The 72,089-nt window shown below is 43.0% G+C and overlaps 1 protein-coding gene across 1 annotated transcript; it reads right to left on the bottom strand.

Moving 5' to 3' along the window:
- Nucleotides 1-13,961: 13,961 nt before the first annotated feature.
- Nucleotides 13,962-39,598, bottom strand: TBXT (T-box transcription factor T). Its single transcript, XM_073560237.1, has 9 exons — nucleotides 39,393-39,598; nucleotides 36,798-37,062; nucleotides 36,562-36,696; nucleotides 36,209-36,270; nucleotides 26,764-26,822; nucleotides 26,460-26,636; nucleotides 25,789-25,796; nucleotides 14,397-14,518; nucleotides 13,962-14,229 (listed from the first exon to the last, which is right to left on the bottom strand). The coding sequence occupies exons 1-9, from the start codon at nucleotides 39,596-39,598 to the stop codon at nucleotides 13,962-13,964; spliced, it is 1,302 nt and encodes a 433-aa protein (XP_073416338.1).
- Nucleotides 39,599-72,089: the final 32,491 nt, after the last annotated feature.

The following is a 72,089-nucleotide window of genomic DNA, read 5'->3' as shown; positions in this document are numbered from 1 at the left end:
CTGCAAAGGCGAAGTGAAACAAAAAACAAAAAAAATTAAACTTGCTCTGCAGTGTCCAGTTTAACTTGAAAAATTTGTTGAAAAGTCCACTTTAAGTCGTAAAAAAAGTTTGAAAATTCATTTAAAAATTGCTTTTGTTATGATTGGTTCATAGAGCTGTTCAAAGTCTTTTTTTTTGCAGGCTGAGCTGATATTTTTATTGGTAGATACAATCTTTAGATTGCTTATTATTGCATTTTTTTGTTGTGTTATTGCAGCTGATAAACCAAAATTCTTGGGGTTAAATAATTTATTTTTCTCATTACGGCTTTTACCGATTGTTTTAATGAATTTTATATTTTAATGGTTCAAATATTTACGGACGTGTAGACATCACGTATGCTTTTTCTTTGTTTTCTTTAAAGATGCAAAATGGGTTTCTTTAAATTGTCTTATTTTTTTGAAAAACTATTTTTTATATTTTTGCTGTATTTTGAACTTCCTACAGGTGACTCGACCCTGATACCAGTTGACTGCTTCTACTTTACACAGCAATACTGTGGTAGCAAAAAGTCACAGTCTCTTATAAACACCAACCATGAGCTGGCACAGGGATCTTCAATAGCTCTTGGCTGTCTTGGCTAACTATTGGCACCCCGCAATCATTTTGCGGAGGGGCGATAGGCAGTTAGAGAAGCAGGCCACCAGGATTACACGCTAAAAATACCATGGTCACAGATTGACCGAGTCATTTAACTTGATATTAACCATGAGTGGCGAGGATACACGACAGTATAAAAAATGTCAGATTTTCATCCAGAAAAGTGGGACGATTTTTTTCTCACTTGCCATCCATGTTCAATACGTTTTTTTTTTAAAGTAACAGCTATTAATCATTGACAAGACCATTTAGGGTATGTGCACACATATGCAGAAAATTCCTGACTGAAAACCGGACTACTTCCCTACTGTTTTTTTCCTCTCATTTTCCGTGCGTTTTTTGCGCGTTTTGTATGCGTTTTTTCGGAGCGTCCCCAGTCTCATAGAAAAATAGTTAGAAATGCGGATTTTTCCGCGAAATTAATGAGCATGCTGCGTTTTTTACCACAATGCGTTTTTTCATGGAAAAAAACGCATCAATATGCACAAAAAGTGCAGAACTCATTAAAATGAATGGGATGCTTCTTATAAGTGTTTTTAAGCATTTTTGCCGGTAAAAACGCTGAAAAAAAACTGCTTACGTGTGCACATACCCTTACAGTTTTGTATTTTACAGAATTGCAATGTATCCATAAAAATTGGATACCATATTGTGTCATCTGATTTTTTTCTCGCACACATAGCCTCGGTGGATGAGTCTCATCAGATTTCAAAGTCAAATTGCAGTATGCTGAAATTTTTTACACAAAGATTGTGACTGTATTTTGACGTTCCCATAAGGTACATGAACCTACCATTAGCTGATTGCTTAGACTTTATACAGCAATAAACACCAGCCATGGGATCTTCAGCAAACCCTGCCGATCATGGCAAACCAATGGCACCCAGCAATCGCTGTAAAGTCTATTGTCTGTACAAATCCCCTCCGAAATGTTAAGTGCTGCGGAATATGTCGGCGCTATAGAAATAAAATTTATTATTATTATTATATCGCATTGTGAAGAGGTGACAGGCAGTTAGAGCAGCAAGCCCCCAGGCTGACATGTTGTAAAAGCCATTATCAGAGACTAATAGTTTCACTTAACTCGATATCAGGTGGAGCTCCACTACGCTCATGAGTTTTAGGTTAGGGTCACACATCAGTATAAAAAAAATCCAGAAAAGTGGGACGATTTTTTTCTCACTTGCCATCTGTGTGCAATCTGTTTGTTAAAAGTAGCAGCTATTAATCATTTACAAGACCATTTACAGTTTCCTATTATACAGAATTGTAATGTATATGTAAAAATCGAATGCTATTTTGCATCAGATTTGTTTTATTGCACTCATAGACTTAGATGAGTAAGTCTCATCAATCTTCGAAGTCTTTTTCACCAAAAGATTCTTTTCCTGAAAATAAATGATCATCTGCACTGCTTCATTGAATAACGTGGCTGAGTGGGCAATCCTATAAAAAAATGGGATAGCACACAACCAATTTTAACACTCGTGTGCACAAGCCCTTGGAGGCAGATGTTTAGAGTTGAGCAAATATGTTCAGAAATGTTTGACTATCGTTTCCGAACATATTTGCACATTTCTACTACTCCCATGGACTCCAGTGGAGTTTGATTATGTTTGGCGAATATGTGGCGCCACTGAAGGTTCAGCCGCCACAGAGGTACTGCACCTTCTCCTGAGGTGTAGTATCACACTCCTCAGGTAAGATGGGGACACCTGACCAGACTCCAGCACCTGCACGCATCACAGACAACTTAGAATAGCAGGGCACCCTCTATGGCCCCAGCTTGGTTCATGAAGAGTGCTGGGAGGTGTGTGGAGCTTAGTTTGCACTAGAGGGGGAAAGCTGACAGATAGTTAGGTCAGTTCCCCAGAGGGGGAAGCAGGGAGAAGACGTACAGTATATGCAGCAGCCTCCCGTGAGCTTGAGCTGCTGGCAAGGAAAAGAAGAGAAAGATCAGTTCTTCAGAAGGAAAGATAGAAAAGGACGGAACATGTGGAGAAGAACAGGGGATTGGAGCTAGAGGAGAGCTCATTCCTAAGCTTATGTGCCAAAGGCCAGGCACCGGTATCCGAGGCTGTGTGAAAACTAATGGTTATACAGCAGAAACCGGAGGAATAGAAGTTGAGACCACTTTATTCCCACCTAAGACTCGACGACACAGTAGCAATGTGTGTGAGCCGGGACATGATTGTAAGGAGTCCCTGAAGTAGGCTACAGCTACCTGTCATACGAGTGGAGTTCTAAGGCACAGCAAGAAAGAGGAACTTGAGTGTAATTCATAACTACAAGTACTTCAGATTAGCGCTAGTAAGGAGTCCTTCAGAAAAGGTACATTTGGAAGGGAGTGCTGGAAGGGTGTATTCCATCTGCCTGGGACTTGGCTGAGCCCCTGACCTGGAGGACACAGCACAGAAGCGGGCACCTGTGTATGCCAGAAACGTGAGTAAAGCTTTGGATCTACATTCAGCTGTGTCTCTGCCTTCTTCCTGCATCAACCTACTCAGCACTGCTACATCTCTGTGCCTAACACTACACCATCTACCTCAACATCATCTACAACTGCCCTGGGACTACAGCACTGCCTGTGGAGAGCTATTACACCTCTGCTGCATCTCATCATCTGTCCCAGAGGATCTGAACTGCAGCGCTGGTCCCCTTCTGACCAGATACCACAGGTGGCGTCACAAACTTATCCATACATAAACTTTACTTCATTTCCACTTATTTTACATGGACACCCAGGGCCACGGACCGGGTCACTGCCACCGCAACACTTAACCTTTAAGACACTGATCCGGTACCGAGTGAGAACCACCCTCACTCTGGGGGTGCTCCAAATATTGCAGAAACAATACTCGCCGGCGATCGAAATCCGAACCGAATATTGAAAAATTTGCTCAACTCTACAGATGTTAAATAGCACAGACATCATCTACTGAGAAGGGGACTTGACTTATGATGCAAAGGGGCTACAATTGCAAATAGTAAAAAAAAATATATAATGATCACATTTTCTACCAATAGAATTAAATAAAAAATAAAGAAAGGAAAAGATAAACATATGTGGTATCACTGCATCTGTAAATGTCTGATCTAACAAAATATACAATGAATTAATCCAAGCAGTTAAATGCTGGTAAAAATAAAAAATTCAAACTCTAGAATTCTTTTTTGGACACCCCAACTATGTAAGAGTAATTAGAAGTGATCAAAATGTCATATATTAATATCAACGAAAATGTCAGCTTGACATGCAAACTGCAGGCCCTCATACAGCTCAAATGACATAGAATTCTAAATGTTTTAGGTCTTGGAAAATGGTGATGCAGAAATATACAGATTTTTTGCAAATTTCCAAATTATTTTTTACCACTTAAATAGAATCTGTCTGTAGGATCAAACTAAGCCGTCTACATGGGTATGTAGGTCAAAGGAAGCTGAATAAAATGACATCTTGATACTTGCGACCCGATGTCTTATTCCAGAGCAATCCACGTTTTTCTTATATGTAAAATGAGCTGTTCAGGACTATGGGCCGGACACTGATCTGCATGAGAATCTGCCTCCAAAGATTATAAGAAATAAAATTGGGCATTACCAGTGTGAGACATAGAACACAGAACAGTAGAACTGATCTTTCTCTTCTTAAAAACATGTTAGCAGCAGAAGCTCTCACAGCTCTGCTGTATTACAAAAGTATTCCAACCCTGTCCTGTCTGCCTGTGAGATGGAAGTTGAAGCGCTGAGAGAAACCTGCAGATGTGTCAGTTAGGCCGGGAACACACATGCGAGAAACTCGGACGAGTCTCGCAAGTTAATACCCTGCACTGCTGCCGGCACTTGGATTGGAGCGTGTGGCCGCATAGCTGTGGGTAGGAGGACCCCCATATAGTGATTGGGCCGGAACCAAGGGGACCGCCGTCAGGGTTCCTGAAGGAATCACACCAGGGGGATGACAAAGGGAGAGACTCGACTAAGGGTGTCAGGGCAACAGGGGGCGGGGCTAGGATAAAAGGAGCAAGGGGCGCGCTCTGGGGTCAGTTGTCAGAGAGCCGGACAACAGGCAGGAAGCCGTGTGAGACAGAGAGGACCGAGGGAACGGACGGTGCATTCTGGAGAGACCGACAGGGAACTATGAAAGGAAAGCTACGCACTCACCGACAAGTGACACGTGAGAAACTTTCACCGGCGGCCGCTCCCCTCATACGGTCGCATACAGCCGCTCCTGCTGTTTCCCTCCCTGCTGTGACAATTCTGCGACCCCTAGTGACTGCTGCGACTACAGACCATTCCGTTACAGCGGTCAGGACACTGCCCCCCTGCCTTCTCCCCCAGTTGCGGCCCTGTCATCACCGGCCCCTGGGGACGTCACCTCGCTACCGGTGGCCGTAGAGGCCCCCGTCCGGTTTGCTAAGGGACCCTGAGCAGAGGTTGGTGAATGGTCATATTTAGAGACTGCGTCATAACTCCGCGGTGAAACGAGAGCCGCAAGGAGACGCCTGTTGCGCCCCACCATTATCGTTTCTTCAGGGCCTGTTGCGCCCCACCGTCATCGTTTCTTCAGGGCCTGTTGCGCCCCACCGGCATCGTTTCTTCAGGGCCTGTTGCGCCCCACCGGCATCGTTTCTTCAGGGCCTGTTGCGCCCCACCAGCATCATTTCTTCAGGGCCTGTTGCGCCCCACCATTATCGTTTCTTAAGGGCCTGTTGTGCCCCACCGGCATCGTTTCTTCAGGGCCTGTTGCGTCCCACCGGCATCGTTTCTTCAGGGCATGTTGCGCCCCACCGTTATCGCTTCTTCAGGGCCTGCTGCGCCCCACCGGCATCATTTCTCCAAGGGCCTGTCGAGACCAGTTTCATCCCGGAGTATCGAGGCGTCAAGGCAGCCGCATCAGCGACCTCTACGCGGCCACCCCTGTGATCCTGACAGACCTTTGGAAGGATAAGTTTACTATAGCAGATAAGGACCCCCCAGTTTGGTCATACGTGGCCTATAGCACCCGGGCCAACCGGGTTAGTCGCATTTACCATAAGAAAGCGTTGTTAGGTTTGTTGAGTCCCTGCGTGGACTGGTTGTTGTTAATACTTTTTGTTTGCTCAATATAGCCCCAGCGGCTACAGTTTATAAAAGTTATTTCCACAAACCACACTCAGTCTCGTGTCTCGTCACTGCATCCTGCGAACCTGCTGAACCCTACACTTGGCGTAGTCGGCAGGACGCAGACTCCGAGTACAGACAGTGGTGCCCCAGATCAGGGTAGAGCTGTAAACTCTACAAATGATGAGGGTTCCCGTACCAGCATATCATTGGGGGCCATGCTGAATAACCTGCCTAGATTTTCCGGCTCCAATACGATGTTATGGAGCTGGACAGAGCGGATGCGGGGGCTCTTTCGGATGCACTCAATGACCCCTGATCTGGAGGCCGAGGTGGCACTCATGGCACTGGATGGGGAGGCGCGGAGGTCAGTGATGTTGAAACCTCCGGGGCACCGCAACACTTTTGAAAAAGTGTTACAGATAGCAGAACAGACCCATGGGGACCCTACTAATGTGGGAGAGTTAAGAACCCGTTTGTTTAGTCGGATGCAAGTAGAGGTGGAGACGATCACAGAGTATATGAATGTCCTTCAAGAATTGCATATGGCTATAGAAAGAAAGGATGGGGTAGGGGCAGGACCTGTTGACATTACCCTACGTGACCTACTAGTGACTGGTTTGCAAGATCGATTAGTCAAACAAGCACTGCGGGAACAGATCAGAATGAATCCCTGAATAGATTTTTCAGAGGGGGGAAGTCAGGCACGTGCTCGATAGCAGGAGCAGGGGATGGTGTTCCCCATGGGGAAAGTCCGAGGTGTGGAGGCCCCCGTGAATGTAGTCAAGGAGCCTCAGTGGGTGGAAGAGGTGAAGCAAGAGCTGAAAAGTATTAAGGGCGAGTTGGCCGAAGTAAAGAGATGAACCGAGGCTGGGACTGGACGACCTAGCTTTAACCCCAGCTCCTGGGGATCACGCTCCCCGTGGGTTGGTCAGCCTACACAGGCCCGGTGTTTTGAGTGTGGAGAACCAGGCCACTTTGCCCGAGAGTGCCCGCAGCATGGGAGATACCCACCCCGGCGGCCATTAAACTAAAGGGCTCCGGGCTGGGGGGACGCCACTCGGAGCCGAAAACCACAACTAGGGGTGGTGGAAGTCCCGAAGATTTGGTAGCAAAATGTCCGGTGGTTTGGGCAGAAGTGGAGGGCCGGACTGTCCGGTGCCTGGTGGACACGGGGTCACAAGTAACCACTATGCCCGCAATGTACTTTCAACAGAACTTCCTGGAAGCAGCAAGGCCTCAGTGGGGGCCTGAGATCAGACTAGTAGCTGCCAACCAACTGCTGGTCCCAGTTGCCGGGGTGGTGTGGGTGCCGGTGACGCTGTGCGGTAAATCCCTTGGTCGCAGAGGGGTGGTACTGACTCAAGAAGAAGCTGATAAGCAACACCCCGTCACCCTAGGCATGAATGTTCTACGAGAGTTCGGCAACCTACTGCTCAATGAGCCTACACAGAGGATTCTGAAGTAGTGGGGTTCTCGCACAGCCCAGGGACAGGTATTCCAGCAGCTGGTGCAGGGAGCACGGGTACATCAGGACCGTCAGGAAGGCGAGGCTCTGGGTAAGGTCATCACGCCAGTGACTTCCCTGCTTGTGTTACCTCCTGGACAGACAGTGGTGGCCCTGCCAATTCGAGCTCCGGTACATTTGGAGAGCGTGGAGGTGCAGGTGGAGCCGTGTCACTCAGAGCGCTTACCTCCTGGCATACTGGTGGCCCGTTCCCTGGCTACGGTGCAAAAAGGAACCGTCCTGGTACGGTGCGTTAACCTTGAAGACCGAGACACTGTTCTGAAAGCATGGACTTTACTGGCCAAACTAGTAAGTTCTTTAGAAGAAGTGCTGCCAGCTCCTGCGGTTCAATTACGAGTACACCCCGAGGATCCTTGGGAAGTAACAATGTGAACCTTACAGGTCCACGAAGTCTCGGCACAAGAGAAGGGCCGAAATATTTTGGAGCAAATGCGGGCCGAGCTTTCTGGATTAGCTGCAGCCCAACTCTCACAGATAAAAACATTGCTTGGACAGTACCATGAAGTATTTGCTAGTCATGAGGACGATTTTGGGTGTACCACCACCATCTCTCATGAAATCCTCACAGCAAGAGCGGCCCCTATCCGGGAACGATATCGACAGATTCCGCCACAACTCTATCAGGAGGTGAAAACTTTGCTAGCCCAAATGCTGCGAAAAGGGGTGATACGGGAAAGTCAAAGCCCCTGGGTGGCCCCAATTGTGTTGGTACGGAAGAAAGATGGTAAAATAGGATTCTGTGTGGATTATCGTAAACTGAATGCTTGCACTATTAAAGACTCATATCCACTGCCCCGCATAAAAGAATCCCTGTCCGCCTTGGGAAAAGCAACATATTTTTCAACCCTTGACTTGGCCAGTGGGTACTGGCAGGTGCCCATGTCAGAAGAAGATAGAGCCAAGACGGCGTTCATATTGTCCATGGGACTGTTTGAGTTTAATCGGATGCTGTTTGGGCTGGCCAACACCCCCGGGACCTTTCAGCGACTGATGGAGCGGTGTCTGGGAGATCTCAATTTTGAGGCTACATTGATCTATCTGGACGACATCATCGTCTATGCCGCAACCTTTGAGGACCACCTGAAGCGGTTGGGACAGGTGCTCAGCCGGTTGCAAAAGTACGGGTTGAAGGTGAAGCCTCAGAAATGCCACCTATTTCGCTCTCAGATTGAGTATCTGGGTCATGTCGTTTTGGCAGAGGGTGTGAGGCCATCCCGGGAGGAGGTTGCTGCTATTCAGGAATGGCCTACCCCCGAGACGGTGAAAGATGAGTGGGCTTTTCTGGGGTTAGCCGGATATTACCGTCACTTCGTAAAGAATTTTGCATGTCGAGCTCGAGCCCTGCACGACCTGCTGAAGGGGGCTCCCGCTGGGGCCAATGGGTGAAAAATCCAGTGGCAACACCCTCAGGAAGAGGCCTTCTGAGACCTCAAGACTGCGCTCTCGGATGCCCCAGTGTTGGCTTATGCGGATTTCTTTCAACCGTTCATCTTGCACACTGACGGGAGTCTTCACGGGATGGGGGCTGTGTTGTCACAGGTTCAGGATGGCCAGGAGAGGGTGATCGCATATGGAAGTCACTCAATCCATGACTCCGAGCGTAACCCTGACAATTACAGCTCCTTTAAGCTCGAGCTCCCCGCAGTGGTGTGGGCTATGACGGAGAGTACCTAGCGGGTTCCGAGGTGGTAGTGCGAACTGACAACAACCCGCTGGTTCATTTGGAAAACGCCAAATTGGGGGCTCTGGAACAGCGATGGGTGGCCCGGAAGGCGAAGTACAATTATAAGATTATCTACAAAAGAGGGGCCGAGAATGTCCATGCAGACGCCCTCTCCAGAATTCGACATACAACTCCAGGACAGAATCGAGACGAAGAATTAGAAGGAGAGGAAATACCGTTTGCTCTCACTGCTGCCGTGCTCACAACTGACAATAAAAAAAAATCTTCCTCTGAGACCCCAAGGGGCATATTGGGACAATCCCGGGATAAGTGATACAACGGCAACAAGAAGACGAGGAGGTTGGCCTTCTCAGGACATGGGTCGCCGCTGGGCAATTACCTACTGACTCTCAACTGCAAAACTTGACTCAAGACTTGTTGCTTATGCTGCGACAATGGGAGAGGTTGGTTATCTGAAAGGGATTATTGTATCATAAAATAACATCACAAACAACCTCGATGACGGTTTGGCGGGTGGTTACGCCAGGAGCCCAACTTCACGTACTGGCTCGGGAGGCTCACGAGAAAGGGGCCCATTTCAGAACAAAAAAAACTTTGCAATGGCTGCAACAGAAAGCTTACCACCCGCTCTTGCCAGCTGTTGTGGACAAAATTTGCCGGACCTGCCGCTTGTGTGAATTAGCCAAACCACCCGCTCAGGGAGCCGCAACACAGACTATAGAGACCTCAGCGCCCCTTGAGCTCCTGACGGTGGATTATCTGACCATTGGGCCCGCATTTCAGGGATACGAACACTGTCTCGTTATGGTAGATCATTTCACCAAGTTCGCTGTGGTCACCCCCACTCGGGATCAGACCGCAGAGTCAGCTGCCTCCGCAATCTGTAGAAACTTTATACAAGTATACGGCTGTCCTCAGCGAATACATTCTGATCAGGGAGCATGTTTTTTGGGAAAAGTCAAGGAAGAACTACATCACCTCTATGGAATTGACAAATCCCGGACCACACCGTATCACCCGCAAGGGAATGGGGCTTGTGAACGATTTAATTGGACATTTATTCAGATGTTGCGCACTCTGGAGAGTGATAAGAAAGCCCGTTGGCCCAAATATGTTTCTGAATTAGTTTGGGTCTATAACAATAGGGTACATCGAGTGACTGGCTATACCCCCTATTCCCTGTTGTTCGGACGAGAAGGTAAAGGTATCACGGAATTTGGAGTTAGACCCCGAAGAGCCCCAGCCTTGGACTGGAGTGTCGTCTTGGGTCCGAAATTATCGTCACCGACTGCAAACTCTTCACCGAATTGTACACACCAAGCTCCGAGACTGGGAGCACCCAGGGAAGAATGCAACTCCACCTCCTCACCTCCAAAGCGAGGACCGGGTGCTTGTACTAGATCAACGCCCCCAGAACAAACTGGAGCCATATTGGGAAGAAAGTCCTTATCGGGTCTTACGCCGTATTCATCCAGACGGACCGCTGTACGAAATACGACCTGAGGAGGATGAAACACTGCCCACTCGTATTCTGCATCGTAATATGTTACGCCCATGTACTTCCTCCGACCCGAAGCAACCGGAGCCTACCCCGTCGACATCAGTACCATCTTCCGTATGTCGGGACCCGGGCGACGACGAAGATTGTCTCCCAGGACACAAAGGCCCTCCACTCAGTAATAAATCATCTGACACAATTAGCCCGGCCGCACCAACCAGCCCACCGATGTTCACCACCCCAGACGACTCTACCCCAGTTGAACTTAGATGCTCCGAGCGGTCAACAGCCGGTAAACCCCCTGAACGATATGAACAAGACCAGTTTGTATGGCAACGAACATTGATACCTCCGCAGACCCATTTCAATAGCCCGAAGGACTGGCGAGCTTACAGGATGGGGGAATGTGGGGAGGAGAACCCCCATATAGTGATTGGGCCGGAACCAAGGGGACCGCCATCAGGGTTCCTGAAGGAATCACACCAGGGAGATGACAAAGGGAGAGACACAACTAAGGGTGTCAGGGCAACAGGGGGCGGGGCTAGGATAAAAGGAGCAGGGGGCGCGCTCTGGGGTCAGTTGTCAGAGAGCCGGACAACAGGCAGGAAGCCGTGTGAGACAGAGAGGAACGAGGGAGCGGACGGTGCGTTCTTGAGAGACCGACAGGGGTCTATGAAAGGAAAGCTACGCACTCACCGACAAGTGACATGTGAGAGACTTTCATCGGCGGCCGCTCCCCTCATACGGTCGCATACAGCCGCTCCCGCTGTTTCCCTCCCTGCTGTGACAATTCCGTGACCCCTAGTGACCGCTGCGACTACAGACCATTCCGTTACAGCGGTCAGGACACTGCCCCCCTGCCTTCTCCCCCAATTGCGGCCCTGTCATCACCGGCCCCTGGGGACGCCACCTCGCTACCGGCGGCCGTAGAGGCTCCCGTCCGGTTTGCTACGGGACCCTGAGCAGAGGTTGGTGAACAGTCATATTTAGAGACTGCGTCATAACTCCGTGGTGAGACGAGAGCCGCAAGGAGACGCCTGTTGCGCCCCACCATTATCGTTTCTTCAGGGCCTGTTGCACCCCACCGGCATCGTTTCTTCAGTGCCTGTTGTGCCCCACCGGCATCGTTTCTTCAGGGCCTGTTGCGCCCCACCGGCATCGTTTCTTCAGGGCCTGTTGCACCCCACCGGCATCGTTACTTCAGGGCCTGTTGCGCCCTACCGTTATCGTTTCTTCAGGGCCTGTTGGGTCCCACCGGCATCGTTTCTTCAGGGCCTGTGTCACCCCACCGGCATTGTTTCTTCAAGGGCCTATCGAGCCCAGTTTCATCCCGGAGTATCGAGGCGTCAAGGCAGCCGCATCAGCAACCTCTACGCGGCCACGCCTGTGATCCTGACAGACCCTTGGAAGGATAAGTTTACTATAGGAGATAAGGACCCCCCAGTTTGGTCATACGTGGCCTATAGCACCTGGGCCAACCGGATTAGTCGCATTTACCATAAGAAAGTGTTGTTAGGTTTGTTGAGTCCCTGCGTGGACTGGTTGTTGTTAATACTTTTTGTTTGCTCAATATAGCCCCAGCGGCTACAGTTTATAAAAGTTATTTCCACAAACCACACTCAGTCTCGTGTCTCGTCACTGCATCCTGCGAACCTGCTGAACATAGTGATAAGTGCAGCTGCACGCTCCGCTCCTTAGTGCCGGTGGCAGTGCCGGGTATTAAGATGCGAGACTCGTTTGAGTTTCTCGCATGTGTGATCCCGGCCTTATAATCACACACAGCTCTGCAGTGAGATCAGAAGAGCAGAGAACAGCCATTACACATTACACTGGTAACTCCTTTATGTAAAATTAGCTCTAGAGGCAGATTCTTATATAGATCAGTGTCCGACCCATAGGTTGAAGCAGCTCATTTACATATAAGAAAAACATGGATATCTCTGGAATAAGACATCGGGTTGCAGGTATCAAGGTATCATTTTAATTCGCTTCTCATATAGGCGGCTTAGGAGGGTTGATCCTAATGATAGATTCCCTTTAAAAAAATAAATAACTATACAAGCTTGGTATTTTTGTACTTGGACTGACTTAGAGAATCATAATCTTATGCCCTTTTTACACCACAATGAACACCATAAAAACAAAACCCATAAGGCAATTGTGGAATTGAAAGGGTTTTTTTTTTTGCATAATTTCACCACATTTTTAATTTTTTCCTATTTTTCCAGTTATTTTGTTGGAAAAGTAAAAAAGTTATGGCTTTTGGAAGAACGCGTGGAAAAAACATAAGTGCAAAAATGTAAAATCACGGGATTGGGATGTGATTAAACGTTATAAGCAATACTGACACTGAAAGGTTTAGAGAAATAAAATAATCATCAATAAAACACATGATGCTATTAAAGGTTATTCCCATCTTCATAAATGGATATTGTCTGATAGTGCTTGTAAAAACAAGCACTTTTGCAATTTTCTGCTTATTGGAAGCTATAGTCGTTCTTGAGATATTAACGCTTTTCTTTTATTTACAGCTCACCTGACATTTCTGCTGTCTAGCTTGTAAGCACTATGAAGCTGTCCGGGATTAGGAAGTAAAATGCACTCCAACCATCCTGGCCAGCTTCAAAATAGTGAATAGAAGCTCAAAAGAAAAGAGCTTGTAATCACTATGCATGTTCTACTGTCTAGCAGAGGTGGTCTGTCTCCAAGGCAATGAGCTGTAAACAAAAAAAGCAAGTGTTAATATCTCAGGAAAGACTTAAAATATTAATATGCAATAAATTACAAAATAACTTGTATTTTCAAAAATTATCCAACAATACTCATTTATGAAAATGGAATAACCCTTTAACTGGTCATGTTCTTTCGGCAATATTTTAACTATAGAGAAAGACTCCTGCCATTGATTTAGAGAGTGTTGATGTTAGAAACAGCCAATTTGCAGGAGTGTTTCCTTTTTGCAAGGTAAAGTTTGAGTTTTATCTTCTGTCTGTGATTAGCCTTCTCTTCTGTAACCTAAATTTGTTTTGAGACAATAGACAGACCAACGTAGTAAGGTTGCTAAAGGCGCACTATGGAAACCTTAAAATATGTTTTGTGGAGCTGCTACAAATGTGACATTTCATAAGACATTTCAACTTTTACTTTATAAATAAATAGTTGGAGTATTTTGGGATTTTTCAATGATGAAAGAACTATAACACCTATCTGAGTCCATTAAATAAATAATTCCCTGGGTCTGCAGTATATAGCAGTTGTATTCATCTACAAAGCAATTATGGAAATAGATCAGACATATGTCTTTTGACAGAATTTGCTTAGGTTTCAGTCTTTATGTACTATGTAGGCTTATATGTTCTCACTTTGAAATCTGTATTTTGACATTCAACAGTATAATTTTGTGTTCTTCAGCAAGAACCCGTGCCTGAGTACCCCAAGATTTCCTCTAGCCTTGAAGAACCATGTCTGAATACATGGCTATTCATCCTGCTAAGTCATATGAGGTTTGATTTTACATTGAAGTTGGTGGAACTGGAGTCCATGGTGATGATATCCTAGAATGGCTTGTGACTTCATATTGATTGTCTACAATATCTGTTGTTCCTCCATGTTCGTATAACGGAGATCCTGAGGATGAGGAAGGCACTCCGTGTGAGAGAGATGAGTAATGAGCTGTAGATCCTCTTAAGTACTGGGAGCCTAAGCCATTAGCAATTCCTCCAGACTGAGAAACTGGAGTGATGGTGCTGTTGCTCACAGACCACAGGTTTGGATACTGACTGTAAAATGTAAAATTACTATCATTAGTCTATTCAGCTAATAATATTGTATGATGATCATTCAAACTATAATCAAAGTTAAACTTTCTTACCTCGTGTTTAATGACATAGATATAATTATGATAGATAGATATGAGATAGATATGGGATAGATAAATAGATATTACCTAGAAGCACTTGAGGATCCTGTGCCATGGGTCATTGGGAGCATTCCAGTATGACCAGGCATTTGAAGACTAGACCAGTTATCATGTGGCTGGAGCATAGACAGACAGGAAGATGAGTTATCCTGAATATTTGCTGAAAATCAGGAAAAAAAGGTCAGTATCAAAGCAGAAAAAATCTTACCTTAGCAATGAATATCAATATGCTGTGACATTAAGACTGAAATATTATGCAACACTTAACTACATGCCTTTTTCATGCCTTGAATAATATGAAAATACAGATGTTTTTGCATACATTTTGTGAGTGCTTCCTCATCAACTTGTCAAGTACTGTTATTGCAAGTAATAGCTAATATTGTTATTAAATAAAGGTTTTAATACTAGAGGCTAGAACCATCCCGATTTGGGTACACCTTGACGCTGGTGTGATGGCTTTTATGCTTATTTTTTTAACCAAAAACAATGTTTACTAAGTACCCTATGTTGCTTATGTGCACTTTTACTTATTAACTTGCACCATGGTATATGTCCACTTTTTTCTGTCTCAAGTTTTGTCTTTTTATTGGCCAGTGTGAACATGCTCCTATTTTGAATGGATACTTATACCCCAGTTCATTTTCTATGCTTAAGTAAAATGGATAATAATCAAACTCAGTTCAGATGGAAATTGGAGGGAGCAGCCAGATGAATATTCAGAGACAGGCAGCAATAAACAAGTCACAGTAAAGAACTCTGATCTACACTAATAATCAGGGCTGCTTCTTCCATGAGGCAAGATGAGCATTTTTGCTGTTACAGAGATAATATCTGTCTTTAACAGCACCAGCTGGAGCTAAGCTCCGATTAATGATTTTAACCATTTGGATGACACTGTCAGCCTCTGACCGTGGCATTTACATTCACAGTCGCTAGTGCATGCACATGCTTAATTCCATCCCCTCCCCCCACGATATGGTCGTGTGGTACTGTTGTCATGCCATGGCATCAATGAGCCTGCTGAAGGCCCACTTCTCTGCCATTATTGCTCTCTTGTGAAGCTCAGCTGCAGGCTGAGCTTCATACGAGACTGTGATTTGTCCTATATACTGCAATCACAGGGGTTCAAGTCTCCTAAAAAGACAAAAGAAATACAGTAAAAAAATGTAGAAAGTATAACCGCATCTATAAAACTTATACCTTATCTTAATATGTAGATGGATATATATAGAAAAAAATCAAAGGGTCTAGAACAGTGTTTCCCCAAACTCCAGTTCTCACAACCCCCAACAGATTATATTTTCAGGATTTCAATAGTTTTCCACAGGTGAGAGAATTCCTGATACCTTTAACATACTTCCATCAGGTGTGCAATAGTAAGAAAATCCTGAAAACATGATATGTTGGGGGCCATGAGGAATGGAGTTTGGAAAACACAGGATTAGAATAATATCAGAACCACAATAGCAGAAACCATTATTATAACACTACCGTTAGTTAAAATTAGGATGCTAACAGTTTATATTGAAAACACAATCCGCAGATCACATTATGGACAGCAGGAAATCAAAAGCTGAACAGTAATCTCAAATAACCAAAATGATGCATTTTCCCTGTACATGCTAAAGGTTCATCAGTGACCCCTGACATAACCATTAGAAATGAGTAGCAGGTAGCCAAGGATAGCAAGACAGATCTTAAGAAATATAAAACTACCACTTTACAAAGGGTTAGTGCAACCACATCTGGAATATGCTTTAGACTTAAGGGCCTGTCACACTAAGCGATATTGCTAGTGATATCGCTATGTGTGATACTTACCTCCAACCGCTCCCCGCTGGTTATCACTGATCGCGCGAGAACGTCCTGGACCGGGCGGGAGGACGTCAGGATCGCCTCGTCTGACAGGTAAGTAGCGACTCCCGACCCCTGCGATGTCGCTGGTGAGATCTGCCTGTGTGACAGCTCACTAGCGACCACTAAGGCCTCTTTCACACTTCAGTTTTTTGCATCAGTCAAAATCCGCCAAAAGGACGGATGCTGGATCTGTTTTAGAACTGATGACAACGGATGCCACCCATCCGTTTTTTTGACGGATCCGCAAAATGTAGAATTTTAAAGGCATCGCAGCCTGGAAAAAAGAGAGAGAGAGAGAGAGAGAATTTTTTTTTTTTTTTGTCCGGCACACAGAAGAATTTTGGGTTAAATGAGTGTCTGGAGGATCCGCCAGAGAAAAAAACGTTGCAAGCTCCGTTTTCAAATCTTTGAGGATGGTGACGGACACCAACTTTTGGCGGATCCTCAAAAAAAACGGATGCAACGGACGGCAATCCGTCACAATCCGCCATTAATGGAAGTCAATGGGGAAAAAACGGATCCTCAAAAGAAAATTGAGGATCCGTTTTTTTTCAAAACCTGGCGGATTGTGACTCTTTGCAAAAAACTGAAGTGTGAAAGAGGCCTTAGCAATGTACCAGCGATCCTGACCGCGTCATATTGCTGGTCGGGATGGCTGGTACATCGCTAAGTGTGACAGTACCTTTAGAGAGGGTACAAGAGACACAAAATGGTATTGGGCATGGAGGATCATTGGACATTGCCTTTTCCCATGAAGAATGAAGAGCAAAAAAGCACTACTGTAGGGAATGCACACCACACAAAGGTATAGAAAACAATATAAATTTTATTGATACACATTTGAAAAAAATGACATTAAAATACAAGTAAAAATATGGCTGTAACCACCTAGGGTCACCTGCAAAGATACAATGTAGACAAAGCATAAAACATACATGATATACTAAGTAATAAACCAAAACCCAGGAAGACTATGGCTCATGAGGTAAAGAATCCGAAATATCAGGCACTTGTAAGGTTAAGGGTCAGAAAATATAGGTGAAGCCTGATAGGGCTCCAAAAGAGACTACTACCCCCTTATATCCAACATCATCCCGTCAGCCAGAGCTACTGGACTACTACCACTAATATCCCACAACATCCTGTCAGCCAGAGCCACCGGACTACTACCCCTAACATCCCACATCATCCCGTCAGCCAGAGCCACTGGTCTACTACCCCTAATATCCCACATCATCCAGTCAGCCAGAGCCACCAGACTACTACCCCTAATATCCCACATCATCCCATCAGCCAGAGCCACCGGACTACTACCACTAATATCCCACATCATCCTGTCAGCCAGAGCCACCGGATTACTACCCCTAATATCCCACATCATCCCGACAGCCAGAGCCATTGGACTACTACCACTAATATCCCACATCATCCCGTCAACCACAGCTACCGGACTACTACCCCTAACATCCCACATCATCCCGTCAGCCAGAGCCACTGGTCTACTACCCCTAATATCCCACATCATCCCGTCAGCCACAGCCACCGGACTACTACCCCTAATATCCCACATCATTCTGTCAGCCAGAGCCACTGGTTTACTACCCCTAATATCCCACATCATCCAGTCAGTCACAGCCACCGGTCTACTACCCCTAATATCCCACATAATCCCGTCAGCCAGAGCCACCAGACTACTATCCCTAATATCCCACATCATCCTGTATGCCAGAGCCACCGGACTACTACCGCTAATATCCCACATTATCCCATCAGCCATAGCCACCAGACTACTACCCCTAATATCCCACATCATCCCATCAGAGCCACCGAACTACTACCCCTAATATCATACATCATCCCGTCATAGCCACCGAAATACTACCCCTAATATCCCACATCATCCCATCAGTTACAGCCACCGGGCTATTACCCTAATATCCCACATCATCCCGTCAGCCAGAGCAACCGGAAAGCTACCACTAATATCCAACATCATCCCATTAGAGCCACCCGACTACTACCCCTAATATCCCACATCATCCTGTCAGCCAGAGCCACCGGAATACTGCCGCTAATATCCCACATTATCCCATCAGCAAGAGCCACCGTACTACTACCCCTAATATCCCACATCATCCCATCAGCCATACCCACCGCACTTCAACCCCTAATACCCCACGTCATTCCATCAGAGCCACCGGACTACTACCCCTAATATCCCACATCATCCTGTCATAGCCACCGGAATACTACCCCTAATATCCCATATCATCCCATCAGAGCCACCAGACTACTACCCCTAATATCCCACATCATCCCGTCAGCCGGAGCTACTGGACTACTACCCTAATATCCCACATCATCCCGTCAGCCAGAGCCACCGGAAAGCTACCACTAATATCCCACATCATCCCATCAGAGCCACCCGACTACTACCCCTAATATCCCACATCATCCCGTCAGAGCCACCAGACTACTACCCCTAATATCCCACATCATCCAGCCAGCCAAAGCCACCAGACTACTACCACTAATATCCTACATCATCCCATCAGAGCCACCGGACTACTTCCCCTACTATCCCACATCATCCCATCAGCCAGTGCCACTGGACTACTACCTCTAATATCCCACATCATCCCGTCGGCCAGAACCACTGGACTACTACCCCTAGTATCCCACATCATCCCATCAGCCAGAGCCACTGGACTACTACCCTAATATCCCACATCTTCCCGTCAGCCAGAGCCACCAGAAAGCTACCACGAATATCCAATATCATCCCATCAGAGCCACCCGACTACTACACCTAATATCCCACATCATCCCATCAGAGCCACCAGACTACTACCCCTAATATCCCACATCATCCCGTCAGAGCCACCAGACTACTACCCCTAATATCCCACATCACCCAGTCAGCCAAAGCCACCAGACTACTACCACTAATATCCCACATCATCCCATCAGAGCCACCGGACTACTTCCCCTACTATCCCACATCATCCCATCAGCCAGTGCCACTGGACTACTACCTCTAATATCCCACATCATCCCGTCAGCCAGAGCCACCGGAAAGCTACCACGAATATCCAACATCATCCCATCAGAGCCACCCGACTACTACCCCTAATATCCCACATCATCCCGTCAGAGCCACCAGACTACTACCCCTAATATCCCACATCACCCAGTCAGCCAAAGCCACCAGACTACTACCACTAATATCCCACATCATCCCATCAGAGCCACCGGACTACTTCCCCTTCTATCCCACATCATCCCATCAGCCAGAGCCACTGGACTACTACCCTAATATCCCACATCTTCCCGTCAGCCAGAGCCACCGGAAAGCTACCATGAATATCCAACATCATCCCATCAGAGCCACCCGACTACTACCCCTAATATCCCACATCATCCCATCAGAGCCACCAGACTACTACCCCTAATATCCCACATCATCCAGTCAGCCAGAGCCACCGGACGACTACCACTAATATCCCACATTATTCCATCAGAGCCACCAGACTACTTCCCCTAATATCCACATCATCCCATCAGCCAGAGCCACTGGACTACTACTCCTAATATCCCACATCATCCCATCAGCCAGAGTCACCGGACTACTACCACTAATATCCCACATCATCCCGTCAGCCAGAGCCACTGAACTGCTACCCCTAATATCCCACATCATCCCATCAGAGCCACCGGACTACAGATAATAAGTATTTGATATGCTGGAGATTTTGCAAATTTTCCCACCTACAACTAATGGAGAGGTCTGAAATTTTTATCGAGGTTGCACAATCTCAAACAATACTCTTAGAAACACACTATGCCATTGTGGATTAAAATCCTGCAGGACAGGCAATGTCCCCCTTTTCATGCCAGCACATGACCAGGCCAGTTTTAAGTTTGCCAATGACCATCTGGATGATCCGGAGTAAGCAAGGGTGAAGGTCATGTGGTCAAATTAAACTAAAATAGAACTTTTTGGTATCAAGTCTACTCGCTGTGTTTGGAGGAAGAAGAAGGATGAGTACAACCCCAAGAACATCGTCCCAACCGTGAAGCATGGTGGGGAAAACATCATACTTTGGGGGTGCTTTTCTGCAAAGGGAGTAGGACAACAGCACCGTAATGAAGGGAAGATGGATGGGATCATGTATCATGAGATTTTGGCCAACAACCTTCTTCCCTATTGAAGATGGGTCATGGCTGGGCCTTCCAGCATGATAATGACCTGAGCACACAAACACACAGCCAGGGCAGCTAAGGAGTGGCTCCGTAAGAAGCATTTCAAGGTCCTGGAGTGGCATAGCCAGTCTCCAGACCTGAACCCAATAGAAAATCTTTGGAGGGAAGTGAAACTCAATGCTGCCCAGTGAAAGCCCTGAAACCTGATAATATAAATCAAATAATGGGATGCATTAAAAGAGGCATAGATGCTCATGAGGAGAAGATAATTTTACCTCTATACAAGTCACCAGTGAGGACACACTTAGAATACTGGTTCTGGTCTCCGATGTATAAGAAAGACATAGCTGAACTGTAGCTCAGGATACCTTTAAACTCTAGCTCGCCCTCCACCTACCCCTTTCTAGTGTAATGGCCGGTGCAGAAACTAATCCCATCACTGCACTGAAACACACACAAGGGAAAGTGTCAAAACAAGGAACACCACTTAGCTCTGCTCTGTTGCTCTTGCTCCTGGCAACAGAGTCCACCACCAGAATGCAGCTCTCCTCCTGAAACGTTGCCACCAAGCTCTGTCAGAGCTGCAAGGAAATCCCCTCTGACTCCTTCCACACCAGGGCTCTGACCATGCTGCAAGGAGCTCTCTCCAGCTCCTTCCTCCACCAGGGATGGTTGGAAATGAATACCATCACCAACAATCAGTGAGAGCACATGACACACCTTTATAGTAAGCCAGAGGAATCACACCTGCTTAATTATCATGTGCAATGACACTTACCACCACCAGGGGCAAACTAAACTGAAACTACAAAAGTGCAATGACCCTAATGGCCACCGGGGGCAAAACTAGGAAAAAGACACCACTGTGTAAAAATCCTTAATGGCCACAGGGGGCAAAACCAACCCCGAGCAAACAGCTCACAGAAAAAAAAGGTTACTTGTGTTTTTATCTGACATGATCCAGCATGGATCATGACATATACATTAGTTTCCTTGATATTGCGTTGATCCAGGGAACTAGTCTGATTGCCGATAGTGGAGTTTTTTTTTTTTTCAATGTGGAGCTTAGTGTTTGCCACATGTGTTTTTTTGCCTTCCACTGGATCAACATGTTGGGCTATGGGTTGAACTACATGGACTTAAAGTCTCTCTTCAAGCTTAAAAACTATGAAAAACTGTTACTATGTTACTATGTATTGTATCAATTACTTTTTTCATGCAATACAATGCAAATTAATTGTATAAAATTCATATAAAGTGATTTTCTGGATTTTGCTAAAGATTTTGTCTTTCACATTTGAAGTGTACCTATGATAAAAATTACAGACCTCTCCATTCTTTGTAGGGTGGAAAACGTACAAAATCGGCAGTGTATCAAATACTTATTTTCCCCGCTGTAACAGCAATTGTAATTTGCGAAAATATCCTAAGTATTGATATGCTGCTTTTTTTTAAAAAACAAACTAATCACCGGTAAAAAAAAAAAATTACACCAAAAACAGCACCTGGTGAATGAGATTTAAAAACATTATTCAATTACTTTTAATACTCTCTTGCTACTTTGCCATGGAACATATTTGCATTGTAGCTTTGCAAATAATGAAATTTGCACCTGTTTACACAGCATAAACTGCCATGCTGCGGATCTTGATCCTGCTGCTATTGTCTATTTATGCTGCAGACAAAATGCAACTAGATTTCTACATGCAAAGAAGCTGTGAAATATTCACTACATTTTTGCTGCATGGAAGCTCAGTATTTGATACGGACATTGATGGATAAACTTTGAAAGCCCAAAAACTCTGTAATTCTAGCCTACGACTACATTCACACGACACGCTTGCCATGCATTTTTTTGTTTACAGTAAAAAGGAGTCAGTTTACCAACATTCTGGGTAACGTGTGGCAAAATAGGCATTGAAAATCTTGTGAACAAGTCATAAGCTGCGTTTACACCTTGCATCCATCTGCGTTGCATTTTTTTCCAAGATTGCGATACAGCCTCATAGTTTTTGCAGCAACTTTGGAAAAATGTGGCCAAACAATGCAGGCTGGCAATGCGTGAATACAGTCCTATTGAGAGCATAATCCTGTGTCATATAAATCCCTTACTATGAAGATGAAGAGCGACACAATCAAGTCACCACTGTCAGTTCAAATGCTGCCTCTATAACTACTGTAGATGATTTGACTGCTGCGCTCTACACTATAGCTGACGTCAGGAGTTGACCCCTCCATATGGTTGACCATGTGGAGATCACTCTCTTTGCCCCCAACCTAGCCGTACATACTTGTCGAGGCTGTTGCCAATGCAGCATGAGACAATCATGGATAAGCTTCTAGGTTTACTACATCAGCTGATTTCCTCAATTCTAATTTACTTTATTGTGTTTTGCATCTCAGGTTCTTTATTATAGCACACCTCATGCCCTTATTAATTATAGGTTTTCTAGCAGAGCTTTTTTTGGAGTTGCCACGCTAACATGGAATTCCCATGCGAATGTGCTACTCGACAGGGCCCCTCTACAGGTTTGGAAGTATCAGAAAATCCAAAGATATCCGAGGAACCATAAGAAATCCTTGTAAAAATCCATATGGCCGAAACGTTGCCTCATGTTGTCTGCTCATTGTTGTAATGTTTTAACTATTTTGGAATAAAGACTAGATTTTTATAAGCATGCTTTTTGGTGCCTCGGATATCTTTGGATTTTCTGCTCAATATGTCTATGTAACTTACTTACTAACCGTCATTAATGCCATTGGAAATCACAGGTATTTTAACTGCCCTAAGAAGATGTGTGTTACACTCTGAGGTCTCCCAGGACTGTATTCAACCATTCACAATCTCCTTAGCGCAAACACAGCCTTAATAATTTAACACAATCTGTCCAAGGTGTAAAAGCAAAATGCCACCAAGATATCAAATATATAAACACACCTATCGACCCTGGGATAGAAGTTCTAGTTGCAAAGTTTAAAAAATTAAATTTTTAGTAGAACATATATGTTAAAAATTACACTTACAGTGCAAGCAAGAACACAATAAGTAGTGTGCTACAATAGACAAAATATCTAGGCAAAATGATCTCACTATGGAAGCAGATGGTTACCTGATAGTGACCAACTGCCCATTTAATAACAGCACATACTGTAGAAAGACTTGTTTTTTGAAAGTAATAAATGGTCCAAAATTATCCTATTAGTCATTTGTAATCAAGAGAGTGTTCCGTTCAGCACACTGACTCAAACTGAAAGTATTGCTATTAGCCGCTTTCCCCTGGGCCATGTTCCAGTTTTTCCTCTCCTTCCAACAGCCTTAACTTTTTTATTTTTCTGTCCACATAGCCATATGAGGACTTGTTTTTGTGTGACAAATTTTACTTTTGAATGATAGGATTCATTTTATCATGTGATGCACTGGATAGCATAAAAAAATCCAATTTTTTTTTGGGGGGGGGACAGGAAGGTTTTTTACCATGTTCACTATACAGTAAAACTGATCTGGCAGTATGATTCTCCAGGTCAGTAAGATTATGCAGTTATCAAACGTATTGTTTTTTTCATTTAAGTGGTGAAAAATTTTTGGAAATTTGTAAGGAAAACAACTTTGATTGTATCGCCATTTTACGAGACTTGTAACGCTTTCTATTTTCAGGATATAGTACTCTGTGATGGCTTATCATTAGCGCCCTGAGCTAAGGTTTTTATTGATACCATTTTGGGTAGTTACAATGTTTTGATTGTCTCTTATTGCATTTTACCGCAATGTTGCAGCAGCCAAAAAATTTTGTTTTGATTTTTTTTCTTGTTTACCAATCAGAATAATTTACTTTATATTTTGATGGACGAGACTTTTACAAATGTTGCAATGCCAAATACATGTACTTTTTATTATTTTATTTTTAGTGGAGTAAAAGGAAAGTGATTAGAACTTTTGTGTTTTTTAATTTTTTCATTTTATAAAAACTTTTGCTTTACTTTTTACTGTATTTAACAGTCCTCTTAGGGAACTTGATTCTGATTGATTCTGAATCTGATCACTTGTTCAATACATAGCAGTTTAGCAGCACTGTTATGTATAGCTAACATCACAGTCTCCTATGAATGCCAGCTTGAGACCACATTCACACATTCAGCATGTGGTCAGTATTTTATATCAGTATTTGTAAGCAAAATACAGGAGTGGAACAACCAGAGAAATGCTATAATAAAAACATGTGACCACTTCTGCATTTTTGCACCCACTCCTGGTTTTGGCTTACAAAATCGGATGAAAATTACTGATCAAATACTGAATGTGTGAACATGACCAAACTCTGGCTTTCACATGAGAATTGTGATGGCTGAATAAATTAGCCATCATCTGCTGAGAAAATATAGGATTGGTGCAAGACGTATGACATCAATGTACGCTATATGTTGTGAAGGGGGTTAGAGATAACATCATCCTGCTTTGATTGAGATAAGTGATGTGCCATATATTCCATAATACCCTCCTCTTCCTACACTAGCTTGAGGCAAGTGAGGCCTATTGTGGCCTATGTTTGGTAGTACTATTGACCAGAGAACTGATGCCAGTGATGGTGGTGGTGCTTCTGCTGCTGTTAGTGGCTCCCACGTTCTTAGCCGTGGTATTTGTTTTGTTTTCTGTTACACTGACTCATCTATTGTCACCTTTTCTTTTACTTTACATTTTGTACAACACTATAATTATTTTTCAGTTTTTTCAACCTCAGTTATTTAACCATTTACAAAAAAAATAATAAGAAATGTTAGGTAGGTATATGTAAAGATAGCAAAATGTGGCAGCAGGCCACAGTATTGGTATGGCATGCATGGTTGACAAATTGGACTAGTAAAACGGGTGTGCATAAACAGTCAGACATTTTTATTACATTTTGTTTTAAACTTTCCTAAAATGGCAAAATAAGAAGTGCTAGTTAGGTTCACAACCAAAGAGCCATCACCCTCAGGAGGGCGCCATATTGTTGTGGCATGTGCACATGTAAAATGTGACGAGTAAATCAGATGTACAATATAAAAAATTGATTACGACAAGCTTACTTTCTTAAGTAGACATTCGCAAATTAAATGTATGGATTTTAGATCATTTTCTTTTGCATTTTTAAAAAACAGTTATCCCCTTTCACAAAAACAATAGCTCACAAAAAGGAAAACTCAGTAAAGTTGCTTGTGACAGGCAAGAACACCGTCTGACACAGATTTTTTTTATTTTTTGGAAAAACTATTGGATTGTCTTGCTTTTGCTCTCTATTATATTAGGAAACAAGAAAAAAAAACATAATTGTAATTCTAATACAAATACCAGCTACACCACTGCTATCTCTCTTATCACACTATAACCTGTATTATTCACAGACTATTACATTCATTACCATCTAGATTTATGTACAATGTTTTAGGACTTTCTCTTCCTGCATGTATTACTGGGCTGTGAACTCTGACTCCATCTCACTATCTTAAAATCATCATAAAATGTCTGTGGAATTTTCTGCCTACGTTTTTATACAAGCTATGATAGTTCCTCCTGATTGGCTGTACTATACCATATGATATGATACCTACAAGGCATTATGAGGAAGTCTGTTCTGTCGCGTCTGAAGTCATGTCAGCATCCTGTGGCTGATGCAATCTTCTGCAATGTGTAAAAAAAGTGCAGACTTTTTTTGAATCACAAATTATTTGAATTTGCCTGTGAATATCATGAGATTCGGCTTGAATTTGATAAGCATCGACCATCAAAGTCAATCATTTCTAGCAAATATCCATTGGTCTAACTTTCCGATGGTATACATTGTACATTATTAACTTGTTTTTTGTCTCCTTCTTTTGTGTCTGCAACCTTTTAAGTGAGACGTGTTTTTTAACTATGTATTTATTCATAAAGGGCTATATATTTGTTTGAAGTATTTGACACCATTTCTTTATAAAGGCTTAAGCTATATTAAACAGATTAAACTAGAAAGTAAAAAAAGGAATGGTACATGTTTTATGTTCAATACTCACTTGGAGAATTGTTTCTGTGAGAATATGGGTTTGGGTATGGAGCTGTCCGGGGATTCCGCAGAGAGGAGTATCGATCACAGCCATGAGGAGAAGATAAGCCTAAGGGGCCTCCAAATTGCGAATGGGGATTTGCAGGAGAGCATAAGGATCCAGAGGATGGAATGAGCCAGCTACTTACTAAGAAGACAGGAAAATAAATTAAGTATGAGCATTCTTGTAGAACATATCAAATGCAATTGTTTACTTTCTATAAACTGTCATAAAATGTCTCCTGTGACTTGAAGAACTGTATGCTGTATCTTACTTTGTGAGTAACCTTGTTGACCATCTCCAGCTTCCTCCAGTAGTTCTTTGTGGTCACTTCTGAAAACAGAACATGTTAGGTTTAGTTTTTAAAAATAGCACACCATAAAGACAATGATTTGCAACTCATTCTTAAGAAGGTTGCATACAAACAGCTATTGGTAGCATTTCATCATTCTGGAGCTAAAAGCTTGGTTACTAGTACCCTTAAAAGTAAGAATGGGCAAAATCGATCTGTAAAGTTCGAGGTCCATATCAAAAACCTTGTTTTCGCGTACGGTCCCCGAACACGGACTTCTCCAGGGAGTCCGTGTTATTGTTCAGGTTCGGCAGTCAGTGCAAAGTTTGTTGAAAGGTTATAGCACAGCCAATCAACAAGCTTTACTGTCTGGCTCAATCATAGTCATGTCAATAGCATGGCGCTGTGCTTGCACAGTGCACACTGTGTTAAAAAATCAGAAAAAGATGTGCAATCTCATCTATTTTTGATTACTAGCGCAGGCAAAACTGATAGCTGCAGGCCGCAGCCCCAGGTGTGAGATTAACCAGGTTAGTTTTCAAAAATAGAGGGGTCCACATGCTTTTTTTAAATTATTTAAATAAATAAAAGAAAGGAAGAGGATCCCTCCATTTTGATAACCAGCCAAGCTAAAGCGGACAGCAGTGGGCTAGTATTCTCAGACTGGTAAGGGGCCATGAATATTGGCTCTCCCCAAACTAAAAATAGCAGCCTCAGCAGCCACAGAAAATACGCATACATTAGATGCGCCAATTCTGGCATTTTGCCTGGCTCTTCCCACTTGCTCTGGTGCAGTGGCAAGTGGGGTAATAGAATTAGGGTTCAAGTCAACTTTGCTGAAATGAAGCCCAGAGGTTAGTAATGGACAGGCATCTCCTCAATACTAACCCCATAGACAAATGTAATAAAGACAGAGACAGAGTAAAGTCCTTTAATTGAAACAAGCACAGACTATGTAGCCTGTTGTGACCACTCTCCAAACCATTCAGATCATCATGAGACATGGCCATTGTTGGATTATCAGCAGAAAGGTGAGTATAAGTTGTCTTTTTTAATATCAATTTTTGGTGAATAAATGGGTAAAAGGGGGTCAGGGAGTTTTATTTCAAATAAGGGAGCCAGTGTGTTTATTTCAATTAAAAGACTTTACTCTGTCTCTGTGTTTATTACATTTGACTACGGGGTTAGTAATCGGAACTTCTGAGAGAAGCCTCTTCATTGATAACCCCTGAGCTTGATGTCAACTGACATTGCAAAGTTGATATCAACCCCAATAATATTACCCCAGTTGCTACCACACCAAGGCAAGTGGGAAGAGCTGGGTAAAGCACCAGAATTGGTACATCTAATAGATGCGCCCCCAGAATTCTGCTTTAGGCTGGTTTCATATTTGCGCTTTTTACATGCAACGCACAGTGCTGCTAAGCCCCGCCCCCTGCCCGCTCCTTGCCCACCCCATCAGGTCATCACTTCCTACTATCACACACGGCTGCATTCGAGCTGCGCACCCTATCTTTAGCATAGGGTGTGCAGACCGTGCGCTGGCCGTGCGCTAGTTGGATTTTGGCGTGCGCTGCACACTTTTGAAGGTGCGCCAAGCGTGCCAAAATGCAACATGGTGCGTTAGGCGCACACCGGCGCACCTTCAAAAGTGCGCAGCGCACGCCAAAATCCTACTAGCGCACGGCCAGCGCACGGTCTGCGCACCCTATGCTAAAGATAGGGTGCGCAGATCGTATGCAGCCGTGTGCGATAGTAGGAAGCGATGACCAGATGGGGCGGGCAGGGGGTGGGGCTTAGCGGCGCCGTGCGCTGCATGTAAAAAGCGCAAATCTGAAACCAGCCTTAGCTTGGCGGGTTGTCAAAAATGGAGGGAACCCATGCCATTTTCTTAAATTATTTATTTAAATATTTTAAAAAATACTGCATGGCATCCTTCTATTTTTTGATAGCCAACCAAGATAAAGCTGACAGCTGAGTTTCGCTTTTGCCTTCACTGGTTATCAAGAATAGAGGGACCCCATGTTATTTTTCATTTTATTTATTTATTCATTGCATAGGCGCTGGATTGTGAATACTCTCATCATTGTATGCCTGCTCTCGCTGCCATCAGCAAAACCAAGCGTGCAATGATGTGAGTAGTACTCTCATCAGATGACACCTGTGACCAGTGGTAACCTTTTTGCTGCTGATCGCAGCTGCTGTCTCACACACTATATATACGTACAGTATATGTGACAGCATGGGAACCACAGCTCTCTGACCAGCGGTAACAAACTTACCGCCGATCAAAGTCAGTGTTTCTCACACTGTCACAAAGATGACAGCATGAGAAACACCAGATTTCAGGCCCCCTATTCATTTGAATGGAGTCCAAGTTTGGGTTTGAGCTTGGGTACCATTCTGGTACCCTAACTAAACATTTTTTTAATGTTCAGCTTAACCCGACGGATTTGAACATCCACAGGTCCACTCATCACTACTTATATGTAAAGATAAAGATGATTGAATTGATTCAATATTGGTCGAGTTTGAATCAAATTGTTTGAAATATGCAGGTCCTGACAAATTTGAACATTTTGCAATTTGATTTGCGTGAATAACCTTTTAATAAATTGCAGAAGATTGTATCTGTCACAGAGGGCTGAATAGATCTTAAATGCAAGTGCGTGGATATCCCTATAATCCTTTGCAGCTATTGCGTCACATGGTATAGCGCAGCAACTCAGGAGGTTACATAATAGCTTGTATAAAAGCTGAGGCAGGAAATGCATCAGTCATCTTAGGGTGATTTTAGGACAGTGACAGGACATCAGTGCTCACAGCTCATTAATACATATAGTAAGAGAAATGTGAACCAAGGAGGAGTACATATATAAAATGCAAATTTTTATTAATGTCATATCAAAAAGGTCATAGCAATAACAATGAAGTGCATGTACAAAAGATAAAAGATACAAAAGGATGGACTAAAGGAAAAAAACCCAAGGTGCCCTGCCAGCTAACCATTAAAGTGCCTGGGCAGAGAGCTGCTCCTATATAGTTTCAAAGCCATATATAACGGTGATGAGTCACCACATAAGCATATAGGCAAAATGAAGCAGCGCTTACCAATAAAGGGAGCGAGCACAGGACCTTGGGTTTGGATCCAACAGAGGTCTCTGTCGGATCTCTGTCGGGGGGTCTCTGTTGGATCTAAACCAAGGGTCCCGTGCCCGCTCCCTTTATTGGTAAGCGCTGCTTCATTTTGCCAATATGCTTATGTGGTGACTCATCACCACATAAGAAATGCTGTAGCTATAGTATATCTTGACGTCAGCAAAACATTTGACAAAGTATCTCACACAATCCTTATTGAAAAAATGACTAAGTATGGAATGGACAAGGCAACTGTTAGGTGAATTTATAACTGGCTTAGTGATCGGACCCAAAGAGTGGTCGTAAATGGCTGCACATCCAGTCGGAAGAATTTCTCAAGTGGGGTACCACAGGGCTCTGTCCTGGGCCCTGTATTGTTCAACATCTTTATCAATGATTTAGATGAAGGAATTGAGGGTAAACTGATTAAATTTGCTGATGACACAAAGCTAGGAGGGATAGCTAATACTAACGAAGAGAGAGAGAGGATTCAAAAAGTTATAAATAAACTGGAGCATTGGGCAGCAACTAACAGAATGGTTTTTAACAGGGAAAAATGCAAAGTACTACATCTGGGCAATAAAAATGAAAAAAGTATATACAGAATGGGAGGAATAGGACTAAGCAACAGCACATGTGAAAAAGACTTGGGTATACTAATAGATCACAGACTGAATAAGAGTCAACAGTGTGATGCAGCAGCAAAAAAGGCAAATGCATTTCTAGGATGTATTAACAGGAGCATAGATCACATGAAGTCATTATTGCCCTCTACTCCTCTTTGGTCAGACCTCATCTGGAATACTGTGTCCAGTTTTGGGCACCACATTTTAAAAAAGACATCAACAAACTGAAGCAAGTTCAGAAAAGAGCGACCAGAATGGTGACCGGTCTGCAAACCCTGTCTTATGAGGAAAGGTTGCAGGATTTGGGAATGTTTAGCCTGCAAAAGAGAAGACTGAGAGGAGAATTAATAGCTGTCTACAAATATCTCAAGGGCTGTCACATTGTAGAAGGATCAACTTTATTCTCATTTGCACAAGGAAAGACTAGAAGCAATGGGATGAAACTGAATGGGAGGAGACACAGATTAGATATTAGAAAAAACTTTTTGACAGAGTGATCAATGAGTGGAACAGACTGCCATGAGAGGTGGTGAGTTCTCCTTCAATAGAAGTCTTCAAACAGAGGCTGGACAGACATCTGTCTGGGATGATTTAGCGAATCCTGCTTTGAGCAGGGGGTTGGACCAGATGGCCCCAGAGGTCCCTTCCAACTCTACCATTCTATGAATTCTATGAATCACTGTTATGTGTGGCTTTGAAACTATATACAGTAGGAGCGGCTCTCTGCCCAGTCACTTTACTGGTTAGCTGGCAGGGCACCTTGGGGTTTTTTCCTTCAGTCCATCCTTTTGTATCTTTTATTTTTGAACATGCACTTCATTGTTATTGCTATGACCTTTTTGATAAGACATTAATAAAAATTTGCATTTTATATATGTACTCCTTCTCCTCCTTGGTTCATATATTGTATGGAGTCTGTGTCTTTTCCAGTTTCTGGACTACTTTGTATTATTTAGTGCTTTAGCCTCTCTAATTAACATGCTACCTGGTACTGTTAATATATAGTAAGAGAAAGCCTTAGCCATGGGACAAGTGAGGGAAATAGTTGGGGAATAAAACAGAGGTTCAATTGACAAGAGGCGAGAGATAGTAGAGGTGGCAGCAGCAGTAATACCAGACTCTGAATCATTAGTGATATATAGTAGTTGTTATTTGTCCTTCTGCATTTGATCTACAATTACACATTTTTTCTTCATTCTTAAAAGGATTGTGTACTATTCTGAGTGACAACATGACAACAACCCTTTTTGAATCCCTATGTTTCTCCCCAGTAAAAATAATAACACTTATACTCACATGGAGATTGCCATTCATGGGATGTTGCCTCTGGCTTTTCCAGGGATCATGTGACATTGTGGCATGTCACGCAATCCCTGCAGTCAATTAGCGCTCACTTCACTCTCCTCTCCTATGGACGCAATTGGCAATAGGAGGAAGTAAGAACTGTAGTCCGAAGGAGGGGAGAGTGAAACCAGTGTTAATTGGTCTCAGGGATAGTGTGACATAACAATGTCACGCGAGCCCCATGAGTGCCAATGCAGACACCACTTTAACTACACCAGCATCAGAGGGGAGTGTAAGTGTTATCATTTTATTGGGGGGGACATAGTGATTCAGAAGGTGTTGTTCAAGTAGTGGACTACCCCCTTTAGGCTGTGTGCTCACGCTGCGGGTTAGGTGCGGATTCATCCGCGCAGATTTTGTAAAATCCGCAGGTGAAACCGCAGGTCAAAAGACCTGCGGTTTTACCTGTGGATTGCTCTGCGGTTTTGCCCTGCGGTTTTTCACCTCCTCAATGGAGGAGATGGCAAACCGCAGGGGAATCCGCAGAAAGAATTGACATGTCAATTCTTTCTGCGGATTGAAAACCGCAGATAATCCGCGCGGAAAATTCCGCACCGTCTGCACTGCGGTTTTTGATTCCCATAGGGAATCATGGTACTGTACACTGCAGCAGAAACTGCTGCGGGTCCGCAGCGGCCAAAACCGCTGCGGAACCGCAGCAAAATCCGCAGCGTGTGCACACAGCCTTAATGTAATATAAAGCAGAAACAAAACAGTAAAATAGGTTTTTACAGAAAGAAAATCTGAAATCAGTGTCAGACAATGGTCTTGTTTGTGACTAGCAACTGTACAGAGTTTTTTGCATTTATTGTGCAATCCATTTTATTGAAGGGGCAAATAATTGTTTTTGAACAATAAAAAATCTAAAATCTGGACCTGTGGCTGTTTATCTCAAGAAGTGTGCATGTCACAAACATTTTTTTTTCACAACTATTTTACTAGTCAAATTGTATGCACACCAGACCGATACAGCACCTTGTTACAGGTGCTGGCTTTTTAGTCATGCTATCTAGCATTTCTTATTGTCATTTTTGGAAAGGGAGTTAAATTGCATTAACAAATAGGAAAAGAAAAAAGGTAGACATTTAACCTTGGATATCTGTATTTGCACACCTATTTTACTTGTCCAATTTGACAACTGTACGTGCCACACATACACAACATACTGCTACCACCACATTTAACTTTCTTTATGTGGACCTACTATCTAGCATCTCCTATTATATATTTTTGGCAAAGATTCAATAATTGAAATTTAGAAAGAAAGAAATATACCACAGATAAGAATGTGGTGTGCCGCTAGCAGCAGAAGCTCCATCACCATTGGTACCAGCTAACTAGGCAATAATACTACCCGACAAGCAACAGTTGGCCTCCTTTGTCTACAGCAAGCAAATAAATGGTGAAGAAAGGCAGGGCATTATGAAATATATGGCATATCATGTGACTCAGTCACAGCAGGTTGCTGTTATATGGGCAGCATGGTATTTCAGTGGTAGTCATTGTTGCTTTGCAGCACTGGGGTCCTAGATTTAAATTCTGCCAAGGACAACATCTGCAAGGAGTTTACATGTTCTCCTTGCGTTTTCGTGGGTTTCCTCTGGTTATTCTGATTTCTTCCCAAACTCCAATTATATACTGTTAGGTCATCTAAAATGTGATCCCCAATGGGGGCGGCGATGACAATATCTGTGATGCACTGTAGAATGTAATGTAAGCATAATAAAATAATAATGTTACTTCTAACAGTGACTCCTCCAGTTTACATCAGTGTTATTTACAGACTGGTTTACCTGATTCCAAAATACTGTGAGTGATAATTTTTGGACAGTTTCTTTAATTTTTAAAAGCATGAAAAGTTGGTCAGTTCATTGATTTATTAGCAATAGAACTACCGGATGGGTCATTTTGACCGTTTTGCTATTTCTTTTTCCTATAATTTCTAAAATTTTGACAAATGAGTTCTGACTTTTCGTGACTTTTATTTATTCATGGTAGTGTATATTTTAGGACACAAAAAATTGTAACTTTTTCAGGGCCCGGATTTTACAATTCATACCTATAAGTCCTGAAAGGGTCAATTTGACCCCATACATAAAGTAGTAGTAGGCAAGTCACCTAATATTACAGAGTGCAGAAAATCACAGTGCTTCTCCCTAGTTGTAGAGTGTAATTGTATCTTTGCATATCAGGGATGATTCAGCATTTTGTTTTGTCTAAACTTGTCTGAACATGTTTGATCCATGTCTCTTGTAGCGATTTCTGTCTGCACTTCAGTAGCAAACATTACAGTTGAAGCTGCAACTCTGCATGTTTGTACAGTGTTGTTCTATTACTTCTGCGATCTTACAAGTCCCTTTTTGCAACGCATGAGTAAGCAGAGGGGTCTGACAGTGATGAAATTTTGAAATGTCTTCAGAATTTATCTGAAAATGAGTCAGAAGAAGTGGCCCATCATCCGCAATGTCTGAACCACAAACAAAAGGACAAGAAATCTGAAAGCGTCGAAAATGTGGAGTTGGAAGAAGCAACAAAAACAAAACAACTAAAACTTGCGCAAGCTTTAACAAACCAGTTTGTGGAAAATGCCCTGGGAAAGTGGAAGAAAGTACTGTTTGTGGTAACTGTTGGACACCGCATGCTATGACATGTAAAAGAAAAACGCGTGCTGTACTTGATCTTAACACTGTTCCTACTAAGTTAAAATAAATGTTCTTTAATTTGTTGGCAACAGAAAAGTTATTTTTACTCCAGATTCAGTACTTTTGAATGGGGGTCAAAATGACCCCTAATGGTAGTTATAGGTATTATGAAACATGCGGTAGTTCTATGGGCTGTTGGTTCCTACTGGGTGCATAACCTCCATTTTATAATAAGCCTATTTTGACATTACTAAGGCTGTGTTTGTGTTAAAGAGATTAAGGTTAATGTTATGATTAAGAAGCATTGCTTTGAAACGCGTCAACCCTGTTCTTGAATTTCTTGTGGGACTGTCGCCTGGATATGATACATAATCCATGTCAAGTGTGAACTTTACCCTGAAACTATGTTTTAAAGCATGAAATAAAGCATGAGATTTTAACAGAGGTGCTGGATCCATTTCTTCTTTTTCTACAAAGACTATTTCCCTCTGGATTGTGGGATCCTGTGCACCTGATGATAGGTGAACTGATCACTTTTTCTTTATTGCAAAATAACTAAATATAGTCTTAGGAGTCCTCAGAGTGCTATACATATCTTTTTAGGGCAATCAAAATCAATGAATTGTTTGGTAAAAATTTGTAGAATAGCAAATTTTTAATTTCAGTAGATTCGATCATCTCTATTCATGAGAGCACAGTGGCTGCTACACTGGAAAGAAAATAACTGTGACCAGGACTGTTTTGGAGAAATGCAAAGGTAAGGCCCCACAGTACTTTCCATAGGCCGCTCTAATTATTGGTACTCTACCAAACACACCTGTACAGCATCTGCTTTGGAAATAATGCAATCCTCTTTCCTCTATTCTTGAGTGACTTTTATTACTCTTAGAACTGTCTTTTATTGACTATTCATTTAAAAACAAGTGAATGCCCTGGCAGATGCTGCACATAAGTGAACCTTTAACTACCCTAGCACTGACACAATTGAGTAAGTGTTTAGGGTGCATAGGGATACATGAGTCCCAGAGGGGATAATAGGAAGAATGCATTCAAGATGTGACTTGACCTCCAGGCCCTCCTCATGATGAAACCAGTAAAGGGGAAACGTGCATTGAAGCTCTAAGGCTGGTGTCACACTTGCGTTGGGCAGAGCTGTGGAGGGCTGCGTAGTTCCTCCATTAAGCCACGCCCACTGCCGCACCTCTTCCATTCAGCTCCGCCTCTGTCGGCATGCATCCTATGTACCCTATTTTTAACATTGCATACGCAGGCCATGAGGGTTTATGCGGATGCCTACGCATCCATTGTTTTGACGCTGCACCAATCTGCCATTCCTTTTTTATTATGTTTATTATGTCCCATTTTTTTATTTTTTTTTGTTATTTAATAAAAAAAATTTTATTCATGCTTTGGTAATTTCTTTAGCTTATACTTCAGATTCGTGCAAGAAAACTATAAAAGTGGAAAAATCTGGCATTCTATAAAATTTACAGGGCAGGCAAAAATCTGTTATTTTAGGATCTAAATGTCCAATTAATGAGAGTATTATGAGTAACAAAGTAACATAATCTCTTACAGATATGTAGGTTGGTTTAAATAAAAATATGTCACAGAAGGTAAACGCAACAAATTAATAAACAAAACTACAGTTCCAACACTATAAAATACAAGGGATACCTTTCTTTAGCATCCAGAAAAGCCTTGGCAAAAGGATTGTGCTTTATTTTAAGAGCAGTAATCTAAAATATACAAAGAAGCCATAAGTACGGACATTACATATAAAATATAGAAAATAAGAGATAATTATTATACAAAATATTTACACGACATAACCCATTTATTTTTTAATATAAATTAACATGTTAATTATTATTTATTCCACAATTTATAGGGTTAATATGATTTCATTGGTTGTTACAAAGCTAAAGGCATTTTTCTCTAAAACATTTATGATGCACAAGGTAAATGTCTAAACAAGTAATATTACATGTATTTGTTGATGGGTAAAATATATTCTCCAGGGTGTTTACCTCTTCATTTTGATATGCAGTCACAGCAATGAATTGTGTCTCTGGAAATGAGTGGCTAGTGATCATTCTCTGGGGGCCACCAACTCTTACGATGTGAATTCTGGGTTCATATTTGTGCAGTGAGTTTAACATAATCTGATAAAAAAGAATGAATGTCTATCCTTACAAAAAAGGCAGTTACAGTTTTATTATGACAAATATTGTTATTAATAATGATAATAATAAAATTATATTACCTGGCCTCCACCGTTCATTTTATTAGTGAGTTTAACTTTACTGAAAGAAACAAAGTCTTTCATCCAATGGGCTCCAAAGTTTGGGGAGTCTGGGTGGATGTAGACGCAGCTCGGAGCTTGAGGTTCAGGTTTCCCTCCTGGAACCCATTCTCCATTTACATACTTCCACCGGTGGTTATCTGCTGACGCAAAGTCCAGTAGGAAAGTATACATAGCATTAGGGTCTAGTCCAGACACGCTCACTTTCAGCACAGGAAACATTCGTCTAAAACATAAAGAAATAGTGTTACTACAGTACATACATGCAACAGTAATGTAATAACTGTTCTATCAATACAGTATAGGAGACATTAAACTGAAACCAGTATCTACAGTCACACCATGGCTTAGGTTCTCCATGGGTGGGCGGGACGTACCTATCTGTTTCTTTTTAGCCAAAGACAAATAAAGTAATTCAAAAGGTGGCGTTAAAAAGGAAATGAACTATTCTCCCCCCATTAATTTCCTTTGAGCTCAGCATCTTCTTTTGTCTTTGATTTGGGGTCAAACAACTCATATGCCTAGAAGTAGCTTTAATTACTTTGCTACCCTTTCTCTAAGAACTTTTTTAATGCTGCTTTATAGAATTCTCAGAAATCCATGGACTCTGTTTTCTGGCTACAAGCAGCATGCAGTCATATCGATCAATCTAGAACCTGATAATTTTATGATTTTTAATATATTCCATTATTTTTCTTTGCTGCTCATTCTGGTTATTATTTTTTTATAATTAGGTAGATTTTGATAATGATTTTATGATACCTATGTAACATTTTACAAAATGTAGGCAGGACAAATTAAAAGTAATAAAAGTCTATATGAACAAGGTAACAATGTATAGGTAGCAACCGGCATCACAACACAGAACCCGACCCCAATCAGAGGACAATAAAACATTCACACTCCTTGTCTATGAATTGTTCCAATATTTATGGCCAAAACTCTCTATCACTCTCCCATAACGGTAGTTCTGCTTCACATCACTTGTCTTATCTATTGCATTATTTCTTTCTGTGCTGTGTTGTGCATAAATATGTGATTCTTCAGATTTTGTATTAGTCAGTGCCTGATGAAGAGACCTGAGTAGTCTCGGAAGCTTGCAATGTGTTACCATCTTTTCAGTTAACCATTAAAAGGTATCAACCACTGAGGACTCTCAATTCTGAATATTTTCCTATCTACTGGCTACTGGTGCAAAGATATACATCTTTCCTGCAGGTAGCAACCTGGCACTTAAGCTGGCCACACACAGCTATCGTTTCCAAGTATCCCACAGGAGCACTTGGGGGGACACGTCTATCAGTGGCTTATCTCCCCTAAAAGTAAAAGTTTGTATCTTGAAATGCCCTATCCACCTGATGGGAGACGTTATGGGGCTCAATGCACATCAGATGGTCAACCAATGACACCGAAATTATCAGTTTTGAGCAACATTCTTCAATTTTTTATTGGGGCCTACAGTAAGGCTTGTAAGATGTGTCAGTTATAATTATACGTCTATGTGAGAAGAATTAATTTGCTGTTTAATAAATCTTTGTGCTATACTTTTGGTCATACGATAAATTTATTCTTGGTGGCCAATGTGGGAACAATACAAAGATTGAAGTTATTGTTTTGATTTTAATAAACCATCAATACATTTCATAGGAAAAGGTATACAGGAGGCCTGCCAAAAATTCTCTGACATTGGAATTTTTAACACTTGGGAGAAAGGCCATTGACGCTCTCTTCACTGAAATGAATTATCAGTCAACCTAAATGTGAATGTCTACATGAGACGTGAGGAATTTTTATTAGCCGAAGCAGGTTGAGCTGACAGCTCTCATGCATATGACCAGTGTAAGAAATACAGGAAGGTGATCCTCAAGTTTATTGTCCTGTATTTTGTATTGTAGCAGCGGTATAGTTTATATACACTTCTTTTCTATGATTTTATATAGTAGTAATTATACATATATGTTTGTCAATTCAAATATGTGTAAAATATAACAAAAAATAATGATTTCTACCCATGCTACTACATTTAAATAATGTATGCGATTATTCCAAGTAGTCTTCTCAGGTCCTTAAGAATAATTTTAAGCTCAATATTTAAATGTATTAATACATGGGGTTAGTATTTCTAAGCAATGTTCAAATCAGCATTCTTCATTTGCATTGTTCCACTCTGTCAAACTAGCACAACACAAAAACTGATGACAGTGCAGGATCATTCCTGTGACAGACTATATCAGAGACTTACAGACCCCACTGATTATAGAGGAGTCCCACAAGTTTCTGCTTCTGCTAACTGAATTTGTAACATAGTATAAGATACTGATGTCAACAGAGTCTAAGATATTATTTACATTTTTATTGTTAGAAAAAATAGCACTTTAGTGATTTTTTTATAATCAATGTAATATGTACACAAGCAACAATAACTGGACAAAAAAAATTAAAAAAGACAAAAAAAATAGAACGTATGATTTCTGTCATCATCACTACCGTTTTCAATCTATGTAATGTGAATAAGCATGATCAAAGAATTTTAATTTCATAGTATAAAAGACATACCTGCCATTTTTGGTGACAATCATCTCATTGGTAAGCTCCTTAAATCGCAACCAAAGTTCTTGGTCCTCCAAAGACACTTTGAGTTCTCTCTCTGTTGGGTCCCCCTTCTCACTTCCAGCTTGAAGCTCATTTTCCACTGCACTGAGAAGATGATCTACTCGGTACGGTAAATTCTTTCCACAACTCTCAGCTGCACTTAAACTCATCACTCAAATGTTGTTCCTCCACCACAAGTGAAATCTATGCAGATCCAAAAGTCTTACCAGGGCGCTGTCAGATGTGTGATCAGTAGATCATTTATTTGGAGATAATAAATCCACTTGACCTTAGCAGCACAGGTTTCACTAGTCAACATTACATTGCTTTACACTACAATAAATAGCCATGGCCATGCTGGGGTGGAGGCATCTCTCACCGCGTAGACAGAGCAGTGATTGGTTGGGGCTTCCTTTGATGTTTGTCAATACAGAATGTGACTGGTGTAGCCTTCACACTGTGATAATCTTCTGAAGTTAATTGCAACCAGGGGGTACTTTATGCAAATGTCCAAATGTTTACACCTTTTTCAAAGACAGACCTGCACTGAGGAAATGGTGTGTCAGGGCCAATAACAATTAAGTAAAGATGACACCTGGTCACATTTTAATTTGAAATTTTTTTCCTGAAAGTCAAGGATTGCAAAAATATCCGGGTCCAGTATAAATAATAATATCACCACATAATGCTGTGTGATTTTTACAGGTCTTGCTAGGACAGAGCTCAGCAACTGGCAGTGCTCCAGCTGTTGTGAAACTGCAACTCCTAGCAAGCTGTCAGGTTGCAGTTGTTGACCATTGTATTGCACTATGTTCTGTGGGCTTCCTCTCCCATAAAATGAGGTGGCACTAATTTAGGGATGCATCTTTCACTGATTTTTCCTGACAAATGACTCCCAGCCATTGCAGTATGATCCCATTCAAGTAAACTGGACCAGTTGCAGCTCTCTGGACAGCGGACCTCCTAAAATTTAGAAACCCCCAATGATATAAGAGAGGTTGTCTAGGCTTGGGACAAAAGTGTGCAGCCACTGTACATGAACCTGTGTAATACTGGTGCCAGTGGGCAGTCATGTAACCGCATGTAGGCGATTTGCCTAGCTGCAGTCATGTGCAGACTAGATGTTTTTTACTTTTCTGAATAGGAATTAATTGAGAGAAGTCAGACATGTCTCGTCAGCATGTGACTGTAAGTATGCAAATCACATACATGTGGTCACATGACTGCATGATCGCATTGGCAATACGAGAGAATTGGGACAGTGTGCATACCGCGCGCGGTCATGATTCAGTTGTCTGCAGGCAGATAGAGTGACTGCAAATTTTTTGTCCCAAGACTGGACAGACACTTTAAGACAAAAATAAATCATTAATGTTGTGGACATATCAGCACAGTACATTAAAGCATATTAGTCTATGGATGGGCAATGAATAAATACTGTACATAATACCGCTAATAGTACTTATGTAAATATCACAACAATTATTTTAAAAAGGCTTTACATTTAATATATATAGATAGATAGATACATATAAATATATACATATATACTGTATATGCTGCTCAAAAAAATAAATGGAACACTAAACAATACAATGTATTGTTTAGTGTTCCCTTTATGTTTTTGAGCAGTATATATACAGTGTATGTATATATATATATATATATATATATATACTGTATATACATATATATATTTCAAAAAGTGCCCTTACTGTCATACACCCTATTGCATTGAAGATCCAGACACTGAACTGAATTCGGGCAAACAAATTTATATTTTATCATATTTTTTACTATTGCTGTAAATCTAGTGTGAAGAACTATAGAAGAAAGTGACTGTCCTCTAAGTGTATTACTGTAGTAAAATTTGTAGTCCTTTTTCCCTATCTCTCATTATAACTCGTGTGAAAATAGGTTTTCTGCCAGTGTCTTCCTTGCATGTTGTGGGGGGTGGTTTATTACTTTCTGTGAGAATCTGTGGATAGAAAAAGAAAGGTGACAATGGACAGGAAACAGTTCAATGGGATCTCTTTAAACATTCCAACCTCTTAACACACAAGATGAAGATAAAAAGCAATGTAGTGTAAAACCTATGATTTTGTTTTCTAAGTGAAACTATTGCAACCCCTTCTGTTAAAAGTGGCAATAATTCATTTACTGTGTACATACAACCACTTTATTATTATTACTTATGAGTTTGTATACATTGATTTTTTTTTTTAAAATTACATAGGAAAACTATGTTGTAGATTATTTTTATGCAGTCAGAGAATACATTGTTGGTTACAGAACCGCTTATATTCTGCAGACCTCTTAGTACTATGTTCTATGGTAGATATAGTTAAATCGCTATCCGGTAATGTCATGAACAGATAGTATTATGGCGCCCTAAAACCTCCAAACATTATGGAGCTTAATTAAGGTATTCAAAGACTTCTATAGGATCTCACTGTACCATATGCATTTGAATTCCTCTAAAGGCTCTTAAAGTTTTCTTGTCCCATGTTTACTTTTGTACTGAGCAAATTGGGGTAAAAATTATGTTTACTCCATAAGATGCAATATTAGGGTAGAATCTGAAGACTGACTGTTAATATTTCTGACAGAAAAAACTGACAGCACATCTACAGTAGAACTAGTCTGAATAGGTGCATACCAAAAATAACTTACATATTAAAAGAAATGGTAGCACATAATTGCATTAAAGCATATCAAATATGAAATATGTGAAATACGAATAGCATAATGGCTTTTATAAGATATATCATAATTGCTTTAGTAAGGCATATCAAATATGAAATATGTGAAGTACGAATAGCATAATGGCTTTTATAAGATATATCATAATTGCTTTAGTAAGGCATATCAAATATGAAATATGTGAAGTACGAATAGCATAATGGCTTTTATAAGATATATCATAATTGCTTTAGTAAGGCATATCAAATATGAAATATGTGAAGTACGAATAGCATAATGGCTTTTGTAATCTAGAAAACATATGAGATACTTAGCACAAAATTTGGCCAAAAGTGGTGATTTTAATTGCATTCAATCACATTTTTGGTTCCTATCTTCCTATAAATACAGGCTTTATCATGTTACTAGCCAGAGGTCAGTTCACATCAGGCAGTCAGTATAGGGACCCGTTCAATCTGAGATCACCTTGTCGCTGGTGAATGGGCTCACATCTTTTGGCCAAATTTTGTGCTAAGTATCTCATATGTTTTCTAGATTACAAAAGCCATTATGCTATTCATATTTCACATATTTCATATTTGATATGCTTTAATGCAATTGTGTGCTACCATTTCTTTTGATATGTTAATATTTCTGCACATGAAATGAAGCTGTAATTATGACTATTCCTTTAATAGTTTTATATATATATATATATATAGTCAAATATATTTAATTTTGTTCTTTTATTTATTTTACCCATTTATGTAGCGCCATTAATTCCACAGCTCTTTGCAAACATTATTGGCACTGTCCCCAATGGGGCTCACAATCTAAATTCCCTAACAGTATGTTTTTGGATATATAATATACTGTATAGCATATATAACTATATATATTAATTTTATATCTATATTATATTATATGGTTAAATATATCATAGAATCATACAATGGTAGAGTTGGAAGGGACCTCCTGAGTCATCTGGTCCAACCCCCTGCTCAAAGCAGGATTCACTAAATGATCCCAGACAGATGTCTGTCCAGACTCTGTTTGAAGACTTCTATTGAAGGAGAACTCACCACCTCTCGTGGCAGCCTGTTCCACTCATTGATCACCCTAACTGTCAAAAAGTTTTTTTCTAATATCTAATCTGTGTCTCCTCCCATTCAGTTTCATCCCATTGCTTCTAGTCTTTCATTGTCCAAGCGAGAATAAAGATGATCCTTCTACAATGTGACAACCCTTCGGATATTGGTAGACATCTATTAAGTCTCCTCTCAGTCTTCTCTTTTGCAAGCTAAACATTCCCAAATCCTGCAACCGTTCCTCATAGGACATGGTTTGCAGATCGGTCACCATTCTGGTCGCTCTTCTCTGAACTTGCTCCAGTATGTTGATGTCTTTTTTAAAATGTGGTGCTTAAAACTGTACACAGTATTCCAGATGAGGTCTGACCAAAGAGGGCAATAATTACTTCACGTGATCTAGACTGTATGCTTCTGTTAGTACATCCTAGAATTGTATTTGCCTTTTTTTGCTGCAGCATCACACTGTTGACTCATGTTCAGTCTGTGATCTATTAGTATACCCAAGTCTTTTTCACATGTGCTGTTGCTTAGCCCTATTCCTCCCATTCTCTATATGTTTTTTTTCATTTTTATTGCCCAGATGTATTACTTTGCATTTTTCCCTGTTAAAAACCATTCTGTTAGTTGCTGTCCACTGCTCCAGTTTATTTATATTTTTTGAATCCTCTCTCTCTTCTCTAGTATAAGCTATCCCTCCTAGCTTTGTGACATCAGCAAATTTAATCAGTTTACCATCAATTCCTTCATCTAAATCATTGATAAAGATGTTGAACAATACAGGGCCCAGGACAGAGCCCTGTGGTACCCCACTCAAGACATTCTTCCAACTGGATGTGCAGTCATTTACGACCACTCTTTGGGTCCGATCACTCAGCCAGTTATGAATTCACCTAACAGTTGTCTTGTCCATTCCATACTTAGTCATTTTTTTTATTATGGATTGTGTGAGATACTCTACTTTGTCAAATGCTTTGCTGAAGTCAAGATATGCTATATCTACAGCATTTCCCTGATCCACCCAGTCAGTGATTCTGTCATAGAAGGAAATCAATGGGATCCATCTGTCATTTTCTTCAGCGTTTCACCCGAAGTCTAATGGGCAGAATGAATGAGTTAACCAGAGTCTGGAGACGTATCTCAGGTGTTTTGCATCTGAACATCATGAGGACTGGATTACTTACTTTCTGTTAGCCGAATTCGCTGTAGATAATCATTTTCAGGAATCGACCCGTAAGTCTCAGTTTTTCAGGGCATATTGGTTCCATCTTCAGTTCAGTTCATTTAATAAAGACCATCCTTCTGGAATACCTGAAGAGGAATGGTTTTCATCTTCTATTACATCCATATGGCACGGGGCTATTAATAATTTGAGGAAGATGGGATCCAAATATAAGTGTGTGGCTGATCAGAGATGTTTTTGTGGGTTGTGTGTTGGTGACTTGGTGTGGTTGTTCTCTAGGAATATTAAGCTGAAGGTTCCATCTTGGAAACTGGGTCCCAGGTTTATTGGTCCTTTTAAGATCCTAGCCATCATCAATCCTGTAGCATTCCGTCTTGCTCTGCCACCTAGGATCCATAATGTATTTCATCAATCTCTCCTCAAAAAATGTTGCATCTTCATTACCATCACCACTACTGCCATCTCCTGTCATTCTCGATAAAAACTAGGAGTTTCAGGTAGTGAAAATCTTGGATTCTCATTTTGTCCACCGATGGTTTCAGTATCTGGTACATTGGAGGTGGGTACGAGGTGGGTCCTGAGGAGAGGATGTGTGTACCAGTATCTGATATTCATGCAGCCAGATGTGTCTGGTCTTTTCACGTAGCACACCTCGATGAGCCTCGATAAACGTGGTCCTGAGGTTCTGGAGATTCCAGAGGTCCCTCATAGAAGGGGATACTGTCACAGGGTTACCACGACAGTGAGGAGCTAGAGCACCGCAGCATGTGATTGCTCCTTCTCCGGCACTTAGAAGAAGCACTTCTAATTTAATTTGGTTTATTCATTTGTTGAGTAGGTTTTCATTGTCCTTCATGAATATCCGTATATGCTATATAGGTTGTTGGCTTAATTTTAATTGTGTTTCTTCCTTTTGACAGAACAGGGGTTAATCAACCATGTTGGAAAACTCTGTCTGAGCTTGCAGCTGAGCTCAATTAGCTATTCCCTTCCCGTTTATAATCTGGGCTCTGTTACAAATCCATGTCAGAGATAGAATTTTCTGCATGGCCTCAGGAGGAAGAGGGGAGGAGTGTTGGAAGAGTTATCTGTGACTCTTGCATGATTTGTAAGTGTGGTAATTCTCTTCCCTTCTCTACTTTTATTTATTCCCCATCCTCCACTCCCAAGTGCATTCCTCTGTTATATGTGAGTGAATATTTTGTATGCCTGGAATTTTCTGTGAACCCTTGTTTGTGTAGGCTTGCTTGTTGGGTTGGTGCACAATGGCACCCCTCTTCCCTGGGTAGGGGAAGAGAACAAACAGAGGGCTCACTCAGGAGATAAGGCAAGGGTAGCGGCTCTGGTATCTTCACCTTCAGAAGTATCCCAGTGAGAAAGGCGAGCTAGGGCACTCCCTAGTGGTAGGGTCAGAGAAGGAGCCCTTTGTCCTGGGTAACTCAACAGTGTTATGAATGGGTCACCGAGGAGAAAAAAGCAAAACAAGCTAAGTCACAGAAAACCAGAGAGGTTGGTAACTATGCAGATTGCAGATCCCTGATCTTACCACACAACTAGCAGTAGCCGTGGAGCTTGCCTACGATGTTCCTAGACGCCTCGTCACGGCCGGAGGACTAAATAAGCCTAAAGCAAGAAAAGGGAAAACTAATTGCCCCAGAGAAGACCCCAAAGGAATAGATAGCCCCCACACATGTATTGACCATGAAACAAGATGAAGGCACAAACAGAGGCAGGAAAATAGGCTGAGCAAATGATGGGGCCCAAACTAACTAGACAGGAAAGGAAAGAAAAGACACTGTCTGCAACCTGCAAAAAACCCTACAAAAATAATGTCCAACACTTCTGATAGCAAAATTAACCCTGGAGTCACTAGACTTCTCCCACTATATCAACACTCTGAAATATTCTGAGACAGAGCAAAGAGAGACCGAACAAGTAAGGGACAAAAAGCCAATTGGCAAAATACTGATAAATAAGAGTGGAAATTCAGCACAGCCCCCAACCGGGGCTGGCTGACCACACAAAAAATTGAATAGACCAACAAAATAAGTGTGAACATTAGCAGAAAAACTTAGCTTTAGATGACTGGAACAGAGCTGAAAACCAAGAGCTGACAAGCCAGAAGGAATCACCAGCAACTGAATAGGGCGTCGGCTGTCTTAAATCCAATCTGAGAATCCTGAGGTCCAGTCGTCATCCTCATTCTCTGGTGGCAGACCTCCACCGATCAAACCAGCCTCACTACCTCCTGTTACCACCAGAGGGAATCTGGAAGGGGAACTCACAACTGGTGAACCAGAGAATGATCTCATAACACAACAGTATTGTTGTGACAACACGGTCTGAGACCACCATTTTTTTTACCAACAGAATATAAACCTGTTGGTGATGTGGCGCGGCGGTGACATGGACGGTCTGATGAACCCTTTTTGCAGACTGCTACATAATCTTTTGTGCCCCAAAACTATGGATCTAAAAGATTATATATTTAATTCCTGGATAGATAGGAATCAGGGACTACATCATTAGGATAATCACACTGCCTGTGTGGCGGTTTTTCAGATTCAGAAAAAGAAAAAATATCGATTAAATTTCTAATTATTTCAGCTAAACCATAGGATAAACCTATCAAAAGACTTACAAATAAAGATGTACATTTCGTCTGCTAAAAGGTTCCAGTGCATAATATCGTCCTGGTTAAAGTTTGACAGATTTTCCCTTAAGATTTGATATGTGGTGAATAATTTCACTTAGGACTCTAGTGAACCCATTTTTGAGCTCTTTAATGCAAACACAAAATTTTTAATATACAATGGACCTCAACCTATCTGGCTAGTGAATATTGACCAGTGGTAGCCAACAGCAATGTTAGGATAGTGAGTCTAAGGCTGGAGTCACACTAACCTGCGTAAAATACGGTCAGTATTTTACATGCGTAATACGGATGACAGACCCCTAAACAGTGCTCCGTATGTCATCCGTAATCAAGGTGTGGCCACGTATTTTGCGCATGTCAGCATCCGTATGTAATCCGTATGGCATCCGTATGGTGAGATTTTCTCGCAGGCTTGCAAAATGGACATATAATGGAGCCCTATGACAGTTTTAATAAAGAAATGAAAGAATAGATATAGACACATAGAATGCATATATATATATATATATATATATATATATGTATTCTATGTGTCTATATCTATTCTTTCATTTCTTTATTAAAACAGTCAGTGTGAGTTTACTGTATCGTGCACTGAATTGCCGGCTTTGCTAAAAGACACCGGGTGCGTATTTCTCGCAGGTCACATGTGTGCTCCGTGTGTAATCCGTATTTTTTGCACACCCATAGAATTGCATTGGCGTACTACGGCCGTAGTACGCTGACAATCGCAGCATGCTGCGAGTGGCACGGAGTGTAGGATACTGAGGAGAAATATACAGCTGGTGCGAGTGACCCCATAGAGAATCATTGGTCCGTGTCTAATGCGGGCTTTTTGCGCCTCTCACGCACCCGTATTCCTCGCCAGTGTGACTCCGGCCTAATATTAAAATACTACAACAAGCAAATGTGCAAAATCATAACAATATTATTTTACAACATGAACCCATTATGAAAAAGTTGTATTGAAATTTCTGGATTATGGAGATTTTTCTTTGGGCTTTAAAAAAATATATAACAATATTTATGTGACACACAAGTATTCCAGGACTCAGGATTTTGGTTTAGTAGCAAAACTAACACTAATGGAAAACCACACAGCTGCATAAGCTTGTGGTTGCATGATGTCACAGACCTGGCATTGTATTAATTTTAGTTCGGTTTATCAGGGGTTAATCTGACTAGGGGCTTAGCAACAGCTTAAATGAATTGGTGTTTGATTGGTTCTTTTCTCTCCTCAGAGCAGGTCTGATATGATTGGCCCAGAGAAAGGGCCCCAAAATATAAGCTTTAAATAGATCTACATTCCTCTAAGGACTCCAGAACAAATAAAAAATTCTTTAAAGGTCCCGTTACATTTAGCGATGCACCAGCGATCCCAACAACGATACGACCCGGTCACGATCGCTGGTGCATCGCTAAATGGTCGCTAGTGAGCTGCCAAACAGGCAGATCTTTCCAGCGACACAGCGATCTGTCGGGGGTCGCTGATACCTGTCACACCTCAGCGATTCCGACTACTTCTGCCTGCGTCTATGAGTTCTGCGACGTCACTAGTCGACGCCGAACACAGCGATGCATGCCGGCCAGCGAGATGCCAATGATCAGAAAATGGCCTGGGATGTTCGAGCACAATCAGCGATATCCAGCGGGGGGGACGGTCGCAGGTGCATGTCACACAAAGCGAGATCGCTGGCGAGGTCGCTGTTGCGTCACAAAATCGGTGACGCTTTAGCGAGATCGCTAGCGATCTCGCAATGTGAGAAAGGCCCTTAAGTTCCCACCCGCACCTCCCTTATTTTTTTTTAATGGATTTTGTTATTCTTATACTGTTGAGGTCCTTTATTAGTGAGAGCAAGTCGCCTATCTAAGGCTGGTTTCACATTAGCGATTTTTCACGTAGCGCATCGTGTGCTATCGGTCGCTTGTGCCATGCGCCCCTATGTTTAACATGGCGGGCGCATGGTCCTTCGCTTGCACGCATTCATCTGCGATTACGTGTGAATGCGCTTTTTCCAGGTGTGCGTTTAGATGCGTTAGACGCAACATGACGCATTTTTTGTTCCGTCCAACCTCGTTAAAAAAGCACATGTGATCGTGTGTGCACGGAATGCGCCAACATAACACATTACAGTCTATGGGGTCGCATGCGTGCGCATGGACATGCGCACATCTGCACTTTTGATAGCATGCAATTTTTGAGTAAACATGTCTAGACACTGGTTTAAACCACCTCCTACATAAAGAAACATTGTTTGGGGGGTAGTGTAGATAAAAGAAGGTGTTCGCACTGGCAGACCACTACTCTACAGACAGCCTGGAAGAGACACTATCATTCAGAAAATTGGAGCGAAGCAGCAACTTTAAGAATGTGAGTTTTCTAAGGCTAAGTGCACACGTACCGGAACTCTTGCGGAAATTACCGTGAGAATTCCGGAATTCCATTCCGCGGGAAATTCGCATTTTAAATTCCCGCGATTTTCCCGCGGAAAAACTAGCATTTTGCAAGCGTATTTAGCTTGCAGAATGCTAGCGTTTTCCAAGCGATCTGTAGCATCGCTTGGAGAACTGATTGACAGGTTGGTCACACTCGTCAAACATAGTGTTTGACGAGTGTGACCAACTTTTTACTACTGAGGCCGCCTATGCAGCATCAGTAGTAAAAGATAGAATGTAAAAAAAAATAAAAAATGGTGTTATTCTTACCTTCCGACGTCCCGCGCATCCGTTCCCAGTAATCCTTTGCGAAAATGCCCGCGATGACGTCCGTTCTAGCGGGATCGCGATGTCTCGCGGCAATTCGCGATGACGTCGCGCGAATGACCGCGAGACTTCGCAATCCCGCGAGAACGGACGTCATCGCGGGCATTTTCACAAAGGACTACTGGGAACGGGAGCGTGAAGAGAAGCGGGAAGGCTGCGCGGGACGTCGGAGGGTGAGAATAACAATATTTTTTATTTTTAAATTTTTTTTTTACAGGGATATGGTACCCAAAGCCCGGAGGACAGTCTCCTCTCCTCCGGACCGTGGGTACCATCTGCAATTGTTCTGCTTACTTTCCGCATGGTGTGCACAGCCACATGCGGGAAGTAAGCGGAACAATGCATTCCTATGGGTGCGGGATCGCCGCGATTCCGCAAATTAATGAGCATGCTGCGGTTTTTACCGCAAAGCGATTCCGCCGCGGTAAAAACCGCAGCATTAGCACAGCATTGCGGAATCCCATAGGAATGCATGGGATGCTTATTTTTCGCGGCAAAATCGCACGGTTAAAACCGCCACGGAAATGCAAAAAAAACGCCACGTGTGAACTCAGCCTTAATCTAATGCCTGTCCTTTTTCAAATTTATTATGTACTAATGTTTTTTTTTTCTATTGCAGCATGTCTTCTGGAGAGGAGTACACACCGGCCCGTGGTGAACTGGCCCAAGCAGAGCATAAAGTGAGTATCTTCCTGCCCTACATTTTGGGTAAGTATTCGCTGCTACATCTACAAATGTACCGAATTATTTTTTGTTGCTTTTCAGACCTCATCGGCCACGGTTTCGGAGGACGAACAGCAGGAGCAGCCAAGCCTAGTGTGGGCAGGGAGATGGCCTGTAAGTATAGACTGACTGTGAATGTCCTTTTTGTTTTATTTTTTTTTTCTCCCTGCCTTTTTTTCTGTCCTGTTTTTCATCTTCAATCTTGCTTCTTTTCTGTATCTTTTTCTATCTTTTTCATTTCCAAATATTTCTAAGATTATGTTTTTCTTTTTTTTCTAGGCTCCACAATGGGATGAAGAAATGCCCCTGGACAACGACACCCTAATCAACTTGGTCCAGAAGTGAGTCCCGTTGTGGGACAGCCGTGATCCGCAGCAAGCGTACCATGTGGTGACCCGGCGGCAGTGGAATGAGGTGGCCGCAGATCTGATGGATGACTGGAACAATGCCTCTCCCCGGGTCCGCAAGGATTTTCGTAAATATTTCAATGCTGTGTGATGCGGCAGTCACCTTGGCCGTGATAACACAAGTAGAGATGAGCGACTTTGACTTTTTTTGGGTGGCAAAAGTTGGAGGCCGACTAACACACGAAACCCAATGCAAGTCAATGGGGAAGCAAAGTCGGCAGGGAGTGGAAGACAGTAAACACACCTACAGTGCCCATTTCAATGCCAAAAACATCAGTTCTTATAACTGAAGCTTGTCAACCTTAATTTACTTCCTAATAATAGTTACGCATTGAAAACTGGGGGTTATGTGGCTAAAGTTGTGGGGGGTTTGGGCTGGCTCCAGGTTTTCATGTGCCCTGGGCCAAAGAGTGTCAGTGCGCCCCTTTAACACATACCACAACTCATGATGCTCCGATACGCCACAGAAATATAGGTATAGTACAATTACGTATATTTCACTGCTTACATGACATGACTGATCTATTTTAAATTGTACAATAGCTCAGGACAGTATATTACTCCATACAGTGTTATGGCCACCACATTGTGCGCCATACAGAATAATGAGCCCCATATATTTCTCCATACCAAATAATTAGTCACATATAATGTTCCATACAGTATCTGATGAGCTCCACATAATGCTCCATATATAATGGGCCCCATTTGTAATGCTCCAGTGTATAATGTGTCCCTTAGATGCTGCTGCTCCAGTGTCTGATCTGCCCCATTTACATTGCTCCAGTACATGATGGGCCTCATGGATTCATGGATGATGCTCCAATGTATGATGGGCTCCAATTATGCTCCATATATAATGGGCCCCATTTGTAATGCTCCAGTGTATAATGTGCCCTTTAGATGCTGCTCCAGTGTCTGATCTGCCCCATTTACAATGCTCCAGTACATGATAGGCCTCATGGATGATGCTCCAGTGTATCATGGGCCCTAATAATGCTCCATATATAATGGGCCCCTTTTGTAATGCTCCATTGTATAATGGGCCCCTTACATGCTGCTCCAGTGTCTGATATGCCCCATTTACATTGCTCCAGTACATGATGGGCCTCATGGATGGTGCTCCAGTGTATGATGGACTCCAATAATGATCCATATATAATGGGCCCCATTTGTAATGCTCCAGTGTATAATGTGCCCCTTAGATGCTGCTCCAGTGTCTGTTCTGCCCCATTTACATTGCTCCAGTACATGATGGGCCCTATTTTTAATTAACCCAGGCATGGTATGTGAAAAGAGCTCCATGGAGTAATCTGAGGTGTGTGCTTCCACATCCTTCACTTTTGGTGTGGGTGAAGGACACAAGGAAAGAGGTTGCTCCTGACCAGAAGCCTGCAGTTACGACTCAGTGCTTGCATTTTTTACAACTTCAGAAGAGGAGGCGATAGAGCTGGAGGCTGTTTCAGCAATGTAAGCCACAAACAGTTCCTGATACTCCGGCTTTAAAAGCAGTCTACCTAATCCCAGGAAAGGGAGCCTTACAGTCCTTCCAGAGCTACACCATGACGCTGGCTCAACGCCTCCTGCCTTAGCTGCTATTGTGTTTTTGGCACTACCAGCAGATGCCCCACCACCACCATCAGTACCAGGTGGCCCTCCATGCCCACATCCGCGTCCTCTTCCACCATACTTCCTCATGTTTTTGAAAATGGACCTAAAATACCAGCAGATATATGGTACTGTATCAGAAATGTACAGTCTATGGATAACAGTAAATCTCCGTACATATTTCATGAGGCATACACAGACGCTCACATGCTCAGTAACAAGTTGAACAAGGGTACAGTATCAGCAGATACAAGGTATATATAGTATAGTGTAAACATTCTGATTCTCCGTATACATTTCAGGAGGCAGACACAAACGCTCTCAGGCCCAGTATGGATTACACAAGAATATGAAAAGCTGTAAATGGGTTATGTAACACAAGCGTACAGCTGTATACAGTGTTGGGGTAATCTTAAAGTTTCAAATATATTGCTGGAGTAACAGACAGATGTTTACAGGCTCATTATGGATTACACCAGAATCTAAATAGCTAAAAAGGTTACTGCATCAGAAGCGTTCTGCTGTATACAGTGTTGGCCAAATTGAAAATATCGGAACATATTTCCGTAGTCACCCTCAGACGCTCACTCAGTTTGGTTTTGACCATAATAAAAAATGTTGTAAAAAAGGTCCTGGATAACAAGATAGCAAGTATATATTTTTAGGGTATAATTGAAATCTCCGTATAAATAGTGCCATAGTCACTCTCAGACGCTTACACAGTATGGATTTGACCGTAATGCTAAATGTCGAACAAAGGTACTGTATAACAAGATACTATATCGAGTATAGTGTGAAAATTAGTTTCTCCGATTCACCGTATATATAGAAGGTGTAACCCACACACGCTCACTCACTATGGATGATGTAGGGAAGGTGGACTGACAGACAAACCCTGCCTGTAGTGAGAAGCAGAGGTGTAGCGCAGTGTAGGTGTGAAACCGCTAAGATAAAGAGAAAGGGTGCTGTGTTTTTAGATATTGGAGGGCAGTGGATAGTGTAGGAGTGGGACTGAATAACTGCCAACTGTTAGGTGATGGTGGGCGGAGTTGCCAGAACTGGAAGTATAAAAGACTGAGGGAAGGTTCTGGAAGAGTTAGTCAGCGAAGGGAGCACAGTAAAGAGGAAGTTCTTCTGAGGAAATAGAGACAGTGGAAAGGCTCCAGAGAGGACAGACAGTTGAGGCGGTCACGGGGGGTGGCCCAGAGGACGGTAGCCGCAGACGAAGACGGCCTGGGGCTATCATACGGACGGTGTGCTCAGACTGGTGCAGCGCTGTGGTGGTTGGGCCTAGGCCAGTCACAGTGGAAGAGCCACAGAGGATGCCATGATTATAGTTACAAAGTAAGTGAAGGTACCGGGGCCTGTGTACAGAGACATGTGAAACGGCTGTGGTGAATTGCTGTTGTCGACAGAAGGATGGGCACTAAAAACGGACCTGTTCAATACAAACTGTCTCAGTCTCGCGTTTGTCTGCAGCAAGAAGAGGGTCCCCCCCCTCAGTTGGTTATCCTACAGATGGTACCTTAACCCCTTAATTCCATATGACTTACTATCCCGTCCATGTGCCCTTTGACTTAATTCCCAGGGACGGGATAGTACATCATAGCAATCAGCGGCGCCCACGTGGTGAGCGCCGCTGATCGCGGCTGGGTGTCAGCTGATTATCACAGCTGACACCCGGCACAATGTGTCAGGGGCAGTCACGGACCGCCCCCGACACGTTATCCCCTTGCACACCGCGATCAAACACGATAGTACGTCTACCGCGATCAGCGGCACCCACGTGGTGAGTGCCGCTGATCGCGGCCGGGTGTCAGCTGATTATCACAGCTGACACCCGGCACAATGTGTCACGGACCACCCCCGACACGTTAACCCCTTGCACACGGCAATCAAACACGATCGCGGTGTACCGGGGGTTAAAGGGAAGCATCGGCAGGGAGGGGGCTTCCTCCGTGCTTCCCTGAGCTCCCCACGGCAGCGCAATGTGCAGCACTGCTGCGGGGGGCTCCTTCCCTGCAGGCCCCCGAATCCAAGATGGCGACGGGGACCTTCGGGGGCCTGCAGGGAGCTGGCTTCCTCAGTGCCTGCAAAGCACAGGCATGAGGAAGCCTGCTGCACTGCCTGTGACAGATCACTGATTTGTCACAGTGATCTGTGATGTGACAGATCAGCGATCTGTCACAGGACAGTGATGTCCCACCTGGGACAATGTAATAAAGTTAAAAAAAAAGTGTTAAAATAATTTTTAAAAAATCGCCAAATAAATTAGAAAAAAAAAATATTCCCCCAATAAATTCAATTTTTGGAAATAAAAAAAGAAAATACAATAAAAGTACACATATTTGGTATCGCCGCGTCCGTAACGACCTGCCCTATAAAACTGTCCCATTAGTTAACCCCTTTAGTGAACCCCCTAAAAAATAAAAATAAAAAACTAAGCAAAAAATAATGATTTATTATCATACCGCCGAACAAAAAGTGCAATAACGCGCGATCAAAAAGACGCATATAAATATCCATGGTACTGCTGTTATAGCTCGCAGAATAAAGCGATGCAAAAATAATTATTTTTTATATAAAATAGTTTTCATTGCATAAAACCGACAAAACATAAAAAAAGACCTAAATGAGGTATCGCTGTAACCGTACCGACCCGAAGAATAAAACCGCTTTATCAATTTTATCGCACGCGGAACGGTGTAAACGCACCCCCCCAAAAGAAATTCACAAAACGCTGGTTTTTGTTCATTCTGCGTCCCAAAAATCGGAATAAAAAGCGATCAAAAAATGTCACGTGCCCGAAAATGGAACCAATAAAAACGTCAACGTCAGTGGGTCAAAATACGGAAAAATTATAGCTCTCAATATGTGGTGATGCAAAAACTATTTTTACAATAAAAAGTGTCTTTTAGCGTGTGAAAGCTGCCAAACATAAAACCTGACATAAATAGTAAATCAAACTCCCCGTTATCACCCCCTTAGCAAGGGAAAAATAATAAAATTAAAAGAAAATGTATTTATTTCCATTTTCCAATTATGGTTAGGGCTATGGCTAGGGTTAGGGTTAGGGCTAGGGCTAGGGTTAGGGCTAGGGTTACGGTTAGGGCTAGGTATAGGGCTGAGATTAGGGTTAGGGGTGTGTTGGGGTTAGGGTTGGAGTTAGAATTGGGGGTTTCCACTGTTTGGGCACATCAGGTGCTCTCCAAATGCAACATGGCGTCCGATCTCAATTCCAGCCAATTCTGAGTTGAAAAGTCAAATGGTGCTCCTTCCCTTCCAAGCTCTGCCATGCGCCCAAACAGTGTTTTACCCCCATATATGGGGTATCAGCCTACTCATGTCAAATTGCAGTACAGCTTTTGGGGTCCAATTTCTCCTGTTACCATTAGGAAAATAAAAAATTGGGGTAAAAAAAATCATTTTTGTGCAAAAAAATGATTTTTTTTATTTTCACGCCAGGGCATTATAAACTTCTGTGAAGCACTTGGGGGTTCAAAGTGCTCAACACACATCTAGATAAGTTCCGTGGGGTGTCTAGTTTCCAAAATGGGGTCATTTGTGGGGAGTTTCAATAGTTTGGGTACATCAGGGGCTCTTCAAACGCATATGACACCCGCAGACCATTCCATCAATGTCTGCATTCCAAAACGTCACTACTTCCCTTCCGAGACCTGATGTGTGCCCATACAGTAGTTTTCTCCCACATATGGGGTATCAGCGTACTCAGGACAAGTTGGACAACAACTTTTGGGGTCCAATTTCTCCTGTTACCCTTGGGAAAATGAAAAAAATTGGGGACTAATTGATCATGTTTGTGGAAAAAATACAATTTTTTTATTTTCACACCCGGTCATTATAAACTTCTGTGAAGCCATGGGGGGTTCAAAGTGCTCACCACACATCTAGATAAGTTCCTTAGGGGGTATAGTTTCCAAAATGGGGTCATTTGTGGGGGGTATCCACTGATTAGGTACATTAGGGACTCTTCAAAGGCAACATGACACCCGCAGATCATTCCATCAAAGTCTACATTCCAAAACGTCACTACTTCCCTTCCGAGCCGCGATGTGTGCCCATACAGTAGTTTACTCCCACATATGGGGTGTCATCGTACTCAGGAAAAATTGGACAACAACTTTTGGGGTCCAATTTCTCTTGGTTCCCTTGGGAAAATAAAAAAATGGGGACTAAAAGATCATGCTTGTGGAAAAAATAAGATTTTTTTATTTTCACGCCCGGTCGTTATAAACTTCTGTGAAGCACTGGGGGGTTCAAAGTCCTCACCACACAACTAGATAAGTTCCTTAGGGGGTCTAGTTTCCAAAATGGGGCCACTTGTGGGGGGTATCCACTGTTTAGGCACATCAGGGGCTCTCCAAAAGCAAAATGACACCCGCAGACCATTCCATCAAAGTCTGCATTCTAAAACGTCACTACTTCCCTTCCGAGCCCCGACGTGTGCCCATACAGTAGTTTTCTCCCACATATGGGATATCAGCGTACTCAGGACAAATTGGACAACAACTTTTGGGGTCCACTTTCTCCTGGTACCCTTGGGAAAATAAAAAAATTGGTGACTAAAAGATCATGTTTGTGGAAAAAATACGATTTTTTTATTTTCACGCCCAGGCGTTATAAACTTCTGTGAAGCACTGGAGGGGTCAAAGTGCTCACCACACATCTAGATAAGTTCCTTGTGGGGTATAGTTTCCAAAATGGTGTCATTTGTGGGGGGTTTCCACTGTGTTGGTACATCAGGGGCTCTCCAAACGCAACATTTTGTCCGATCTCAATTCCAGCCAAAAATGTCAAATGGTGCTGCTTCCCTTCCGAGCTCTGCCATGCACCCAAATAGTGGTTTAACCCCACATATGGGGTATCAGCGTACTCAGGACAAATTGCACAATAACTTTTAGGGTCCTGTTACCCTTGGAAAAATAAGAATTGAGGGTGAAAAGATCATTTTTTTGGAAAAAATATGATTTTTTTAATTGTATGGCTGTATGTTATAAACTTCTGTGAAGCCCTTGGGGGTTCAAAGTTCTCACCACACATCTAGATAAGTTCCTTGGGGGGTCTAGTTTCCAAAATGGTGTCATTTGTGGGGGGTTTCCACTGTTTTGGTACATCAGGGGTTTTCCAATCGCAACATGGTGTCCGATCTCAATTCCAGCCAAAAACGTCAAATGGCGCTGCTTCCCTTCCGAGCTCTGCCATGCGCCCAAATAGTGGTTTACCCCCACATGTGCGGTATCAGCGTACTCAGGACAAATTGCACAATAACTTTTAGGGTCGTGTTACCCTTGGGAAAATAAAAATTGGGGGTGAAAAGATCATTTTTGTGGAAAAAATATGATTTTTTAATTGTACTGCTGTACGTTATAAACTTCTGTGAAGCCCTTGTGGGTTCAAAGTTCTCACCACATATCTAGATAAATTCCTTGGGGGGTCTAGTTTCCAAAATGGGGTCACTTGTGGGGGGTTTCCACTGTTTAGGTACATCAGGGGCTTTCCAAACGTGACATGGCGTCCGATTTGAACTCCAGCCAATTTTGCATTGAAAAAGTCAAATGGCGCTCCTTCCCTTCTGAGCTCAGCCATGTGCCGAAACAGTGGTTCCCCCCACATATCAGGTATCAGCGTACTCAGGACAAATTACACAATAAATTTTTCAGTCCAATTTCTCCTGTTACCCTTGGTAAAATAAAAAAAAATTGAACCTGAATTATTTTTTTTGTGAAAAAAAGTTAAATGTTCATTTTTTTTAAATATTCAAAAAAAATTGTGACGCACCTAAAGGGTTAATAAACTTCTTGAATGTGGTTTTGAGCACCTTAAGGGGTGCAGTTTTTAGAATGGTGTCACTTTTGGGTATTTTCTATCATATAGACCGCTCAAAGTGGCTTCAAATGTAATGTGGTCCGTAAAAATAAAATGGTGTTGCAAAAATGAGAAATCTCTGGTCTATTTTTAACCCTTATAACTTCCTGACAAAAAAAAATTTTGGCTCCAAAATTGTTCTGATGTAAAATAAACATGTGGGAAATGTTACTTGTCAAGTTTTTTGTGTGCCGTATCTCTGTGATTTAAAGGAATAAAAATTCAAAGTTGGAAAACTGTGAAATTTTCAAAATTTACGCCAAATTTCCTTTTTTTCACAAATAAATGCAAGTTATTTGAATGAAATTTTTCCACTAACATGAAGTACAATATGTCACGAGAAAACACTGTCAGAATCACCGGGATCCATGGAAGCATTTCAGAGTTATTACCTCATAAAGGGACAGTGGTCAGAATTGTAAAAATTGGCCCGGTCATGAACGTGCAAACCACCCTTGGGGGTGAAGGGGTTAATACAAATTTTTGAAGCAAGGTACTGTATCAGCACATACCAGGTGTGTCCAGTCTAGGGTTAAATTTCCGTCTATACTTCCGGAGTCAGACACAGACACTCCCAGGCTCACTATGTATTACACCAGAATTAAAAAAGTAGAAAAAGGGAAAGGTATTCATAGCGTACACCAGTATACAGTGTTGTGGTACTTTTAAATCTTTGTATATTTTTCAATCTCAGTAAGCCAGTCAAGAATCTCCGCTACTAGAAACTACATGGATACAAGTATAGAAGCAAAGTCGAGTGTTAGCAGAAATTTTGGAATTACTTATTGCGGGAAAACCTCCCGGTAGATGTTGCAGAGGCGATGCAGACCCTCAATTACTGTGTCTGTGGAGAAAGCGAAAAAGGTTCTTTGTGAAGAAAGGATTGCTTTATCGCAGTAGGGTGGATCACATCACCGTTACTTGTCTCCATCAAATTGTGATCACAGGGAGAGATATACCCATGGTCCTCAACACCTATCATGATGTGTCTGGTCATTTTGGAGTGCAAAAGCCAGAAGCCACAGACCGTAGGCGATTCTATTGGATTGGCATGAGAGGAGACATTGAAAAATGGTGGCAGGAATGTCACACGTCTGTGACTATCACAACTGTGAAAGGTGATCATAAACCACCACTACATCCGCTTGTAAGTTGACGTCCATTTCAAATGGTAGCCATTGATCATCTGAAGGTAGAGGCCAGCAGGACAGGCCATAGCTACAGTTGTGGCCAAAAGTATTGACACCCCTGCAATTCTGTCAGATAATATTCAGTTTCCTCCTGAAAATGATTGCAAACACAAATTCTTTGGTATTATTATCTTCATTTAACTTGTCTTAAATGAAAAAACACAAAAGAGAATGAAGCAAAAAGCAAAACATTGATCATTTCACACAAAACTCCAAAAATGGGCCAGACAAAAGTATTGGCACCCTCAGCCTAATACTTGGTTGCACAACCTTTAGCCAAAATAACTGCGACCAACCGCTTCCGGTAACCATCAGTGAGTTTCTTACAATGCTCTGCTGGAATTTTAGACCCTTCTTCTTTGGCAAACTGCTCCAGGTCCCTGAAATTTGAAGGGTGCCTTCTCCAAACTGCCATTTTTAGATCTCTCCACAGGTGTTCTATGGGATTCAGGTCTGGACTCATTGCTGGCCACCTTAGAAGTCTCCAGTACTTTCTCTCAAACCATTTTCTAGTGCTTTTTGAAGTGTGTTTTGGGTCATTGTCCTACTGGAAGACCCATGACCTCTGAGGGAGAACCAGCTTTCTCACACTGGGCCCTACATTATGCTGCAAAATTTGTTGGTAGTCTTCAGACTTGATAATGACATGCACACGGTCAAGCAGTCCAGTGCCAGAGGCAGCAAAGCAACCCCAAAACATCAGGGAACCTCCACCATGTTTGACTGTAGGGACCATGTTCTTTTCTTTGAATGCCTCTTTTTTCTCCTGTAAACTCTATGTTGATGCCTTTGCCCAAAAAGCTCTACTTTTGTCTCATCTGACAAGAGAACATTCTTCCAAAACATTTTAGGCTTTTTCAGGTAAGTTTTGGCAAACTCCAGCCTGGCTTTTTTATGTCTCGGGGTAAGAAGTTGGGTCTTCCTGGGTCTCCTACCATACAGTCCCTTTTCATTCAGATGCCGACGGATAGTACAGGTTGGCACTGTTGTACCCTCGGACTGCAGGGCAGCTTGAACTTGTTTTGTTGTTAGTCGAGGTTCTTTATCCAACATCTGCACAATCTTGCGTTGAAATCTCTTGTCAATTTTTCTTTCCCGTCCACATCTAGGGAGGTTAGCCACAGTGCCATGGGCTTTAAACTTCTTGATGACACTGCGCACGGTAGACCCAGGAACATTCAGGTCTTTGGAGATGGACTTGTAGCCTTGAGATTGCTCATGCTTCCTCACAATTTGGTTTCTCAAGTCCTCAGACAGTTCTTTGGTCTTCTTTCTTTTCTCCATGCTCAATGTGGCACACACAAGGACACAGGACAGAGGTTGAGTCATTTTTAATCCATGTCAACTGGCTGCAAGTGTGATTTAGTTATTGCCAATACCTGTTAGGTGCCACAGGTAAGTTACAGGTGCTGTTAATTACACAAATTAGAGAAGCATCACATGATTTTTCGAACAGTGCCAATACTTTTGTCCGCCCTCTTTTTTATGTTTGGTGTGGAATTATATCCAATTTGGCTTTGGGACAATTCTTTTTGTGTTTTTTTATTTAAGACAAATTAAATGAAGATAAAAATAACAAAGAATTTGTGTTTGCAATCATTTTCAGGAAGAAACTGAGTATTATCTGACAGAATTGCAGGGGTGTCAATACTTTTGCCCACAACTGTACATCTTAACCATCATTGATCAATACACCAAATTTCTAGTGGCCGTCCCTGTGAAGGGTTTAACTGCCCAAGTATTTCAACTTGCAAGTGCTGTGGCCATGACCATGCAGGGGGGGCACAATCGTGGTCCACGGTACTGGCACAGGGCCCCTCATAGTACGCTGGTGTGTCTGATGGCGAGTGGGCCCTCCCACCATCTGAGACACTGTATTGTACTATGAGGGGCCCTGTGCCATTGCTATCGGCCATCAGTGGACCCATCCACCTGTTCAGAGCAACGGCACTTGCCCGGGTGCGCCAGGTCTTGACCCCAGCCGTTGGGGGATGAGTGGGCAGCCCAGTTAGTTAGGGAGGTTTAAAAATTGGCATATGTAGATGTGTTTGCTGGACATTCAGCTGCTGCAAAGGGCGTAATTGGGCAAGTCCGAGGAAGAGGAGGAAAAAACCGAGGCACTTTTCTGGTAACCTATGTGTCATCAGGGGAAGGTGGGACAAAATCCTTTGAAACCCATGCATGGTTCATTTTAATGAAGGTTAGATCATCAACATTTTGGGTCGACAGACGGGTCCTTTTTTCTGTCAGGATTGATCCAGCAGCACTGAAGACTCTTTGAGATAACACACTAGCAGCAGGGCAAGCGAGCTCCTGTAAGGCATATTGTGCCAATTCAGGCCAGGCATCCAGTTTAGAGGCCCAATAGTCAAAGGGGAATGACCTGTGAGGGAGAACATCGATATGGGAGGAAAAGTAGTTTGTAACCATAGTTGACTACTGCTGCCTCCTGTCACTTTTAATCAATGCAGTATTAGCAGTCGTGTGAGCGGTACTTGAGATATCATTCCACAACATGGTCATTAAACCCCTGTCTCCAATGCCACTTCTGCTGTGTGCACCACGAACACCTCTTCCATTGTGCCCACTACGGCTCGTGGGAGAACCAGCACCGATGCTGTGTGATGGGAAAGCCTCAAACAAACGGTTTACCAGAGTTGCTTGTTTGTTTGCCAATGTTATCTCTAGGTTTTCCTGTGGCATGATGTTATGTAATTTGCCTTTGTAGCGTGGATCGAGGATGCTGGCCAGCCAGTAGTCGTCATCCCTCATCATTTTGGCAATGCGTGGGTCCCTTTTTAGGATCCGCAAGGCATAATCACACATATGGGCCAATGTTCCAGGTGTCAATGATGCACTAACCGTGGTGGGTGGAGGAGCAGTTTCTGGAAAATCCACATCCCTACAGTCACGCACAAACACTGTCCCTGACCTTGGAACGCCAACATTTTCTCTTGCCCCCTGAGAAACATCCTCCTGCCCAAAATAATCATCCCCCTCATCCTCCTCCTCCTCCTCTTCCTCTTCTTCCTCCACCTCGTCCAGGTCAGTTCCTTGACCAGACAATGGCTGACTGTCATCAAGGCTTCCCTCCTCCGCTGCAGATGCCTGATCCTTAATGTGCGTCAATCTTTGCATGAGCAGAAGCATAAGTGGGATGCTCATGCTTATGATGGTGTTGTCCGCACTTACCAGCGGTGTGCATTCCTCAAAACACTGAAGGACTTTAAAGAGGTCTTTCAGCTTTGACCACTGCACACCCGACAATTCCATGCCTTCCCTCAAACTGCCTGCCCGTGTATCCTCCCACAAATGCATTACTGCCTGCCTCTGTTCACACAGCCTCTCAACCATGTGCAGGGTGGAGTTCCACCTTGTTGCAACGTCTATGATTAGGCTGTGCTTGGGGAAGTGGAGCAATTGCTGCAGCTTCTGCATACGACTGGAGTGTACGGCCAAGCGACGGATGTGCGAGCACAGTCTTCACACCATAAGGAGCAGGGATGTTAACTCCAGATAATTATTAAGGAAGCACTGCACGACCAGGTTCAAAGAGTGAGCCAGGCAAGGTATGTGTGTGAGTTTTGCACGGGCTATGGCTGCCACAAAATTACGGCCGTTATCACTGACTACCTTGCCTGCCTCAAGATGTAGACTGCCCAGCCATGACTCTATTTGTTGCTGCAAGTAGTCGGCCAGTACCTCCGCGGTGTGTCTGTTGTCGCCCAAAGACATCATCTTTAACACAGCCTGCTGACGCTTATCAATAGCTGTTCGACAGTGGGACACCTCGTGTGCAACACTGCCAGGTGCGGATGTAGTGCTCATGCGACTGCGCTCTGTGGATGAGCTTTCGCTGATAGACTAGGAGGAGCGAAAGCCTACAGCCAACTGTTTCCTATACCGTGGGCTAGGCACCACTGTTCCACCGCCGCTGTCCCCAGTGGAGCCTGCATCCGCCACATTAACCCAGTGCGCAGTGATGGACACGTAACGGCCCTGGCCATGCCTACTGGTCAATGCATCTGTTGTGAGGTGCACCTTTCCACTCACTGACTGTTTTAGTGCATGGACAATGCGGTCTTTCACATGCCAGTGGAGGGCAGGGATGGCTTTTTGAGAAAAGAAGTGCCGACTGGGTAGGCCATGAGGTCGCGGAAAGATTTGCTTTCAACCAAACGATAGGGCATCATCTCTAATGAGGTTAGTTTGGCAATGTAGGCGCTCAAACACAGTGTGCGCGGATAAGAGGATGAGTACTTTCTTGTCCTACTCAGAGTGTCTGGTAGTGTGAGCTGGACTGGAGAGCTGCATATGGGGGAAGTAGCGGTGGACCGGATGGAGTGAGAGGGGGTTGGTGATGGTATTGGTGGTGATGGCCTAGATTCAGTGTTGTGTTGCAAAACCATTGTGATTCCCAGAGTGCTTTGGCCTTGCGACGACACCTCCACATTTAGTGCTGATGGTGTGCTTTATGGTGGCGGTGGTCTTACAGTGGGGGTAGTGATGGAGCGTTGTTGGCTACCTTCAGTCGGAGCAGGTGCACATGTGCTACATGAGGATTTGTAGTCCGTCCACGCTTGCAAGTGCATGTTGATTAAATGTCTAAGCATGCAACTGGTATTCAAATTTCTGAGTTGTTTACCTCGGCTAAAGGTCCTTCCGCACTTCTTACAGGTAACCTTTGCCTCATCAGTAGGATTTTGGACAAAGAAGTGCCACACTGCACTCTTCCTACTATGGTAAACACTTTGTGGCCTTGCACGCTGTGCTAAGTTGACCGTCTGGTCAAGCTGTCCTGCAACTCTTTTAGTTTTTGTTCCACGTTTTAGGACAGCTACGGGCCTGCTAGATAAACGCTGCTGCGATGTCAATGCCTGCTGCGGATCCTTCTCCTTTTCTGAACTATTGCCAGCGCCACCCTCCTCCCCCAATGGATGCCAATCCGGGTCCAGAACTGGGTCATCCATCACCTCCTATTCAAAGTCATCTGCACCTTCCTCTTTACCTTCCTCTGTGTCACCGTGTAAGGTGGTATTGTATGCGGGAAGGGGCACCTGGGTTTCATCAGGGTTAGATTCTGGCTCAATAGACTGCGAGGGCAATGTAGTGCTGTGTGTCAATGTACCAGCAGAATCATCTAGCAGTGGCTGTGGATCAGTGCAGTCCATGTAAGATTCATCTTGGACTGGGGAATTCAGGATTTGACTGGATAACCCAGGCATGGAATGTGAAAAGAGCTCCATAGAGTAATCTGCAGTGTGTGCTGCCACATCCTTAACTTTTGGTGGGGGTGAAGGACACAAGGAAAGGGGTTTTTATGACCAGAACCCTGCACTGACAACTCCGTGCTTGCAGGTTTCGACCGTTCAGAAGAGGAGGCAATAGAGCTGATAGCTGTTTCGGCAATGTACGCCAAATCCTGTTCCTGATACTCCGGCTTTAAAAGCGGTTTTCCTACTCCAAGAAAAGGCAACCTTACAGGCCTTCTTGGGCAAGAGGATGACACAGGCTCAACACCTTCTGCCTTAGCTGCTATTGTGCTTTTCCCAGAACCAGCCGATGCACCACCACCATCAGTACCAGCTGCGCCCCCTGCCCACACCCGCGGCCTCTTCCGCCATACTTCCTCATGTTTGGGAAAATGTACCAAAAATACCCGCAGAGAGATGGTACTGTATGAGGAGCATCCAGCTGTGTAAGGTGTATTAAACAAATTAAATCAACGTATATATTATGTTAGTCACAGACGCTCTCACAGTATGTATTGGACCGTAATCCGACAAGCAGATATACGGAACTGTATCAGAAGTGTACAGCTGTATATGATTTTATGTATTTATGGAGTGTCACACACACACACGCTGACTAGGTATAAAAGTGACTGTAATGTGAACGGCAGATATACAATTCTGTTGGAGAATCGGACACCTCTATACGATGTGTGTAAGGAAAATTGTCAAGCTCCGTGTATTTGTATACGGACTGGCACACGCTGTCTCTGTCTAGTTTTGACCGTGATCAAACAGCAGATATACGAAACTGTTTGAAAAACGGACACGACCCTAAGGTGTAGGTATGGAAAAACGGAAAAACTCCTCGGCTTTTTCTTCCAGAGTCACACTCAGATAGCTTCTATTTGTCCGTGCTAGAAGGCGGTACACGGTAGTGTGTGAGGAGCGTACACTGCTGTACGGTGTGTGTGTGTGTAAAATTGTCAAGCTCCGTGTATTTGTATACGGACTGACACACACTGTCTCTGTCTAGTTTTGACTGTAATCAAACAGCAGATATACGAAACTGTTTGAAAAACGGACACGACCCTAAGGTGTAGGTATGGAAAAACGGAAAAACTCCTCGGCTTTTTCTTCCAGAGTCACACTCAGATAGCTTCTATTTGTCCGTGCTAGAAGGCGGTACACGGTAGTGTGTGAGGAGCGTACACTGCTGTACGGTGTGTGTGTGTGTAAAATTGTCAAGCTCCGTGTATTTGTATACGGACTGACACACGCTGTCTCTGTCTAGTTTTGACTGTAATCAAACAGCAGATATACGAAACTGTTTGAAAAACGGATACAACTCTAAGGTGTAGGTCTGGAAAAATGGACAAACTCCTCGGCTTTTTCTTCCAGAGTCTCACCCAGATAGCTTCTATTTGTCCGTGATACCAGCCGGAATACACGGTAGTGTGTGAGGAGCATACACCGCTAGACAATGTGTGAAAAAATGAACGCTCAGTAACTCACTAGGACAAAATAATACAATTTGGAGTGCTTTGAAAAAAGCAGTTTGAACAGCAGTGTGCACACAGCAATGCAGCTAGCACGTAGACTTAAAAGGCAGCCTAATCACCACCTGCGCTGCTGCACACAACAAAAATCCTCCCCTTTCACTGCACACTAACTGTACAGTGAAAAGCGCTATCAGCAGAAGCAGGTTTTTTTTTCTTCTTCCCTGCCTAACGCTCTCCCTATTCAGAATCAGCAGCAGCACCTCTCCCTATTGTAAGATCGGTAGAAGTAAGATGGCGGTCGGCGTTCACAGCCTTTTTTACCCACTGTGACGCCACACAAAGCCAGCCAATCACTTCAATGCCCTTCTCTAAAATGGAGCTGGCCGCTGCGCATGTCATCGCGTTGCCCACATTGTGCGTCCTCCATCATTTTTTGAGAAAAGGCGCTGAAAGCATCATTTGAAACGCGACTTTGGTGCGCTGATCAGCGACCTCATGGCCAACCTCACGCTAGGGTCGGGTTTCGATCGGCGAAACCCGACTTTGGCGAACGTCGGCGATTTTTAAATCTGACCGACCTGTTTCGCTCAACTCTAAACACAAGTATGTGTGATGCTAGTGATTTTCTAGGATCACCCACATTTGTGTTATCCTGGCCAACAGTGCATTGTCTATTGTATTGCTGTGTGATGTGCAGTCACCTAGGACGTGATAACACAAATGTGTGTGATGCTAGGAACAGGAGTTTCTAGCATCACACACATTTGTGTTATCATGGCCAACAGTGCATTGTCTATTGTATTGCTGTGTGATGTGGCAGTCACTTTGGCCGTTATAACACAAGTGTGTGTGATGCTAAGAACAAGCGTTTCTAGCATCACACACATTTGTGTTATCATGGCCAACAGTGCATTGTCTATTGTATTGCTGTGTGATGTGGCAGTCACCTAGGCCGTGATAACACAAGTGTGTGTGATGCTAAGAACTGGCGTTTCTAGCATCACACACATTTGTGTTATCATGGCCAACAGTGCATGGTCTATTGTATTGCTGTGTGATGCGGCAGTCACCTTGGCCGTGATAACACAAGTGTGTGTGATGCTAGGATCAGGAGTTTCTTGCATCACACACATTTGTGTTATCATGACCAGCAGTGCATTATCTATTGTATTGCTGTGTGATGCAGCAGTCACCTAGGCCGTGATAACACAAGTGTGTGTGATGTGTGATGCATTCCAAGCCAAGCCGGACACCACTACACCACCCCAAGGCCGAGTGCTGCTGGACACTCCACTGCCACCACCATGGCAAGCGCTGCTCCTGTCTGGACCACCACCATGCCTGCTTGGACCACCACCGCCGCCACCACTCTTCCTGCTTGGAGCACTGCCGCCACCACCACTCCTCCTGCTTGGAGCACCGCCGCTGCCACCACTCCTCCTGCTTGGAGCACTGCCGCCACCACCACTCCTCCTGCTTGGAGCACCGCCACCACTCCTCCTGCATGGAGCACCACCACTGCCAATGTTCCTCCTGCATGGACCACCACCACTGCCACTGCTACTCCTGCATGGAGCACCACTACCGGCACCACTACTCCTGCATGTAGCACCACCACCGCCACCGCTACTCTGGCATGGACCAGCACTGCCACCGCCACCACCGAGCAGCAGCAGCAGAGAGGTGACCCCCATTCTATTTTTGTGGAAAGCCAGGCAAGGTCCACCAGCTCCAGGCGGTCAAGCACTTTAAGGTGGTCACACAGTGCCAGAAGGTACAGGCAGGACACACCGGGACAAAGGAAACTCAAAAAGCCAAAAACTTTGTCTGCCCCTCCCCTCTCTCCTCACACTGTGTCTCACCCTGCCTCCAGTTCTATCCCTGAGCTCCCTTCTCCCACTAATTTTGATACCCCTACCCCTAGAACCCCGCCCTCCCCTTTAAGCCGTTCCTCGTCTCTCCACACCCCCAACTTGCCACCATCTTCCCCCAAATGTCGTTCCCAATAAAACCTGTATTTTTTTTTTTTAATAAAAGACAAAATCTGGTTTCCCCTAATACTGTTTGATTAATGTGTCTTTCGCCACCTACACACACTGCGCCGTACACACACTGTGCCGTACACACACTGCGCCGTACACTTTGTGTTTTTGCCACCACATAGCTCCATTACTGACACATGTTTCTTGTGTCAGTCCTGGAGATATGTGTAGTCAAAAACACAAATATATGACTTGTATTTTCACCACCAGTCTCTACAGTAGGCTAATATTGCACAGACTGAATAGAGGATGGTGTTGACTGCAAGGCATATCTATTGTTACCTTTCCAGGTATCATAAAGATCGATTTGAAGATGGTGTGCTTTTACCATCATTATTTCACTCTTTGTGACACAAGGCCAGGGGATTCTAGATATACCTTGTAATTAACCACATCCTCAATTCAGTGTGAAAAAACTGTAGAGATGATGGAGAAAATACACGTCATATCTACAATACCCTTGCCTCATATCATAACTATTTATCACACCTGGCCAGGTGAATACACATATGAGTTAAGCGGCAGCATCGCTTCAGTCTGCATTATCTGTTGCACGCAGACTGGAGAGATGCTGGAAGTTAACTCATATGTGTATTCACCTGCACAGGTGTGATAACATTCTGAAGTCAGGATGCGTTATTTTGGGCGTCCTCACTTCAGCATGGCACCAGGCCTGGGGATTGTAGAAGTTGTATAAACTTTATCATCTCTCCAGTCTGCATTCATACTCAAGCCACAGTAGTGATTCTACAAATAATATTTATACTCACATGGTCAGGTGTCATAAAGAGTGAAGGATGCTAGTGCATCCGGAAATCACTATTTGTAACATCAGGCCAGGTGATACAAATATTAGTTGTATTATCTCCACCGTCGCTGCAAATTGAACACAAACTGGAGAGATGATAAAGGTCATACAACTTGTGTGTATGTATAGTCACCTGGTCAGGAGTACTAGTAAATTCATGATGTACAAAACACAGCATCCTGAATTCACTGGGACACCTGGGCAGATGATTATTATATTGGAGTGTATAAAAACAGAGTGCACTCGGTACAGGTATCAAAACAGGTTTTTATTACCATACACACAAGAAAACAATTTTACACCATTTGTTCTTGCCATTCCACACGTCCTATATCAGAGATAAAGTAGGCCGCAAATTGGTCCCTCATTTGGCCAACTTCAACTGATGACCTGAGAGGGTGCTGATTGAATTCAGGCAATGGGTTTGCAGCTGGTTCATCGCGTTCAAAGTTAGGGTGCTCTTTAGCCATCACAAAATTGTGAAGAACCACACAGGCTTTCACCATTTCATCCCTCATCCACTGTTTCCAGTTTAAGATTAATGGCTGTGCCGATAATGCGCCATCTGGAGACAAGAATACCAAAAGCAGACTCTACAGTTTATCGGGCCCTGGTCAGTCTGTAATTAAAAAATCTTTTTGGTGTGGTCCAAGTCCCGGCTGGAGTAGGGTTTCAGCAGGTTTTGACACATTTGAAAGGCCTCATCCCCAACCATTACAAATGGCTGTGGCGGACATTCGGTGTGGGGAAGAGGTCGTGGCATGGGGAAATTGAAATGATTGCCATACAACCTCCGGCCCATGTCCGAGTTCTTAAAAGCCTAGGAGTCATTCTCATGGCCAAATGCCCCAATTTCCACTGCAACAAACAGACAGTCTGCATCTGCAATGCCTATAAGTACTGTAGAAAAGTACTTTTTGTAGTTATAGTACTTCGATCCACTTATTTTGGATTTTATTATCCGGATGTGTTTCCCATCCACCGCTCCAAAACAGTTGGGGAAATTACAGACTGTCCAGAATTTTTCAGCAATATCTATCCTCTTTTCCGCGGTGGGCAGGGGCATAAATTCTGGACAGAGAATGTCCCACAAAGCCTGGCAGGTGTCCGCAACTATTCCCGACAAGGTGGATTTTCCAAGCCGGTACTGGAAGTGGAGTGAAGATAGGGTCTCTCCAGTAGCCAGGAATCTGCCAAACAGAGAAAGAACAAAAATTAATATTTATGTCTAGGGTTTTTTAAAACAATAAAATAAAAAAATATTAGTACCTAGCATAACAATAATTCTGCAGGCTTTTGTTTACTACATGGCAGAACAATAATTCTGCAGGCTTTGGAATAGTATATGGCAGAACAAAAACAAATGCTTATGCAGGCATTGGTTTTTTAATATTACGTACCGTAATGTGACCAGGAGCTGTTCCTCAGGAGGAATCGCACGACGGAGCTGTGTGTCCTGTCTCCGCATGGCTTCCTGAACACGAGCAAGCAAATCCATTAAGCTTTCTTGGGACATCCGGCTATAGTCACTAAATTTTGTCGGGTTTCCCTGGAGCTCACTGTAGAGGGTGTGGTACGCTCCACAGCTCTCCCGGAGTCCAACAATTGTATGTATCCACAAACGCCCACGCTGCTGTCTTCGCTGTCTCTCTCCTTTTGTTGCTGGCAAGCAAATGCAAAAGCCTGAGCCAGCGCAATGTCTAGATCCAATTTGAAGCGAAAACGCTTCTAGCGCAGATCCATGTTCACAAAGGAAAAAGCAACAAAATCTGAAGAATTCAGCTGTAAGCAGAGTATATATAAAGGATTTTCCTCCTGTGAAATGTGACACCTAGAGAACGCATGCGCATAAAAACGTAAACGCATGCAAAAACGCATGAAAACGCATACAAACGTTGCATTTTTTTGTCGTCATGCGCACGCTGATGCGTCAAAAAATCGCTGCGTTTGCAAGTGTTTTTTGCTTGCGCTTTATGTGCGCACGAAACGCTGCACAAAACAGCGCAAATGTGAAAGTAGCCTAAGGTGGACAAGTTTCTGGTTTGTTATTGGTCACAGGTAAAATCGCCCAGTAATCTGGGCAGATTGGTTCTGGTATTTTATTAAATTGATTACTTAATTCATGATTATTTATCCTATTTATGGATTTATGAAATAAACTCATACTAATATTTTCAGGTAATCTCTTAATAAAGGCACCTCAGCCAATTTTTGGCACCACAGCAGTTGTCCTATGTCTTATTTCATATTAGAGTTAAATGAGGTTATTGCACTGGGTCTTGTGTCATCATGGATTGAATACTGCCCTCCTTGTTTGCAATGTGTGATGAATAAAAAAGGCTGATATGAAGGTTGTTAAATAGTAGGCAATGCTCAGCTGCCCTCATTTAAAGTGATTCTGATTAACCTCATATAACATTATCTGTTCAAAGAGGATTTTCCTGATATTTTCTTTGTTGCAATCTGTATCAAAAGCCATGGTCCATAAACAGCTTACAACACAGCAACAAGATCTCATTGTTAAAACTTATCAGTCAGGAGATGGGTACTAAAATTTTTCCAGAGCTTTAGATACACCATGGAACCCTGTTAAGATGTCAGTAAATGGCTTAAATTTGACACAGCAGCAACATTACTTAGAACTGGACGTCCCTCAAAAAAATTGATGAAAACGTGAGAATGAAATTGGTCTGGGAGGCTACCAAGAGACCAACAGCAACATAAAAGGAGATGCAGGAATTTTTGACAAGTATTAGCAGTTACCTGCATGTGGAAACTATCTCCTGTATTCATCATATGTTTGACCTGTGGGAAAGGATGGCAAGATGGAAAGCTTTTTTTTTTTACAAAGAAAAACATCCAAGCCTAGATATGTTTTACCAAAATTTATAT

The sequence above is a fragment of the Dendrobates tinctorius genome, unplaced genomic scaffold, assembly GCF_039654945.1.
Source record: "Dendrobates tinctorius isolate UK_male_01 unplaced genomic scaffold, ASM3965494v1 ptg000293l, whole genome shotgun sequence".
In the NCBI taxonomy this organism is placed as follows: Eukaryota; Metazoa; Chordata; class Amphibia; order Anura; family Dendrobatidae; genus Dendrobates; species Dendrobates tinctorius.
This window is presented reverse-complemented; position numbering and strand designations above follow the sequence as displayed.

Bases quoted from the DNA above. Each gene is read 5' to 3' on its own strand.
- TBXT (XM_073560237.1), bottom strand. From the start codon at position 39,598: ATGAGTTTAAGTGCAGCTGAGAGTTGTGGAAAGAATTTACCGTACCGA. The intron at 36,271-36,561 runs GTAAACACCCTG...TGTATATTTTAG, and splicing joins CTGCATATCAAAATGAAGAG to ATTACTGCTCTTAAAATAAA. The intron at 26,823-36,208 runs GTATCCCTTGTA...TTCTGTTTTCAG, and splicing joins TTTCTGGATGCTAAAGAAAG to AAGTGACCACAAAGAACTAC.